General features: G+C 40.3%; 3 protein-coding genes and 1 long non-coding RNA gene across 5 annotated transcripts; 2 read left to right on the top strand and 2 right to left on the bottom strand.

Annotated features, from left to right (window-relative positions):
• Positions 1–125: 125 nt before the first annotated feature.
• LOC143725535 (E3 ubiquitin-protein ligase TRIM39-like) lies at positions 126–19,366 on the top strand. Of its 2 annotated transcripts, XM_077218014.1 has the most exons (8): positions 126–376; positions 5,222–5,848; positions 8,248–8,567; positions 14,985–15,059; positions 15,183–15,395; positions 17,313–17,454; positions 18,589–18,615; positions 18,764–19,366. In XM_077218014.1, exons 2-8 carry the CDS (start codon positions 5,761–5,763, stop codon positions 19,300–19,302), a joined length of 1,404 nt encoding a protein of 467 aa, XP_077074129.1. In that variant the 5' UTR covers positions 126–376; positions 5,222–5,760; the 3' UTR covers positions 19,303–19,366. The 2 variants fall into 2 exon arrangements, with proteins under 2 accessions (XP_077074129.1, XP_077074128.1); XM_077218013.1 differs by lacking the exon at positions 126–376 and having other exon boundaries at positions 3,175–5,848.
• Positions 19,367–22,294: 2,928 nt separating this feature from the next.
• Positions 22,295–23,102, bottom strand: LOC143725565 (uncharacterized). The gene is made up of 3 exons (XR_013198256.1): positions 23,036–23,102; positions 22,725–22,840; positions 22,295–22,572 (listed from the first exon to the last, which is right to left on the bottom strand). It is a non-coding gene; the product is annotated as an uncharacterized LOC143725565 (long non-coding RNA).
• A 515-nt stretch (positions 23,103–23,617) lies between these two features.
• LOC143725534 (zinc finger protein RFP-like) lies at positions 23,618–52,524 on the top strand. The gene is made up of 7 exons (XM_077218012.1): positions 23,618–29,899; positions 31,862–32,181; positions 42,210–42,284; positions 42,408–42,620; positions 50,439–50,580; positions 51,788–51,814; positions 51,963–52,524. Exons 1-7 carry the CDS (start codon positions 29,812–29,814, stop codon positions 52,499–52,501), a joined length of 1,404 nt encoding a protein of 467 aa, XP_077074127.1. The 5' UTR covers positions 23,618–29,811; the 3' UTR covers positions 52,502–52,524.
• Positions 52,525–55,353: 2,829 nt separating this feature from the next.
• On the bottom strand, positions 55,354–56,670 carry LOC143725690 (protein-glutamine gamma-glutamyltransferase K-like). Its single transcript, XM_077218315.1, has 3 exons — positions 56,488–56,670; positions 55,811–55,919; positions 55,354–55,655 (listed from the first exon to the last, which is right to left on the bottom strand). Exons 1-3 carry the CDS (start codon positions 56,668–56,670, stop codon positions 55,624–55,626), a joined length of 324 nt encoding a protein of 107 aa, XP_077074430.1. The 3' UTR covers positions 55,354–55,623.
• Positions 56,671–72,089: the final 15,419 nt, after the last annotated feature.

Here is a 72,089-nt window from a genome sequence, read left to right as displayed (position 1 = left end):
AAAAAAAGTTTTAGAAGGACAGAAGAATCACCCAATCACTGATTTTTCTACAGTGACTGACACTTCGATGAGCCAATAGCAGCAGCGCATTCAGGTCGCGCCCACGCCTTTGTCAGCGTCAGCGCGAGCAACAGACGAGAGAGAGAGAGCGAGTCAGACGAAGTGATCTCCTGAAACTCTCCGCAGTTATCGATTGATTTAGAGAGAAAAGTGACTAAATATAAATAAAGGATTGGATTTTTGAGTGGACGCGATACCTTGGAGAAGCTGTCGTCGGAGTGAGAGGAGGACGATGCAGAGGATTAGAAATAGAGGCTGATGCAGATCCACGGAGCATCAAAGGGTTTAAACATACATTATTTTCTTGACTTGGTGAGTCATATTTCAAATATCAATTTGATGTTATGCAAGAGAACTGTTGCCAACTCGGCAGCGAACTGATATGACTGTGATATGAGTGTGTTTGCATAGGCTGCGTGCCAGAGCCGGTCCGAGCCTTTTGGGGGCCCTAAGCAGAATTTGATTTGGGGGCCCCTCCCACTACGCGAAGTCACATGTGCTTGATGATTATTGACACAAATGTCACGCAATAATGATACATTATAAACAGTGCTTTAAGTGGCCCAAAAGAGGTGCCGGTACTCTATTATAAATTATTATTTTTTATTTTTTTGCTGACTCCCCTCCTCCCCTGAGGTATAAAAAATATATATTTTTAGGTTTTATATATATATATATATTTACAGTCAACAGACGGCCTTATAAAAAAATAATTTAATTGTGGATTTGCTTGAGCTAGAAAGAGCTACTGAACATAAATAAAATGTGCAAAAGGGTATTGAAAACATTTTGAACAAAATGTAGGCTACATAAAATAAATTATAAAAAATAATAACATAATAACCATAGAAGAGTAGAACATAAACATGAGTCTTGCTATGGTTCATTCATTTCTTTACCCGTTTCACACACCCTCTCCGGACCACGTTGAGTTGACACTAGGCATGTGCCGGTATCAAATTTTCATGCTGCGATTAATTGATTGAGCTTTTATCACGGTATACGGTATTATCACGATATTTTAATTGCACAAGAGAAACAGACGGATTGGGGGTATCTAAAAAAAAACTTGCATCACAATGTGTAATTGTGATTGTCAAAACATTAATTTTATTTTTTAGTGACAACATGTTATAATGTTTACATGGTTACTGAGGCTACTGTTTGTATTATTGCTTAACACAATTTTCATGATTTCAATTAAATTCTTGGATTTAATTTCAATCTTGATTCAATATTGACTCATTTGGATAAATATTAGGTAGGCTACAGTAGATAGCCTGCATTTAAATGTTTCTCAAGAAAAAATATATCTCACATAATGCTGTAAACATACAGAGAGAAATTAAATATAATGCATACAATATAAATATAATAATAATATAAATATAAAAATGTAATATGCCGTAATTTTCATTATAATAACAATTATATAATGACAAGTAAACATATATTAAAATAATATAGTGCACATATTTAGCAAAATACTCCTCTCTATAGCTATTTTCTTATAGTCAACTAACATTAAATGGCTTTCCTGAGGTAAATGTAACGTTCTGTGACATAATTGTTCTCCTGCAGTGTTATTGACCTCTTTCCGTGGTTGAAAAACACTGATTGATCGAAAGTACGTACCTTTCGGTGGGTTGTACTGTATCTTTAATAAAAAGTAACAGATGATCGGTTTACTTGATCTGAGGCGCGCGATCTGTCACGTCACATTTACAAGCACCAAAACAGTATTTATTGTCTGAATTTCGTTATAAAACCTGAGAGCTGATATTTTTTTCATATCAAAAGTAACCTGCTCTGTCTAGTCTGTCGGTGTCAGTGTCCTCTTTGCTCCGCGATTTTTCTCTGGGTGAGAAAATGGATGTGTGGCGCGAGACCGTGTGAAAGTGTCGAGTCTCAAGCTGAATGCGTGAGAGTTGGCAGCCATGCGGGGGATAAATAGTCGGCAGCGTTCCTCCTTCCGCCGTGCTTCTTCTCCATGTGAGGATTGTTTGCATTAGACTAGAGTGCACACTGCATGCACACAGTGCTTATACATGTGATGTGGGGATTGTTTACATCAAAGTGCACATGTGTTTTGCGCAGCATATACGCATTGTTTTTTAAGCGGTTGATGGAAAATAAGCTGATGCGCGTTCTAAAAATCTAAATTCGGATCTATTATTTTTCACGGTATTTCGAAGTCCCCGCGATAACAATATCGTGCATATTCATTACCGCGATTTATCGCATTACCGAATACCGGCACATGTCTAGTTGACACCATGATTGACACATGGACACTTATAATCGGATTGACGGCTCGATCGGACTAAAAAACCCTCATGCAAACACCATAATCGATCCGATTGAGCTCGATCCGAATGACATTTCGATCGGATTGAAAGGGGTGGTTTATCCCCTATGTAATCCGATCGAGAGAACATGTAAACACTTGATTGAAAACCGAAACTGAAAGGACTGCACATGTGCAATGACGTTAAATAAACATAATGAGTATACCGCGCGGAACAAGCTGTTTTTCCAAGCTGTTTTTCCTGTAAAGTGTCATATTAATAAGCTTCCCGTCATTCTAAAATTCTCATTTTACTCGCGCATATGTGAAGTGAAGCAGGACAACGTCCCACTAGTCCTTGTTGTGGATTCTCATGCACAGACGCCTGGTTTTGGCCGCGGGGAGGGGCATTTTTACTTCGTGATCAGCACGGCAAAACGGTTGATATGCTCTAAATTATGACCAGAGACGAATTAATATTACGTCTGCTGTTTAAAACAAATAAAGAACCAATAGAGGAGAATATTTATGCGCGAACAGCGGGAAACTCTGTATATTCGTGCAGTTTGTGCATGTCAAAAAATCAGATCCGATTTGAAACTTGTTACATATAAACTCGCACATCAACCCGATTACTTGATTTATCATTCATGTAAACACCTTGTTCGGATTCATCAATCGTATTGATTTCATTCCGATTGTATCCATGTAAACGTAGACAGCGGCAAAAGCGACGAATGCTCTTTTCACTTGTAAAACTCAAGGGTGTATGGGTAATGTAGTCTCTGCTCTCGGTGGGATGAATTAGGAAGCGTGCATTGTGAAGGGCGCTCTGAAAAGCGACAGCGCAGCCAAATGATTAAAACAGATGTGCAAATGAGCGTACCGGTACGCTAAAAGCACGTTCTGTGCGCACGGAGAGGTGGCGGTACGCTCAAGAGCTATATTTGGAAGTGGAGGTACTGAGTACCGACGCGTACCGGCCCACTTAAAGCACTGATTATAAATGAATACAGTGAGGTTATGTATTAATACAAAATAAATACTAAATAAAAATTAGATGCCTACTTAAATAAAAAAGTAGAAACTTTTACTTTACTCTTTTACTAACTATTTGAAACTTCTTAAAACAAACTGTCTCAAAACTTATATAAAATAAATTATTTGCAAAAAATAATGACAAAACTGAGAAATCAGAAACATAATAAGAACAAGGGTTCAACAATGACAATTATTGTTGAAAACTGTAAAAATATTATTATTATTTCTCAACTGTCTCAATACAGTGTATCTGTCCTCAAAATATTTTGTATTATTATTATTGTAACAGACTTTGTTGGATTGTACATGACAGAATCCAACAAAGTCTGTTACTATAATAACGGTAATGATGTACTGGCGCTCGTTGTATGTGTGTATGCAATCTATTTTTCCCCTCGGGACTTGCCGTAGATTGGGTCGTGCGCACTTGGTAGTGGAGTGTCGCGGGGTTTTGGAGTTAGTGATCTGATGTGTGGTATAATAAAGTGGAGAAGAGTTCAAACTGCTATGTTTATTATTTATTCAAACTGCTAACCTTACACCTAGAAGGTTAAGTTCCCCTGCGGCTATTCTCTCCAACTTAAACTGATACCGTGACTATGCGCAGTTGCGCACGAATTGTCTATGCACTCGCGAGGTGTCTAGATTATGCGCATGACTTAAACGCTAGCAGACACAGAAGCATTTGTTGGCAGGTATATTGATCATGAAATCAGAATTTTCTTGTCTTGAATTATTCATTCATTCATTCATTCATATTCATTCATTCATTTATGTCACTTATTTAAGTCATCAAAAAAAAAATTTTTAAACTCGATTGGGGGGCCCCCTGGTGGCCAGGTGCGTGCACAGCGCGCAATCAGAGCTAATTTGCACGTGGGCTCAAAATGCCGGATTAGGCTTAAGGGAAACCTTATCTCCACTAAGAGAGAATTTAGTGCACGAGGGATGAACCGAGAGTGCATGTAGCTCACTGACACATTTGGCTGATGCCAAGGCCAAGAGCAAAGCTGTCTTAAAGGACAGCAGCTTTAGGGAAATACTTCCCAGAGGCTCAATAGGATATTGAGACAGAGCCTCCAGCACCATGGAGAGGTCCCACTCAGGAACAGTTCTCCCGACAACTGGCAAAGAGCGAAGGACACCCTTCATAAATCTGCGGATTAGAGGATGCTGCCCGATTGTTGAACCCTCAAAACCCACATGACAGGCCGAAATCGCAGCCAGGTTGACCTTAATTGTGGAAAAAGACCTCCCTTTTTCCATGAGGTCTTGAAGGAAACACAAAATGTCAGGAACTTTGCACTGATATGATGTGAGACCACGCCCATCACACCATCCTTCGAACACTTGCCACTTACAGCCATATAAGGACCGCATAGAAACGCCCCTGGCATTCTGTATAGTAGCAATCACACGCGGCGAAAGCCCCACAATGTCGTAAATATGAGTAGGAAGCTCGCGATTTCCTTTATGCCGAAAAGTTATTAAAGACATCGTTAAAATAGTCCAAGTGACTACAGTGGCTGAATCTTAAGTTTATCAAGCGACGAGAATACTTTTTGTGCGCAAAAACAAACAAAAATAACGACTTTATTTCAACTATACATTTTCTTCTCTGTGGGCCTCTAGTCAGTTAGCGTAGTGTAATTGCGTAGAGCTACGTCACACGTAGGCTCACTATTGGCCGACGCTGGTCATGTGTGTGATGCGTGTGACGTACAACAACAGAAGCTCTACGCTTTTACACTAGTGAACTGACTCGAGGCCCACAGAGAAGGACATGAATAGTTGAAATAAAGTCGTTATTTTAGTTTTTTTGCGCACAAAAAGTATTCTCGTCGTTTGATAAACTTAAGATGGAGCCACTGTAGTCACTTGGACTATTTTAACGATGTCTGTAATAACTTTTCGGGGCCTGCAAGTTCAATCCCTAAAGAAGCCTATGGAGGAGTGATCCAGCTCTCAGATTTCATCAAAAATATCTTAATTCGTGTTCCGAAGATGAACAAAGGTCTTACGGGGTTGGAACAACATGAGGGTGAGTAAATACTGACAGAATTTTTATTTTTGGGTGAACTAACCCTTTAATAGGTGGAGCTGTAACATCATTACATGACTTACCATTTTTACAAGACCTAAGAAAATATCAGAAGATTTCACTGTGATAAGTTGATATTCTATAAGTTTCTTACACTGTTGACACACTCAGCAGGGATGAATTACGAACTGTTCCATATTTATGATTATGGGTGGAGCTATATGACATCACTGCAGGTTAGAAAGTAAAACTAAACCATGAACAGGAAGCTTCTTCAAACAGCAGCGTTTCAGAAAGGACTGCGACTGATAGAGGCAGCAGCAAAACTGTCATGTCACAAAAAAGGACACATTCCCCCACTGGTGAAGAAAAAGGAAAAAAGAAGAAACCAGAGGAGGAGATGAAACAGCAAGATAAAGGTATGTTGAAAATATGAATGTTAACTAAATTAGGTTATGTTGCAAGCTAACTAAAGTTGGCTGGTAAATTAACAGCCTATGTATAATACCTAGGTAATAGCCTAGGTACAACTCAACGTACATTCACATCATATGCAAGGACAGCTGCAAGTTTTTTGAAATTGTTTGTTAACATGGGTTGGCTATACCCAATGTTTAGATCTGTTGGGTATTTATGCAAATGAGCACATACATAATTAGATTATGCACAGTTTGTTAACATCGAATGTTAACAAACAATTTCAAAAATCTTGTAATAAATTTTTTGTTGGTCTTGAAGTAATCAACTCAGTAATTTTCATGGTGATATCTAAAGGTTAAAAATTGTACCCTATTCACGTGAGAAAAAGAATGAATAGGGTCTTATATATTTGTAATATTTGGGTCTTTTTCAAAACTTTCCCCTAATGGGATTCTTCAGGGCTTTTTCTCCCTTACTCAGGACATATTGAGGATACAAAATCAGTAGAGTTTGCTTCTGTTGCAATTTGTTCAACCTTTTTTCATAAAATGACTGGACTATGAGGGGCGGGGCGTTCAACCTTGACAGTCAATGGCGCTCTCGTTTTAAATCGGTATCGCTAATGGTTCAATATTTTAGTGAATGGTAGTGTTTAGTGAGTAAGCTATACTTATATTCTGATTTTAAATGGGCCTCAAAATAAAATGCGGCTCTTGGCCCCATAAAGGCTTGGGCTGCCCATGCCTTTTTATGTTGTCTTTTATATATCAAAATATATATTCATGATTGTATAAAATGGTGTTGTATAAAACGGTTACATTTGCTGTATTGTGGCTCCCAGACACACATTTAGTTTCTGTATTTAGATGATTATTCTGCAGCCCAATAGATCTAACTACAGCCATTTGAAGCACAGGGTCTTAGACTGGCATTTATAGGCGGAGCTTATAGGCTCTCTGAGGTTAGAGTTGGTGATGGAGATGAAGGGACTTCTCACTGAGGAGATGAAGGGACTTCCCACTGAGGTTAGAGTTAGTGATGGGGATGAAGGGACTTCCTGTCAGAAACTGCTGTCTCATATGCCTGCTTATGGCATTAATGGCTGCTTTGACAGAGGTTCATAGTTTAAGTAGTTATAATACTTTTTAACTATGCAACATCCATTTTTTGAAAACACAAACTAAATTACTCAGTGAACATAAGTTCTGGGGTGAATTACAGAAAGATCCTAAAATTAGAATCCTCTCATGCAGGGGCGTAGGAATGAGTTTAACATTGGGGAAACATATCGGAAACCTGACAGATCCGTTAATGGTTTGAACAGAAATATATAATAAATTAACTACACTGCAAAACATTCACCAACATACTTTATTCGGCTAAAAAGATATATTTGTAAAGATAAAGGAAAACACATTTTGAAAGGGAGTAATTAACTGATAAATATCAAATCAATTATTTAATTGCAGGCCTAATCATCCAGTTTTGTAGATTAAAAAATAACATGTATTTATCAAAATTTGAATTAAAATTTTCTTAATAAATTTTATTTTCTTAGTTGTATCGTATGCCTCGTCAGGACGCGTGTAACGCGTACCAAGCCGAACGCCTCATGCCGAACGTTTCAATATGAATATGTGTATCGTTACACCTACTATTTGAATCACAACATCAGCTTAACATCAACAAGACAGAAAATCCTGTTAAAAATAATTATCCTCCTGGGCAAAATTATTACCAACTCACACTTCCTTTCTTTCTTTTCTTCCCCATGAGAAAGAAATCACTTAAACTGAGCTGCTGCTGTCTTTTCATCTTAACCTCTGACATGTCGGCACTCGCCAGCTGCAAACTCCCGCTTCCCAAACAGTCTGAGCCGTTGAGGGGGAGCGCCGGTGACAAGACGCTGTGTTGGGCTTTCAAAATAAAAGCATGCAAGTTAAAGATTTAAAAAAATGAAATATTTTTCTCCTCTGCGCCGCGGTATAATTTTTGGGTGGGACAAATGCAACTGTCTCAAATATTGGAGGGGACACACCTCCAATCCCGGTTCCTACGCTCTTGCTGTCATGTCTTAATGTCAGAGCCAGCCAGGAGTGTGGTCTTAGGTAAAGAGGCTGAAGGAGAGAAATTCTGACTGAAATGGCTTTTTAGCGCGACTTAAATGCAGTCGGCCCCACCCATTTCGGTGGGCTGAAAAGCCATTTGTCTGTGCAAAGCACAGCCGTGCGTGAACCAATCAGGCTTCAGTATTCGGAGAAAACGAAGTTTCCCTATACACATTAGAAACTGACCCAATGCGAGTGAACCATATCGAAGGGGAACTATTAATATAAAAGTTGCTCTATTGACGGTCTATTCAGCAATGTAGATGTTATATTGTCATTTGTTTTGTCAGCCATGGCGTCCTCCAGTGATCCTCCAGTGTTCTGTGACATCTGTGATGAAAGAAAGCAGAAAGCTGTGAAGACCTGTCTGACGTGTCAAAGCTCTTACTGTGAGACTCATCTGGAGCCTCATAGCAGAGTACCACGTCTAATGAAACACACACTGATCAACGCTGTGGATAATCTGGAGAATTATATATGCCAAAAACACGAGAGACCTCTGGAGCTGTTCTGTAGAGATGATCAGACGTGTGTTTGTGTGTCCTGCACTGAAGGAGAACACAGGACTCACAACACTGTTCCTATAGAGGAGGAGAGTCGAGAGAAGAAGGTAAAAACGAAACACTTTAACCCTTATAAGCTTAATAACCTTATAAGGAAGACACATGGGCTCTTCCTAGTTATTTTTGAACTGCGTGTGTAACTTTTTTTTTTTTTAAGTGTAAAACTGAATTCCCTAAAGCACACTGTAAAAAAATATGATCAGTAAGTCATGGCAAGTTATGTTTTTACATAATGTTTACTCATCAAAATATTTTATACAATTTCAACTTTTAAGTTATACAAGATTCAACTCAGTTTTTAAAGTCAGTTTAATATAATATAAGTTAAAGTTACTTGTACAGCGATTTAAATATGCTAAAAAAAATTAAGTCAGCAATTGAAATTTATAGTAAAGTTTACAGTGTAGTAACAATAAAATTATGCACTTTTGGGGGATTTTGGGTAATTTAGTTCATAGATCTTATGTAAATTTCTTTATTTCAGTATCATTTGTATGAACAAATACTACATTTTTGGACCTTAACTACAGTATAAATCTAAAATTCTATAAATTTAAACATTTCTGCCATCTGGTGAAAAAAGAACTAGACTTTCATGTCAGGTCAAAATAATGTTATGACAATAATGGCCAGTAGATGGCTGGAGTGTTTCATTCAGCTATACATGCTGTGAAAGAATTCTAGATTTCATTCTTAATAGTTTGGATGTTTATTTGGATGTTAATACTTATTCAACTATTTTTTTGTCAAATAACTCTTATTTGTCAAACCGACAAATATCTTCAGTGAAAGTCTCAAGACCGATAAATGTTTGTTTAATCATTGCATTTGATCTGATCTGATATATATATATATATATATATATATATATATATATACACTCACCTATAGGATTATTAGGAACACCTGTTCAATTTCTCATTAATGCAATTATCTAATCAACCAATCACATGGCAGTTACTTCAATGCATTTAGGGGTGTGGTCCTGGTCAAGACAATCTCCTGAACTCCAAACTGAATGTCAGAATGGTAAAGAAAGGTGATTTAGGCAATTTTGAGCGGGGCATGGTTGTTGGTGCCGACGGGCCGGTCGGACAGTATTTCACAATCTGCTCAGTTACTGGGATTTTCACGCACAGCCATTTCTAGGGTTTACAAAGAAGGGTGTGAAAAGGGGAAAAACATCCAGTGTGCTGCAGTCCTGTGGGCGAAAATGCCTTGTTGATGCTAGAGGTCAGGGGAGAATGGGCTGACTGATTCCAGCTGATAGAAGACCAACTTTGACTGAAATAACCACTCGTTACAACCGAGGTATGCAGCAAAGCATTTGTGAAGCCACAACACGCACAACCTTGAGGCGGATGGGCTACAACAGCAGAAGGCCACACCGGGTACCACTCATCTCCACTACAAAGGCTACAATTTGCAAGAGCTCACCAAAATTGGACAGTTGAACACTGGAAAAATTTTGCCTGGTCTGATGAGTCTCGATTTCTGTTGAGACATTCAGATGGTAGAGTCAGAATTTGGCGTAAACAGAATGAGAACATGGATCCAGCATGCCTTGTTACCACTGTGCAGGCTGGTGGTGCTGGTGTAATGGTGTGGGGGATGTTTTCTTGGCACACTTTAGACCCCTTAGTGCCAATCGTTTAAATGCCATGGCCTACCTGAGCATTGTTTCTGACCATGTCCATCCCTTTATGGTCACCATGTACCCATCCTCTGATGGCTACTACCAGCAGGATAATGCACCATGTCACAAAGCTTGAATCATTTCAAAATTAGTTTCTTGAACATGACAATGAGTTCACTGTACTAAAATGGCCCCCACAGTCACCAGATCTCAACCCAATAGAGCATCTTTGGGATGTGGTGCAACGGGAGCTTCGTGCCCTGGATGTGCATCCCACAAATCTCCATCAACTGCAAGATGCAATCCTATCAATATGGGCCAACATTTCTAAAGAACGCTTTCAGCACCTTGTTGAATCAATGCAAAGTAGAATTAAGGCAGTTTCTAAAGGTGAAAGGGGGTCAAACACAGTATTAGTATGGTGTTCCTAATAATCCTTTAGGTGAGTTTATTTCCATACCTTCCCGCACCCTTCTCACGCAAACATCACACTTTGACATTGTGTTCTGTAAGACTATCCAGAGTTGTAGAACCACAGGGTGTGTTCAAAATCATTTGATTCATCCCATCGAGACATGGGAATTCATTCGGCGTGATAGTCACAGTGCACTATGGGTATTCTCTAGCCGTTGAGCGTACATTGGTTGAACACTCATTATTGCACCGCAAACAAACAGCAATCGCCTTTTACAGTTCATCCTGAACCAAAACAACGAGCTAGATCCACTGCTGGATCCATATAGTGATGTCGTTTTCTGTCACGAACTGCCTTAACAGCTTTATTGGGATAATCCAGAATGGTAATCCATATGACAGACATAGGCTCAAAACCATAGAGCAAACGATTCAAATGTACGATAAACTCCAAAAACAAAGAAAAACAAAGGCAAGCAAACAAGAACAGAAGTACGGGCGCTCAATACAGTGCAACACAAAACAAGACTACGCAATTGAAAACATAGGAAGACTTTAACAAGGGTATCACACACAGCTTTACGAAATCACACAATCATGGGAACAGACAATGGATATCATAAAATTAAGTTAATAATAGAAAAAATCCCAGGAGTCAGGAGAAGTGCCCTCTGATGGAGATTAAGAATACTTTAGCTAGCGGATGTGACATAGCCTCCCCCTGAAGACCACCAAGGCATAACTGGTGACCACAACGGCGGAGCAGAAGACCACCAGCGCAGATCAGACTGGTCAGATGATCCCTATAGAAGATCAACCAGAACGTTTGTTAAAACAAGCAGAAAGGTCAGTAATTACCAAAGCAAGCAGTTTTTGAATGCGACATCCCTGGTCGTGACAGGACAGACAGAAAGCTCAGGGACAACCACTGTGGTCGTATCTAGGCAGAGAGGGATTTTCACAGGCAACCACTGTGGTCATAGCTGGACAGACAGACAGTTCGCAGACAGACGATGAAGCAGAGACTTCATAATTGATCTCCTTGACCATAGCAGGACATACTGAGAGTTCAAGAACAGTAGTTGCAGCCTCAGATAAAATTAGGTCAGGTGCCGCTGCCTCTGGAGAAACTGAAGAAGCGTTCATGGCCCAGACACATAGAATGACCATCATTGCAGTAACTGGGAGCGCATTCAACGGTGGGAGAACCTCTGAGACCTCCAGACTCGAGACCACCGGATTTGGATGTACTAGACTCAAGGACGATGTCAGGACCACTAAGATGCCAACTGCTCACATCGGCATCAACAGTAGGTCCACTAAACTGGAAGCCAGTCTCAAACGCCTAAGGACAACATTTATAGCTTAAGGTGGAGCTTCAATGTCGGCTGGAGATTTGGGACCACTGGACTCAGAAGCGCCGTGAGTACTGGACCTGGGATCATCAGACTTGCTGAATCAGAATTGTGTTAAAACGGTAAGTGAAAAGTTTTTAGGAGAAGGTTCCTCCTCCAGATTAAAAGGAGAACTGCTCAGCTGCAATGACAAATCAGTATAATGTGCCAAAGTCCAGTCTGGGTCCTGTAGCAGCATAATTATATTGAGTGGATCAGACAACCTGCCCCCAAAAAAGATCATTTGGGGAATCTTGTCCATGTTGGTTAAGTGAGCCAATGCAATGTCCAGTACATGGTCCTTGATGCTGCACTCTCCTTGTCAGAGATGCTTAATTGTCACTGCTGGATCCAATTAGTAGTCTTCTGTCACAAACTGCTCCGAGACTTGGGTTGACGATCCAAATGCAGCTTTATTGGGACAATCCAGAATCGTAATCCATACAACAGACATGGGGTCAAAACCATAGAGCAAACAATCCAAATGAACGATAGAGTCCAAAAACACAGGCAAACAAGGGTATCCAAGACAAGGGAAAGCAGGTTACAGGAGCTCAAAATAGCATTGTAACACAAAACAAGACTATGCAAAGTGAGAATGAAAATACAGGGCTTAGGCTGCGTTTTCACTTGGCATTAACACGCGACCTGTATCCGGATGTTGTCCACATACACATTGAAAAGACATGTGTAAACGCGCTTCTGATCGGAATGTTATCGGATCAGCTTGTCCAGGTTCGGAGGTAGTCGAGGACGCATTGTGATCGGATCTCAGTGTAATGTAAATGCAATCCAGCCCTCGTGTCTGCATTCACAGGTGGACGTAATTTAAATCCCCGCGCAGTCTCCCCGCGTGACTGTCGGAAAATAATGGCCAGACGCAGTTTAGACTAGAAATGAAACTTATTTGAACCTTACAATAAACGTCAATCTTAGGGGGCTTTTACACTGGGCTCGTTTGCTGCGGTCCGAAGCCGAGCGCGATTGTTCCCGGCGCCCCCCGCAGCGTTGGTCTCGTTTTACACTCAACTTGATTCTATCGAACTCTGGTGCATTTGCGTGCATCTTACGTCATTGCAAACGTGCAAGGCGCATGATAGAAAACACGACGCGGGTCAATATATTGTGTTTTTTATTAATTTGGTGCTATAATTCATAGCTGAGTAAACAACGCAGGTTAACTGTGTGTGTGTGTTTCGCATAAGCCGTCTTTCCGCTGCTTGCAAATGGACTCTTTTGAGGAAACAGTGGATTTCCATTAATTTGTTGCCCTGATTGCACGCACTATGCGCGAATACACTGCAGACTCACTCTTGCTCGTACCCAGGGTAAATCTTCATCCCTTACGTGTGTTTTATTTAACTAAATACATCATAATCGACTAAAACGCATGTGCAGGATACTTTACTTCCTGAACAAGTGCGCACCCGAGTCCGTCTTTATTTCACACACACTCGAATCGCAGCACGGTTCGGGAGCAACCGAACTCAGACCACCTCCTCCAGGCAGTCTCGAGTTCGGTACCCCAGTGCGCACCTGGGTCCCATGACAGCGTTCACATTAGAGATTTTTCATGCGAACCGTGCCCCGTTCCGAACTAAACTGCCAGTGTGAAAGCCCCCTTATTTAGACTTACATGATAGACCTACTATGTGTGTCATTTTTCATTTTAATTTTGCAAGATTATCTGAACGAGGCGATCACCGGCTTGTACAATCACAGTCAGTCATGAGATCTTAAAGAGCTGCACGCTGCTTTGCCAGAGGAATAATCGGAATCTGATTTTTTTAAATGTTTTAAATGTTGAATGTTCTTATTGTTTCAGCATGTTTATCAATCTCCCATTTCTGTCAATATAGTCATTGCACGGTATAAGCTTAAACTCGGATGATCGATGTGACTTTAACATGATCAACCCAGTTATTTTTGTATGATCAACTCTGGAAGTATTCCTTCGTTCAAAAAAATTTCATTTTATCTAATTACTGCAGATTGAAAGTAAAATGAGTGAGTGAAAGCAATTGGGACATTGTTTAATTTGTATCATCTTTACTCTTAATCTGGTGTCGTGCCACAGACCTAATTTATGCAGGAAACAGAAATCCGATCGGTTATCCAGATACAGAGGCTACTTAATGTGAACAAATGTAAACGCACAATGTCCTGATTGGCTAATGATGCGATCTGTTTGATCGGATCACGAAGATCGCATGTTAATGCCAAGTGTAAACGCACCCTTAGATAGGCAGACTTTAACAAGGGTAATCACACACAGCTAAACAAAATTACACAATCATGAACAGTCAATGGATACTGGGAAGTGAAGTTCATAATGGAAAAATCCAGGAGTCAGGAGGAGTGCCCTCTGGTGGAGATTAAGGGCTCTCCAGCTGGTGGATGTGACAGTCGTAACCGTAATTAAGAGATGGCAACCCGTGACGTTCTACCCTGAGCAGATTTATGGGTTTCTATGTCAACAGTATCAATGCCAAAATGAATCTACAGCAGTCAGGTGGTACAAGTAAGAGCTCTAAAAGTTATTTATATTCATTATTATTGTAATGTGATGTGCTTTGAGACATAAGGTAATTTAACGCAGTCTCTCATCTGATGCATTGGTGACACAATGAAGGAATGGTGGGATCTGATGCTTTCAAAGCTAGCTTGCTAATGCTAGCCACTCTGAAATTGCCTGCCCTACCTTTAAACTGCCAATAGTTTTTTTAACTTTTAAGAAAAAAAATGTATCCTCAAAGACATGTACTAAACCAGGGATGGGCAACTCCGGTCCTTGAGGGCCAGTGTCCTGCAGAGTTTAGCTCCAACCCTAATTAAACACACCTGAACAAGCTAATCAATGTTTTCAGGATTACTAAAAAATAATTTTTGTCAGGGTTGGAGCTAAACTCTGCCAGGACAGTGGCCCTCAAGGGCTGGAGTTGCCCATCCCTGTACTAAACGCCACAGAATTTTGAATTAATTCTGTCTTTTAGAAGTTATCTGTGTTTCTCTGTATGTAGACTGCCGTTTGTCAGATGATCCAGGACAGAAAGAAGATGATTCAAGAGATCCAGCACTCAGTAGAGATGAGAAAGGTGAGTGGAGGTTAAAACGTAAAATTGATAATGCATTATATTATTTCAGTCAGCTTCATAAAGGTTCTCAATTAAATAGATACAACTGAATAGATTAACCTTCTAATCGTTCTCATTTATCAGAAAAACACAGAGAAAGATAAATCCTCCGGTGATAAGATTTTCAAAGTTCTGATTGGATACATTGAGAAATGTCGGTCTGATCGGATGGAGATGATAGAGGAACAGCAGAAAGCAGCAGATAAACAGACTGAAGATCTCATTAAAGAGCAGCAGCAGGAAATCACTGAGCTGGAGCAGCTCTCACACACTGACGATCACCTCCGTCTCATACAGGTCTGTCAACATCTCTCATCAGTCATCATGTACAATTTTACTGGACAAACTCTCTGTTCACAAACCTGATGAGCTGCTTGACCATTGTATTTGTATCAGTCTTTTAGAAACTATACAAAAGAAACTGAAACGGTAATCGTAGTATACGGAGTACAATTCTAGCCGTTTCACTTTCCACGTTACCGCTAGGGGGTGAATATGCTTGTGTTGTGTGGGAATTACCTGTTGCTGTAAAATGTTCTGTCCTGTTGGATAGTCAGGTCATGCTGGTGTAATACTGTAAAATAAGCAGTTATTTGTAAACCGACCCTCCTACATTCCTCTCTCTCGTGTGGTCTGTTGACTCTTTTCCAAGCAAAGAGGTTTCCGATTGTCGTGGATCCGCCTTCAAATTGGATTGATGCATACCCAACAACGACCACTACCTCTCAAATCACTATAGAAAAGCTCAGGCAAAGTTTTAGCGTATTCGGCGTGCCACGGATGTGGGTATCAGACAATGGACCTGCCCTGGACAGCACCCTGCCAACCCCCCTCAAATGGGTTCGCGAAAAGAGTCGTGCAGACCTTCAAAGCTGGTCTCAAGAAAATAAAGGCAGAAACTTTGGAGACAAGAGTGTGTAGATTCCTGTTCAATTATAGGATTATGCCACAAACTACAACTGGTTTGTCCCCTGCCGAAATAATGATGTCCAGACGTTTAAGATCAACTTTTTATTTGCTTCTACCAAACCTAGCAGCCAAAGTGCAAAAGAAATCACTCAAACAGAAAGAAGACCATGACAGCACTGCTGACTTTTTCAGTGGGTGATTCTGTGTATGTGAGAAATTATAGCTACGGGCCACAATGGATTCCTACTGTGGTTGAAAGTTTTACCAGTCTGCTGTCTTATGCTGCCTTGACAGTAACAGGACAGACCTGGAAAAGGCATGTTGATCAGGTTTGCAGGAGACGCACACACTGTTCCGGATTCTGCAAATTTTTTCTTCTTCAGAATACACCAGGTATTGGAGAGTGAATCGGACAGCCTGTGAGCAATGTACCTGTAGAGCCAGGGGAACAGAAAGGACTGTAACCAGTGTCACAAGAAGAGCCTGAGGCTAATACTTAACAATTTCAAAAGGCAATTGGAAAGCAGATGCTCTTCCACCAGTGTTGTTGACCACAAGGAGGTCACCCAGAGAAAAACGTGAACCAAGATATCTGAAAGATTTTGCTAGATAATTCAGCAAGATTATCTGGTTAAAAAAAAGAAAAGAAAAACTGGGGCGGCAGTGGCTCAGTGGTTCATGTAGGTTGTCTACAAACCGAAAGGTTGGTGGTTCGATCCCCGGTTCCACCTGACCAAGTGTTGAGGTGTCCATGAGCAAGACACCTAACCCCAGCTGCTCCCGACGAGCTGGATGGCGCCTTGCATGGCAGACACCGCCGTCGGTGTATGAATGAGTGAGTGAATGGGTGAATGTGAGGCAACATGTAAAGCGCTTTGGTGGCCATTGGGTCTGTGAAAGCGCTATATAAAAGCAGTCCATTTACCAAAAAAGAAGGCAAATTGACAGTTGACATGTTTGGGGATGTTTTAGCTTTAAGGGGGAGAGATGTAGTAGATTGAGTACAATTCTAGCCGTTCCAGTTGTTACCGCTAGGGGGTGAATATGCTTGTGTTGTGTGGGAATTACCTGTTGCAGTAAAATGTTCTGTCCTGTTGGATAGAAAGGTCATGCTGGTGTAATCCTGTAAAATAAGCACAGTTACTCCTGCATTCCTCTCTATTGTTTTTTTATACTAAGTTACCACAGTAATAAAGTCCGATTTGGAAAAATTAGTTAACTGTGTTAGAAAGGTACTGTGTAAAATATACTAACTTTAAATATAAATTAATAACATATTTAACAGTCTTGTCTTTCCTGCTGTAGATGAGCTCATCCTTGTACAGTCGTCCACACACCAAGAACTGGACTGAGATCAGGATTGACTCCGGTGTGAACTCACTGTATATAGCTCTTGCTCAACTGAATAAAACTCTAGATACAATACTGGAAAAACACAATCCAACTGGTATGTGAATATCAAATACAGTAGATTTTTGTCAGTAACAAAGAAATTAATTTTTCAAAGAATATTATGGGTTAAGTGGCGGCTGGTCAATAAAGGGCGCTAGGGCACCGCCCTCCCTGAGCTACACACACAAAACAATAATAATAAATGATGTACATTTATATGTGTATGATATGATATGATAGAAAATCATCTGTGCAAAATATAAGCTTTTCCTATTTCTCCACTCTGCCTGTCCGCATGTCTCAAGTTCAGCTCGGGGGCGCTAGACAAATCACCCACAGGAGGCGGGTTTATGTAGCAGTTTAGCCAGTTGTTGTGAACATTTAAAGATGACACAAAATTTAGCAAATACGCGTCCTCAAATCTTGTCCAAAATGGCAATTTTCTCTATCAACCCAAACGAGACACTGCTAAAGTCAAAACTAGTCTGTATGGTCTGAATAAAGCAAACAAGCACACCAGTAAAGCTTTGATGGATGACGATTGTAATCAATGTAAAGACGATTACAATGGCATATATACAGGCACGTGCAAGTCCGTTATTATTATTAATGTGAAACAAGCAGTGTTTTTGTAACGTAGGCCAGTAGGCGCTGTGTGTGTGTGTGTATATACCTCACTGCAGTCTTTAGCGTCCTTATTTAGTGTCCTAGTTCCCAAGACTCCGGTACGAATCCTGCTCGAGGGTTGATTAAATCCAATTTAAGCTCAGTTTGTAAAGGATCATACTGTTTTTAAAAATGTAATCATAACACAACTTACCCTGTCTATGTAAGGTTCTATTCATGTAAACTCATATTAAAGCAGTATTACTTTAACGACAAGAAAAGGATGTAACTCTGTGTACAAACTGTAAAATTACATAATGTCTAAAAAAAGTTTCCCACCTCATAAGGACAATTTAGACACTTTACAGCTCAAATTTCAAAGTAATTTGAATTCAAACACATTTTTACTGAATTATTAATAGAAGAGCTCTCATCAAAAGTACACATTCTGCATTTTATTTTACAAACTGGGGGACGAGCTGCATTTACATGCCACTTATGCTGCCAGTAGAGAGAAACTCACTGTTAACCTGAAATTACTGCTATAAATAATTCATCATTATATTGTCATCTGTGTCCACAGGGTTGAAGTTTGTACAGAAGTATGCAGGTACAGTGTGACTAACACCATTTTCTTCAATACACAATACAACAATACTGTTTATAATCTGTATTTTATACTGTAAATCTGAAAATATTTATGAAAATAAGTTTTATATTAGTAAATAAGTTGATTGATAATGTCTGATCTCTCTCAGTGGATGTGACTCTGGATCCTGATACAGCGAATCCATTTCTCATCCTGTCTGATGATGGAAAACAAGTCATTTGTGGAGACATTAAGCTGAACGTCCCAGAAAACCCAAAGAGATTTGATGTGGTTTGTTGTGTTCTGGCAAAGGAGGGATTCAGTTCAGGGAGATTTTACTATGAGGTGCAGGTGACGGGAAATACTGATTGGACTGTAGGAGTGATCAGAGAATCCATTAACAGGGAGGAGGACATCACACTCAGTCCTGAGAATGGAGTCTCGACTGTGATTTTGAGGAATGAAAATGAATATTTAGCTTGTGATAATCCACCTGTCTCTTTATATCTGAGAGTGAAACCTGAGAAGGTTGGTGTGTTTGTGGATTATGAGAAGGGTCTGGTCTCTTTTTATGACGTGGAGTCCAGATCTCATATCTACTCTTTCAGTGGTCAGACTTTCACTGAGAAACTCTATCCAGTGTTTAACCCATGCCCCAATGGTAAAGGTAAAAACTCAAACCCACTGATCATCACTCCTGTCAGTTAAAATTAAAAACAAATCTGAGAAGATTGCTGTTTTTATATTAAAAAAAGAAAAGAACTTGCACAAACCACAATCAATACGTTTTTACTCACAATATGTGATACACAAAATGTGTACAAGTGCTAAAAAAAGAACTATATTCAGGCCCTCAAAAATCAGTCACTGACAAAACATCAACTATAATGAAATATAATATTTGTGAGTTATGTTAAAAAAAATATATATATACACCGGTATGTATATATATATATATATATATATATATATATATATATACACACACACACCTAAAGGATTATTAGGAACACCTGTTCAATTTCTCATTAATGCAATTATCTAATCAACCAATCACATGGCAGTTGCTTCAATGCATTTAGGGGTGTGGTCCTGGTCAAGGCAATCTCCTGAATTCCAAACTGAATGTCAGAATGGGAAAGAAAGGTGATTTAAGCAATTTTGAGCGTGGCATGGTTGTTGGTGCCAGACGGGCCGGTCTGAGTATTTCACAATCTGCTCAGTTACTGGGATTTTCACACACAACCATTTCTAGGGTTTACAAAGAATGTTGTGAAAAGGGAAAAACATTCAGTATGTGGCAGTCCTGTGGGCAAAAATGCCTTGTTGATGCTAGAGGTCAGAGGAGAATGGGCCGACTGATTCAAGCTGATAGAAGAGCAACTTTGACTGAAATAACCACTCGTTACAACCGAGGTATGCAGCAAAGCATTTGTGAAGCCACAACACGCACAACCTTGAGGCGGATGGGCTACAACAGCAGAAGACCCCACCGGGTACCACTCATCTCCACTACAAATAGGAAAAAGAGGCTACAATTTGCAAGAGCTCACCAAAATTGGACAGTTGAAGACTGGAAAAATGTTGCCTGGTCTGATGAGTCTCGATTTCTGTTGAGACATTCAGATGGTAGAGTCAGAATTTGGCGTAAACAGAATGAGAACATGGATCCATCATGCCTTGTTACCACTGTGCAGGCTGGTGGTGGTGGTGTAATGGTGTGGGGGATGTTTTCTTGGCACACATTAGGCCCCTTAGTGCCAATTGGGCATCGTTTAAATGCCACGGCCTACCTGAGCATTGTTTCTGACCATGTCCATCCCTTTATGGCCACCATGTACCCATCCTCTGATGGCTACTTCCAGCAGGATAATGCACCATGTCACAAAGCTCGAATAATTTCAAATTGGTTTCTTGAACATGACAATGAGTTCACTTTACTAAAATGGCCCCCACAGTCACCAGATCTCAACCCAATAGAGCATCTTTGGGATGTGGTGGAACGGGAGCTTCGTGCCCTGGATGTGCATCCCACAAATCTCCATCAACTGCAAGATGCTATCCTATCTATATGGGCTATCTATTTGTAAAGAATGCTTTCAGCACCTTGTTGAATCAATGCCACGTAGAATTAAGGCAGTTCTGAATGCGAAAGGGGGTCAAACACAGTATTAGTATGGTGTTCCTAATAATCCTTTAGGTGAGTGTATATAAATATTTCATAAGTTACACTTGAATAGTCAATTTATTATGAGTCTATATTTTCTAATCAACACTATGATTTGTTTGCCTTTAACTTTTAATACTTTGCTTTTCAAATCTACTCTGACATTTTACATAATTTGATTTAATATTATATTGTGCAATTCTACATAATGCTGTAGGCCCGTTTTGATCGGCCCAAAGGCGGTTTCCGATAACGGGTGAAGGTCTCTGCGCGTTACTGCCTTTCCTCATGGCTAAGTAATTTGATTAAATGAAATACATTTTTTTTTTGTATTACCTCGTTATTTAATCTGACTCCATAAATGAAAAGGTTTTAATGATATCTGTGCATCATTAAATGTGAGCGAATTTTTGACTATTCTTTTTAACTCTACTAAAAATAATGTCAGAGTCAGAATAAAAATTAAATGTTTACAATTTATTATGTCAATAATTATCACGCCAATTTCATAATCAGTTCAAAGATGATAAACACAAACATCAACTGCTCTGGAATAAAGAGAGAAGATGCAAACCTTGGCATTATAAATACATGTACATGCATGTATAAATACATGCGATAAACAATATAAATGTTTTTCTTACACTTCACAGCACAGGCTAGTCTGGGTTACAGAATCGCGCTGAGCCTCTTGTTGAATTTCATTATATGGACAGAAACTTCTTTTCACATGGAAATATTTACTAACAATGGGAATTTGCATTCAGAGTTTACACCATTTGAGGGCCGGATGCCATTTGTCTGGAAGACACACCCTCCTCTGTGTGCAAGTTATCTCGAAACTCTTAAAACATTATTACCTTTGGTTTACATCTTTGAGAATGAGACATTTGTACCAGTCACACTGAGACTTTTCAAATGATACCAAACATGTATAAAACTGTATGATAATTGTTCACATTTAAAGGCGGGGTAGGTAAGTCTGAGAAACTAGCAGAAAACTGCTGGATTTTGAAAGTATCCAACAGGGCAACTCCCACCCCCTTCCTTCTCAGCTCATTCCAAAGCCACGCCCCAAAAACACATGAACGCGTGATGCCAACCGCTCAGCTGGAGGACGCGTTTACCAGTGCGGAACGGAGAGAAGCGCAGTGCAATTGAGTGACATCATGTCAGAATCACAGGTAATAAAATATCTTTTTGGCTGCTCTTTCTCTGCCATAATTGTGAGACTTCGTGGCTTGCGGTCGGTACGCGCCTCTCCTCTTCCGAAATAAGCGAGTCAACCGAGTGCGCGCATGTGGGCAGCTCCTGTTGTAGAATGGCTGGTAGCCATAGCAATGATGGAGAGTGACAGTCGCCCAGTCAATACGCTGATTTCACGCAGCCGTTATTTTGAAATCAAAAGCGAGAGTCGCGAATGCGATGGCGTATTGTTGTGTTTAATGTAGAAATTAGTTATTCTAAAAATCTACATACATTTCTTTCATACTTTAGACTATATACAGACAGGATTTAAAACATGGAGGATCTTTATTGTTGACTTACATCAGTTGTGAATGAAAATACTGAATTATTATTCTATGCAGATTATCCTTATATCCAGTACATACATATTTTTCAAGAGAAGCGCGATCATTAGAAGGCTTCACAATGACAGTGTTTTTCACTTTGCTTTGAGCACAATATCAGTGAATCCGTGCACCTGTGTGAGCTGACGGCAGTCCATCGATGCCAGGAGCTTCTGAGAGCCGGAGACGGTGGGAACAAACTTCTCCATCAGAGTAACCGTCACAAGCTTCTCCACATCACTAACAGACACAAAGACAATGTCAACTCTCTGGAAGCTTCACTCTTTAAATATCATATTTAATGAAGTACAATTTATGTTTTGGAACATGTCTACAGTGCATGAACACATCACAACTGAAATTAAACTGCTGTTAAACACTGAAAGTCTTACCCTTTCGGGATCTTTCTAACGCTCTGCATTCCCAATCCCTTTATATGGATATGGAACAAAACGTTCTTCAACACTTGTGACAGCGGGTTCTGGAACTTGATCTTGATATTTGAGATCTAAAATAGAGAGAATAAATTTAGTTTGTTCCTCACTTAAGGATCATATGACTTCAGAAAACTTCATATAGTGCACTACTATTATGACACTTTATAGATGCAATCAAAATGCAACAACATGTAAACATGTTTTGTGCTTGTTATAAGTGACGTGACAATTAAAGACTAGAGTCTCATTGGCGTACATTGGCGTACAGTGATAATGAGGTCTGGAGTGCGCAGTCTGAAGTTGAACTGTGTGGCCAGAATCTGTTTGGCCAGAATCTGTTTGGTCTGATTGACCTGTCCGGTGACCATGACCATCAGAGCGCCCTGATCCACCAGCCGATTCATGGCGGCAGTGGCTCAGTGGTTCGTCTACAAACCGAAAGGTTGGTGGTTCAATCCCCGGTTGCACCTGACCAAGTGTCGAGGTGTCCATGAGCAAGACACCTAACCCCAGCTGCTCCCGACGAGCTGGATGGTGCCTGACACCGCCGTCTGTGTATGAATGGGTGAATGTGAGGCAACATGTAAAGCGCTTTGGTGGCCATTTGGTCTGTGAAAGCACTATATAAATGCAGTCCATTTACAATGTACTCCTTATACAGCAGAGTCCAGGGAATAGTCTTGGCCGAAGGGAGACAAGGGAACATGGCATTAATGACAACAATAAAACAACTGTGTGTCATTTTGCACTGTAGTTTTGTTTCTCTGTGTTTGAGTGGGTGTGTTTGATTTGTACTCTTTATTTTTTAAGAGTGTAATCTCTTTCTTGCTGTCCTTTTTTTTTTACTGCATTGTGGCTGAATTACTGATTTTATTTCACGCATTGGCAAAAACTTGCTTTGTGTGACAGTCACACCAGATCACCTCTGTGCTGGCCAGCGATGCTCCTGTCTTACGGGCCGAGATTGCAGTCCTACTGGCGAAGGACAAGATCGCACTTGTCCCTCCAGCCGATATGATGTCAGGCTTCTACAGCCCTTGCTTCATTGTACCCAAGAAAGGCGGTGGATTATGGCCAATCTTGGACCGGCAAGTTTTGAATCGGGCCCTTCTCAAGCTCCCGTTTTACATGTTAATGCAGAAACGCATTTTCAAATGCATCCGTACCTGAGATTAGTTTGCAGCGATTGACCTGTGTACTTTCATGTCTTGATTTGACCTCAATGCAGACCGTTCTTTTGCTTTGCTTTCGAGGGTCGGGCATTTCAGTACAAAGTCCTCCCTTTCGGGCTGTCAAGTCACCTTTATTTATATAGCGCTTTTTACAATACAGATTGTTCCAAAGCAGCTTTACAGAGGTAACAGGAAAATAATGTTGTTATAGTATTGTTAAATACAAAATGAAATGTCCCCAACTAAGCAAGCCAAAAGCCAATGGCGGCAAAGGTGAAGAAAGGCGAAAAAGGCGACCGTGACGAGGAACCAAAACTCCATCAGTGACAGAATGGAGAAAAAAACCTTGGGATAATCCAGGCTCAGTCAGGAGGCCAGTCCTCCTTTGGCCAACGGGATCTGTCCTTCATCAGATCTGGATACGGCCTGGATCCGGCGGACTGCGGTAAACCCCAGGATAAACAGATATTAGCGTAGACGCCATCCTTCTTATGATGTACAAAGTACATCAGGATTTATGGGAAGTGTTTTCGGTTCCGGCTGATCTAAACTATGCAGCCTAACATTGAATTATAGAAGTCTATAATGTGTTATGTGTATGTTAAGCCAAAGATATGTGTTTTTAGTCTAGATTTGTACTGACAGACTGTGTTTGCTTCCCGGACCATGTTAGGAAGATTGGTCTTCAAGATTCGAGATTTACTGAGTTGTTGTTCGGGACAGGCTGGCGCCCAGCAACCCAGATCTGTGACCTGAAAGGTTGCGACGTGCCTAACTTCAGGGTCCGAGTGTCAGCTGCATAATCAGATGGAGATATGCTTCCGTCTATCTGTATATGTGTGGAAAATTAATGTTTATCTATTCCTTAGCCAATCAGAATCATTCAACCTGTAAGCAATGACGAAGCTTAGACCTTGGAAATGGTATAACTGCTGTGATCTTTGTAACTGTAAGTGGGGCGGCCTACAAACTCCTGTGAGAGTATTGAAGCTGACTTCTGCTGATGAAACTGCAAACTAGCTTCAGTAAAACTTTTCTTCAATTTTTTTATAATTCTGACTTTGGGTCTTCATTAATCATATCTGGTTCTGGGTCTTTAACTGCAAATCCCCTTATTGTTTAATGTGAGGTAACAATGACACATAAAATGTTTGGTGTAAGTCGCGCTCGATCAGCCCAAGGTCCGGCATCTGATCAGCACGAAAGGTCTCTGCGTGTTGCTGTCTTTTCCCGCGGCAAAGTATTTTTGGTTAAATGCAATACATTTTCTCATATGTATTTTCTCGTTATTTCATCTGACTCCATAAATGAAAAAGGTTTTAATGATATCTGTGGATCATTAAATGTGAGCGAATGTTTTACTATTCTTTTAAACTCTTGAATGAAAATAATGTCAATTAGAATAATCAAATATCACAATTTAATATGTCAGGTAAATGTATCATTACAATTTCATAATCAATGCAAAACATCAAATGCTCTAGAACAAAGAGGAAAAATGTTTACCCGACAAAGACATACATGAATGCTGAGTCTCGGCGACCCTCAGCATTCACGGGCTGATCTGAGATACAAAAAGACCCCGAGCTCTCGCTGCGTTTCATTATATACCCAGACCTCATTTTAAATCTAAACATCATTCAGTGGAAATGTACCTGCAAGTAACCATTTGCTAACAGTGAGACATTTGCATTCAGACAAATGGTCGGAAGGTTGTTAACTCAAAGACACACCTGTCTTCTGTGTGGAAGATATTTACAAACTCTTCAGAACTTATTACCTTTTAGTTTACTTCTTTGGGAATGAGACATTTGTACCAGTCGCACTGAGACATTTCAAATAATACCAAACATGTATAAAACGATAATAAAATGATAATCATTCACATTAAACCATTTAGTTTCTTGTGTGAGTTTGGGAGATCTCACCACGAGTGGGGGTCGAGGGAAAGAGATGTAAATTAGCACAAGAGTGAGTTCCAATGGTAATTTCCTTTGTTTTCTCAGAGAGTGGCCCTCTCTTAAAGTCCTTCCAGATTTTTCAGTCTTACATTGGTGTCAAAATGCCAAGGCATTGCAGAGTTACAGCCACAGAATCAGCTTTCAAACACTTAGTACACTAGGAGAAGAAAAGGTTCAGATAGCTGTCATAACTGCACCTCTCCTGTGAATACAGAGGCTTTCTGTAAGCGGTCCTGAGCTTAGGACTCAGGACACTTTAGGAGTCGTCTTGGTAAGGTCTTCGTCCTCAATCCTCAGCTAGGCAGTATGCTAGATTGTTAAGGCTCTCTGTAACCCAGGCTCCTAGTAAAGCGTTCAAGTCCTCCTTGGAAGTTTGTGTTTCTGCAACTACGGGCACTTTTGACTATCCCAATTTTAAAAAATCAACCTCTATGAATTTCAATTTTAACCATCACTGTCTGTAATACACATAAAAATTTACACAAAATAGAATGTAGTCGTTAAGATTTTAATCTGGAACATGTTTATTTTTTGTTTTTCGGATCATCTTCTTAAAAAGTGTCCTTACTGCAACGTTACAATAATGTTCATTTTATACAATTTTCTTTAGTAATAGAGCTGGACGCTGGCTAGCGCTTAGCGCAGGAGGCTGATCACGCGAGCGGCCTGCGGCTGAGCTGGAGCATCGCTCCTTAAATCCGTGATGGCAGCTGGATCCGGGCCTTTCTCGTCCCCTTCTCGGCGGCGCCGTCCACTTGGAAGAGTGTCTAGGAGAGATGGAGTCTCGCGGAGAATGGTGCATTCCACGATTTAGAAAGCTCCGTGTGGAGCTCTGGCAGAAAAGGCCAGGATAGAGCAGCTGTCACCTGCGGCAACTCCTTCCGCCTCCAGTGTCTGTGAACGGCGCTTCTTGCGCGGTCCAGCAGAGGGCGGAGTGACAGCTTCGGCGTTGATCACCTCGAGTCGAGCCCACAGGGTCGACATCGGGAGTTCTTCGCAGTGGACGCAGCCTCCCGACGAAGAGCAAGGGCTGCGTGGTCTGGGCCCAGGTAGAGAGCGCAGATCACGTGGCGGTCTCTGCCGCTGGGCGGGACTCGGCACAAGCCAAAGGAAGTGCAAGGCATTTTTATAAAAACGCCTCGCACTTTTTTAGGAAAATATGTGTGTCGCGGCGGCGAACACGCACAGCAGAGCAAAATAGCAAAAGGATATTGTCGCCGGATAGCGTAGCAGGCACGGATGGCTGAAGGCGGCGAAGTCGACCGGCTTCCTCAGACGCTTTCCTCTGCTTGCTGGTCGGTGGTTTCAACGACGGCGGCTTCTCTCAGGATCCAGCGATGCGTAGAGCTTCGCTGAAGAGATGAAAATCAGAGGAGCAGCCTCCAAGCCGTACTTTTATAGGCTAAGCCACACCCATTCTGGCAGGCTGTGACGCGTAGAGGAGGGGCCTCATTGGGCATGACGTCACGCCAGGCTCAGTGGTAGGCTGCTGCATTAGCCGCAGGGCACCCAATGAGCACGCTAGACAGCCTGCTCTAGGTCTGCTAGCTGCTGCACTGCGTTGACAATAAATACAAAATTAAGGATCATTTTTGGCTTCATATCTCGAGAAAAGATGACTTTACCCGTAGCGTAAGCAACTTACGCAATGCAAGAGAACCTCTCGTAAGAGAACTAAAATTTCACTGCTGGGACTTAAAAGTGCAGAATCACCCATTTATGAGGTGGGAAGTCATGTTTACGATGTCATGTGCGTTCAAGTCATTTTTGTCGGAGTAAGATGGCGGAGTACTTTCTCTTAATTACAGAAAAATACAGAAAGGTTCTTAAAATCTACTTCCAGAAAATAAAGAACAAGGAATGTGCATCAGGTGTGTTTTGCTTTTGTATGATTTTAATTAATTTGTTGAAGACACTGTAAACTGTGTCACATATTATATTGATATATTATAATGATATCATATTCTGTTCAGGCAATTAACTTACTTCGCTGTAAATAGAAAAGTCTAGCAATATCACTGCTAAAAATATCTTTAAGTATTGTGGTATTCCGCCATGTTTCTCACTGACATGGTCCCAACTCGTAAAGATCGGGGCCTAAAGAAAATCACAAAAGTTGGCGGCATTCATGTGCGTTCACATCGTAGAAACGATCTTTACGACATGACTTGAACGCATAATAAAGATCTGAGGAAGAGTTAAAAAAAAAAAAGCGTTTTAGAAGGACAGAAAAATCACCCAGTCACGGATTGTTCCGCAGTGACTGACACTTCGATGAGCCAATAGGGAATGTGAAGGTACGTCACGCAGTGTTGCAATATGGTACGTGGGCGCCATCTTTACATGCACGATCTCTATTTACCTTTGGTATAATAGTGGGTGTTTGGCAAAAACGAGGTAAAACTGAAGAAGAACGGAAGAAATGGAGATGTTTAAAGAAAAGAGAAGCGACCCTACTGGGAGAAACGAAATGCCACTGCCAAAAAACGTTATTTGGACAAACTGTCCGCGATAAACAACGTTGATACATATGATTTAGTTTTGGCGTTCGTTTTAGTAGCCTCTACTAAGTTGATTACCATTGTACTGTTCTAGCTATTTGACCTGAGAAGCAACTCCAATAGTTAATGTTAGCTTGCTATTTTCAACATATGTTAAGTTTTCATAGGTTGTGCAAGAAAATAATTGTTGTACATTACTTTATAATGCCACAAGATGGGGTAACGTTAACTTGTTAAATACAACTGTGCCTTATTGTCATCAGTTAATGTTGACACATGTAAAAATGAGGGTATTTGGTAGTTTATTTAAAAATAGTTTGATGTATCTTTGTCCATCCCAGTTTATGTGTACTTAAAGGGTCTTTGTGGATGCAATCAGTACAGAAACAGATAAGTCACTTAATGTATTTATTAAGCAGTTATATAAAAACTTGATTCACAAACATTTTAAAAAGGCATGTAAAAAGATGTACAGAATATCAAAACAAATTGTTAATGTTGTAGTGTGACAAATTTATGAAAATGTTTAATTTAGGTTCCAATACAATAGTATTTTAACTGAGAAAGTTCTGCACACTGTTTTCCATTTTGAGGCAGATGATGAGAATCAAAGAAGATTAAGTCAAGCAGTTCAGGTGTCTGACATTAGCTTTTGTCTGTATGCACTTCCTGGCCATTAAGCTCAAGATACAGCGGTGTCTTTGTCTCTATGATAATGTGAAGATATGGGTGATACAATCAGGCTAATTGGATTACCATCTATACATGACACTGTTATGCTGATTGGATTTGGACCGGTAACGGGCTGACTTCTGTACTACATTTACATGCTTTGTTCACCTCTGTGTAACTCCTCCCCCTTTAAAGATATAAACACTGTCTTTTAGCTATTGAGTCAGACTTGGTGACTACAGCATCGCAACAGCAAAGTCTTCAATAAAGAGTAACTTCTGCATTGAAAGATATCCCAACATCTCCTGGTTTTTCACTTCTAAGTCTCCTACACTTAAGACGAAAAAGGTTCACAACAGATGGTGCCATGACCCGGATAGAGCTACTCACCTGAAACTTCAAGCTCAACAAAGATCTGACTGCATTCCAGACTGAATCTTTTGAATCCAGATTGAAACTTCAAGCTCAACAAAGATCTGACTGCATTCCAGACTGAATCTTTTGAATCCAGATTGAAACTTCAAGCTCAACAAAGATCTCAACAAAGAATGAACTTTTCTGACTGAGTTTCCAGACGGAATCGGAATTACAACTGTTCCATATTTATGATTATGGGTGGAGCTATATGACATCACTGCAGGTTAGAAAGTAAAACTAAACCGATGAACAGGAAGCTTCTTCAAACAGCAGCATTTCAGAAAGGACTGCGACTGATCGAGGCAGCAGCAAAACTGTCATGTCACAAAAAAGGACACATTCCCCCACTGGTGAAGAAAAAAGAAAAAAGAAGAAACCAGAGGAAGAGATAAAACAGCAAGATAAAGGTATTTTGAAAAAATGAATGTTAACTAAATTAGGTTATGTTGCAAGCTGGTAATAGCCTAGGTACAACTCAACGTACATTCACATCATATGCAAGGACAGCTGTAGAGTTACACTCACGGGACACTGCACTTATTTGCAATCACAAAAGTTCATTATTAGCATATGTGTTTTAAAGCCTTGCCGGTTAAACATTTCATTTGCACGCTTTCTCTGAGCTTGTACACTCAAAGCAGTGATTAGTGTGGTTAACTTTTCAGTGCAATGCATGTACTTCTCCGTACTCTTTAACAGGATGCGGTCCCATCTTTTATGGTAATGGCTTTAGTGCCTGGTTACAAATCAGACAAAAAATACTTTGTTAGGCATTTGAACTACATTGTAACGACCATTAATGATTTTCAACTTGTATGTTTCATATAGTAGTATGTAATTGAATAAATTGTGAAATTAAACGTTTCTCATTCTTAGTGTTTTTTATTTAGCTTACATATACAATTCAATTACTATACAATAGCTGTCTGTCTTTTTATAAAGCTGTGTGTACTGTAAAAAACGCTATACAAATAAATATATTACTTGATGGCAGAAAACTGCTAGATTTCCTGCTTAAAATGTTTTTACAAACTGCTTATATCTTATCTTGTTCATAGCAGGGGGGTTTAGCATGTTACATAAAGCTAAAACTGCTCACGTTAGCTACAAGAAGTTATCACGAGAACAGCTTTAGTTCAGGCATATCATGGGGTCCTAAAATGTGACTCGTCAATTCACCACACCGGCAATGCGTTCCAGAAAAGTCCCCAATTTCCCCAATTAGGGGAAAGTTACAAAAAAGCCCCTAATATTCTTCGGGGATTCTTTTTTTTCTCTTACTCATGACATATTGAGGATACAAAATCAGTAGAGTTTGCTTCTGTTGCAATTTGTTCAACCTTTTTTCATAAAATGACTGGACTATGAGGGGCGGGGGCGTTCAACTTGACAGTCAATGGCGCTCTCGTTTTGAATCAGTATCGCTAATGGTTCAATATTTTAGTGAATGTTAGTGTTTAGTGAGTAAGCTATACTTATATTCTGGTTTTATATGGGCCTCCAAATTAAATGCGGCTCTCATATCGGAAACCTGACAGATCCGGTAATGGTATGAACATAAATATGTCATAAATTAACTACACTGCAAAACATTCACCAACATAATTTATTCTACTACGTGTACGAATACGTGTATCGTTACACCCCTACTATAGTTAGATGTTGAATCACAACATCAGCTTAACATCAACAAGTCTAACGTTAGACAGAAAATATAATTATCCTCCTGGACAAAATTATTACCAACTCACATTTCCTTTCTTTCTTTCTTTTCTTCCCCATGAGAAAGAAATCACTTAAACTGAGCTGCTGCTCTGTTAAACTCACTTAAACTGAACTCTGACATGTCGCCACTCGCCAGCTGCAGACTCCCGCTTCCCAAACAGTCTGTCAAACAGCCGTTGACAAGGCGCTTCAAAATAAAAGCATGCGAGTTAAATATTTCAAAATCAAATATTTTTCTCCTCTGCACCGCAGTATAATTTTTGGGTGGGACAAATGCGACTGTCTCCAATATTGGATTGGACACGTCCCCCCCCGGTTCCTACGCTCTTGCTGTCATGTCTTAATATCAGAGCCAGCCAGGAGTGTGGTCTTAGCGAAAGAGGCTGAAGGAGAGAAATTCTGACTGAAAGGGCTTTTTAGCGCGACTTAAATGCAGTCGGCCCGCCCATTTCGATGGGCTGAAAAGCCATTTGTCTGTGCAAAGCACAGCCGTGAACCAGTATTCAGTATTCGGAGAAAACGAAGTTTCCCTCTACGCATTAGAAACTGACGCAATGCGAGTGAACCGTATCGAAAGGGAACTATTAATATAAAAGTAGCTCTATTCAGCAATGTAGATGTTATATTGTCATTTGTTTTGTCAGCCATGGCGTCCTCCAGTGATCCTCCAGTGTTCTGTGACATCTGTGATGAAAGAAAGCAGAAAGCTGTGAAGACCTGCCTGACGTGTCAAAGCTCTTACTGTGACTCTCATCTGGAGCCTCATCACAGAGTCCCGCGTCTACAGAAACACACACTGATCAACGCTGTGGATAATCTGGAGGATTATATATGCCCAAAACACGAGAGACCTCTGGAGCTGTTCTGCAGAGATGATCAGACGTGTGTTTGTGTGTCCTGCACTGAAGGAGAACACAAGGGTCACAACACTGTTCCTATAGCGGAGGAGAGTCGAAAAAAGAAGGTACAAATTAAAAACTAAACAGTTTAACCCTTATAAGCTCAATAACCTTATGAGGAAGACACACAAGCTCTTCGTAGTTATTTTTGAACTGCGAGTGTAACTTCTTTTTTTTTTAAGTGTTATAAAACTGAATTCCCTAAAGCACACTGTAAAAAATATGATCAGTAGGTCACGGCAAGTTATGTTTTTACATAATGTTTACTCATCAAAATATTTTAAACAATTTCAACTTTTAAGTTATACAAGATTCAACTCGATTTTTTAAAGTCAGTTTAATATACTATAAGTTAAAGTTACTTGTACAGCGATTTGAATATGCTAAAAAAAATTAAGTCAGCAATTAAAATTTATAGTAAAGTTTATAGTGTAGCCTAGTAACAATAAAATTATGCACTTTTGGAGGATTTTAGGTAATTTAGTTAATAGATCTTATTTAAATTTCTTTATTTCAGTATCAAATACAAATACTACATTTTTGGACCTTAACTACAGTATAAATCTACACTTCTATAAATGTAAACATTTCTGCCATCTGGTGAAAAAAGAACAACAAGACTTTCATGTCAGGCCCAAATCATGTCATGACAATAATGGCCAGTAGATGGCTGAAGTGTTTCATTCAGCTATACATGCTGTGAAAGAATTATAGATTTCATTCTTAATAGTTTGGATGTTTATTTGGACTTTATCCAACTATTTTTTGTCAAAAAACTATTATTTGTCAAACCGACAAATATCTTCTGTGAAAGTCTCAAGACCGAAAAATGTTTGTCTAATCATTGCATTTGGTCTGATGATATATATTTCCATACCTGCCCGCACCCTGCTCACGCAAACATCACACTTTGACATTGTGTTCTGTAAGACCATCCAGAGTTGTAGAACCAAAGGGTTTGTTCAAAATCATTTGATTCATCCCATCGAGACATGGGAATTCATTCAGCGTGATAGTCACAGTGCACTATGGGTATTCTCTAGCCGTTGAGCGTACATCGGTTGAACACTCATTATTGCACTGCAAACAAACAGCAGTCGCCTTTTACAGTTCATCTTGAACCAAAACAACCAGCACGATCCACTGCTGGATCCATTTAGTGACGTAGTTTTCTGTCACGAACTGCTTTAACAGCTTTATTGGGACAATCCAGAATCGTAATCCATATGACAGACATGGGGTCAAAACCATAGAGCAAACGATCCAAATGTACGATAAACTCCAAAAACAAAGGCAAACAAAGAAGAACAGGGGTACGGGCGCTCAAAACAGTGCAACACAAAACAAGACTACGCAAAGAATGCGAATGAAAACATAGGAAGACTTTAACAAGGGAATCACAAACAGCTGTACGAACAATCACACAATCATGGGAACAGACAATGGATACCATAAAATTAAGTTAATAATAGAAAAAAGCCCAGGAGTCAGGACAAGTGCCCTCTGATGGAGATTAAGAATACTTTAGCTAGCGGATGTGACATAGCCTCCCCCTGAAGACCCCAAGGCATAGCTGGTGACAACAACAGCGGAGCAGAAGACCACCAGCGCAGATCAGACTGATCAGATGATCCCTATAGAAGATCAGCCAGAACGTTGGTTAAAACAGGCAGAAAGGCCAGTAATTACCAAAGCAAGCAGTTTTTGAATGTGACATCCCTGGTCGTGACAGGACAGACAGAAAGCTCAGGGACAACCATTGTCGTCGTATCTAGGCAGACAGGGCTTTCACAAGCAACTACTGTGGTTGTATCTAGTTAGACAGGGATTTCACAGGCAACCACTGTGGTCATAGCAGGATAGCCAGACAGTTCACAGACAGACGATGAAGCAGAGACTTCATCATTGATCTCCTTGACCAACGCAGGACATACTGAGAGTTCAAGAACAGTAGTCGCAGCCTCAGATAAAACTAGGTCAGGTGCCGCTGCCTCTGGAGAAACTGAAGAAGCGTTCATGGCCCAGACACATAGAATGACCATTGCTGTAACTAGGAGTGCAATCAACGGTGGGAGAACCTCTGAGACCTCCAGACTCGATACCACCGGATTCGGATGCACTAGACTCAAGGACAATGTCAGGACCACTAAGATGCCAACTGCTCGCATCAACATCAACGGTAGGTCTGCCAAACTGGAAGCCAGTCTCAAACGCCTAAGGACCACCTTTATAGCTTTTTTGGAGCGTCGATGTCGGCTTGAGACTCTGGATTTGGGACCACTGGACCCGGAAGCGCTGTGAGCACTGGACCTGGGATCATCAGACTTGCTCAATCAGAATTGCTGGAAACCGTTGTGCTAACATGGTGAATGGCTTGATGCACACTACCCCCCACAAAAAATAAAAGTTTTTAGAGGAAGGTTCCTCCTCTACCTCCTCCACATTAAAAGGAAAACCGCTCAGCTGCAATGACAAATCAATATAATGTGCCAAAGTCCAGTCTGGGTCATGTAGCAGCATAATTACATTGAGTGGCTCAGACAACCCGCCCCCAAAAAAGATCATATGGGGAATCTTGTCCATGTTGGTTAAGTGAGCCAACGCAATGTCCAGTACATGGTCCTTGATGCTGCACTCTCCTTGTTGGAGATGCTTAATTCTCACTGCTGGATCCATTTAGTAGTCTTCTGTCACGAACTGCTCCGAGACTTGGGTTGACGATCCAAATGCAGCTTTATTGGGACAATCCAGAATCGTAATCCATACAACAGACATGGGGTCAAAACCATAGAGCAAACAATCCAAATGTACGATAGAGTCCAAAAACACAGGCAAACAAGGATATCCAAGTAGGGGTGGGAATCTCTAGGCACCTCACGATTCGATTCGATTACGATTCAGAGGCCTGCGATTCGATTCAAAAGCGATTATCGATTATCTGAATCTTTTGTGTGTGTGTGTGTGTGTGTGTGTGTGAATATAAATACTTTGCTTTAAAAGTACAAAGTAATGACCCATAAAGAATTAACATACAATATATTTTATTAACATTGCAAAGAACCAACAGGAAAATAAATGTGTGCCTGAACTAGCAGCATACTTGTAGTAAATTAATAATATAACAACAACAGGTGTTCTGACGATTCATGCTACCCATCGAGATGTGCTACTTACTGGTGCATGTGCAGACTCATTTTTCTTCTGCTTAACCACGCCCATAAATCTATGCATCCTTGCTGTGGATACTTGTAGGAAACTTTGACAGGTCAAAGATGAATATTTGATGATAATTTTTACTTTTCACACCGTTTTAAAAATAAAAACAGTACATTATACTGTACTCTTAACTTCGAATTTTATTATAATTTTATTTCATATAATAATTTCATTTTTACTTGTTATATCAAATGTGATATAACATAACATGTAATATCTGCTTTCTGCCTTCGCGGACGTGAGAGGACGCTGGCGCTGTTTGTTCGCCGCTTCTCTGTCTGCTATTCCTTCTTGTGTTTATGTTTTGTTTATGTTCACTGTAACCCTTCCTCTGGACAGCCTCACAGCTGGTTCCCGAAGCCGCTTGGGCACCTCGACCGGACTGTCGCCTCGTCGGTTAGCCGCTTGCTGGCTGCCCGCCTTCATCAACGCGTGCCTGCTAATTCTAATTCTAGCTGCAATAGCGGCTAACCCGATTGCCTACCTCTTTCTCACAGGCAACCTCCACCAATTGCTTTCATCTCCTCCTGTCATGCCATGGATCATTTTGGCACTTACATCAGTCATCCATTTCTGTGTTCCTAGTCCATCACTAACTGCTATCACGGAGCTCTCAGTCCCTCCGCTCGGCATCATGTTCAAATATTCAACTCTGCAACTGGTCGAACTGATCAACTACTCAATTCCATCCTGCATCCCAGTCATCAAACAGCTCGGACTTCTACGCCGACCCCGTTACATCCACAGAAGTTTTCGCCGCAAGTTTGTTTACTTCCAACACGGACAATCCATTCCATCCATCTGGTCACCTGCACGCTCTGTCGCACCTCTGCCACGTCATCGGAACGCTTCCCCCGCTGGATCACATAGAGCTGAGCGCACCGACTGGCTGCACAGAAAACCCGAACTGGACTACAGTACTATTCATACTTCACATATACCTATTCTCCATTCACTTGTAAATCCACTCACTGTCCCTTATCAACTGCATTACCCCCTCACTCGCACTGCTAATCGGGACAACCTCAGATCTTTCCAGCCTGCCCCCATCTCACCACCCTCTCACCATGCCAACTTTGGCCTCCTCAACACCCGATCCCTTAACAATAAAGCCCCTGCCCTCCATGAATTAATCCTTGACAACACGCTGGATTTCCTTCTGCTCACCGAAACTTGGCAACAACCCAATGACTTCTTCTCCCTCAACCTTGCATCCCCCACTGGCTACAATTACATCTGCAAACCCCGCCCCTCCCGCCGTGGAGGTGGCCTCGCCGTTATTTATAATCAGAACTTCCGGATTACTGAACTCACCCTCCCTTCAGTATCATCATTTGAATATCTCGTCTTCAAAGCTCTTTCCTCCATGACAGTTATCCTCATTTACCGGCCACCTAAACCAAATCCCTCCTTCCTCTCTGATTTAACTGAACTCCTCACACTAGCTTCATCTCTCTCTCCACGTCTGCTACTACTCGGTGACCTAAACATCCACATAGACTCCTCCACCTGCAAGCTGTCATCAGAATTCACAATTTTATTGGACAACTTTACTCTCACCCAACATGTCACATTCCCCACCCATGAAAAAGGACACATCCTCGATCTGGTCTGCTCCACTAACCAACCAGTGCTCAACCTCCATCCATGCCTCTTTCCCCTCTCTGATCACAAACTGATACGGTTCACCATTCCGTCTCCAACCCCCCGCCCCCGCCTCCTCAGAGAAATCACCTTCCGCAACCTTAAATCAATTGATCCCCATCATCTCTCTGACCTGCTCTCCACCACTCTCCACGTGGATTCAACCCTCACCTCACCTGATGATCTCACAAACCACCTCAACTCCGTTTTGTGTACCTCCCTTAACACTCTGGCCCCCCTCAAAACAAAAACTGTCACTTTTAACAACTCGTCACCCTGGTACACACCTGCACTCCGGAAAATGAAACAAACTGGACGCCAACTTGAACGCCTGACAAAAAAATCATCTCTCACAGTCCACCATGAAGCCTATAAACTCCACCTCATTGCCTACAAAGATGCCCTCATTGCCGCCAAATCTGCCTACCTCTCCACCATCCTCACCAACCCATGTCTAAACCCCAGAACCCTCTTCTCCACATTGAACAACCTCATCAAGCCTCGGACCAACACCTTCCTTACCTCTACTCCGGATCTCTGCAACTCATTCCTTCACTTTTTCGCTGATAAAATCAATATCATTCATCAATCTCTATCCCCTGCATCCGACCTTCCAGTATCTACTCCAGCACCTATCACGGGCCCTTTTCCCCCCATCCCTCCTGACCTCTCTCCCCCTTCTCCACACTGCCTCCTCTCCCAGTTTAATTTGGTCACCACTCTTGAAATCTCTAAACTCATCAGCTCTTCCAAACCGACTACCTGCTCACTTGACTCCCTCCCTACTCCACTCCTGAAGTCCTGCCTCCCCGTCCTTTGCCCCTACCTCACTAACCTCTTCAATTCCTCATTGTCCCTTGGAACTGTTCCCTCTGCTTTCAAAACTGCCGCTGTCACCCCTATCCTCAAAAAACCTGGTCTGGATCCCTCTTCCCTCAACAACTACCGCCCAATTTCCACCCTCCCCTTTCTGTCTAAAACCCTGGAACGTATAGTCGCTTTACAATTACAAACCCATCTTCATGCCAATAACCAATTTGAACCTCTCCAATCTGGTTTTCGCCCCCTCCACAGCACAGAAACTGCTCTCCTCAAAGTCCTTAATGACCTCCTCACCTCCGCTGACACTGGTTCCCTCAACATCCTTATTCTTCTCGACCTGAGTGCAGCCTTCGATACCGTGAGCCATAACATCCTGCTCACCAGACTCAAAGACCTTGGTATCGAAGGTACTGCACTCAGCTGGCTCCGTTCCTACCTTTCCAACAGATCCCACTTCATCTCTCTTCATAATCACACCTCTGCAACAGCCACAGTCACCCAAGGCGTTCCCCAAGGATCCGTACTCGGCCCCCTCCTCTTCATCATTTACATCCTCCCCCTTGGTCAGATACTTCGTCACTTCAAACTGAATTTCCACTGTTATGCCGATGACACTCAGATCTACCTCAGCACCAAATCCCCCCACAATCCTCCCCTCTCCCATATCAACTCCTGTCTGTCAGCTATTAAAACCTGGATGCAACATAACTTCCTCAAACTCAATAGCAATAAAACAGAATTCCTCCTCATAGGCTCCAAATCCACTCTCAGCAAAACCAATAACATCACTCTCACCATTGACGACACCATTGTCTCCCCATCCCCACAGGCCCGCAACCTCGGCGTGGTTTTTGATTCAACCCTCTCCCTTGAACCTCACATCTGTCATGTCATTAAAACCTCCTTCTTTCACCTCCGCAACGTCGCCAAAATCAGATCCTCACTCACACCCTCTGCTGCTGAAAGACTCATTCACGCCTTCATCTCCTCACGACTGGACTATTGCAACTCACTACTCCTTGGTATTAGCTCAAACTACATAAAAAGACTCCAACTGGTCCAGAATGCAGCCGCCCGACTCATCACCCGCTCCAAATCCTGGCACCACATCACTCCAGTCCTAAAACAACTACACTGGCTCCCTATTTCCCACCGGATCACATACAAAATCCTGGTCCTTACCTACAAAGCCATCCACCACCTGGCCCCCTCATACCTCACTGACCTCCTTTCCCCCTATCAACCCTCACGGTCCCTCAGATCCACCTCAGCCGGTCTCCTCTGCATCCACAAGTCCAAGCTCCGCAGTTTTGGGGACAGAGCCTTTTCCAGGGCAGCTCCCAGGCTCTGGAACTCCCTCCCCCATGAGATCCGCACCTCTGAGTCCCTCACCATCTTCCAGTCCCGCCTCAAGACCCATCTCTTCACCTCTGCCTATCCGTAGCCCCACGCCCCTCCCATCCCTATATGTTTTTTTTCTTTTTTTTTTCTCTTGCTGATTCACCTGCCCTGTAAAGCGACTTTGAGTTCGAGAAAAGCGCTATACAAATTCAATTTATTATTATTATTATTATAATTGCTAGTTCATTTAAAATATCCAAATATGCTCCCCATACACTTACCCTGATTAAAATGAAATAACGATGTTATAATATTGTGAGATTTACACCATTATGGAAACAATAGAGAATGAATCAACATTATCTATGATCGATTTGCGTTTGGGTAGTATTTTTCGACAAGGCAGCAGAAATCGTCTGAACACCGGTACAGCCCAGAGCCATAGAGAGAAACGGCTCTGGTACAGCCGAGTGTTTTTCCTCCTCTGGGTGGAAACGTGTCATATGGCTTCTCATATTTGTCGTGTTGCCGAAATATTTTAGTTTTATTCTACAAAGCTTACAACTAGTGTGGCTCTTGTCCAGCTCCTTTCCCCCTTCAACTTCATAGAAGCCAAAATATTTCCACACGCCAGCTTTTAACGAGGAGGGTGTTTGGATTTCGCGCTCAGCCATCGCGTCTCTGTTATGTGCGCACGCCACAGACAGACGGTCCGGGCACTGCACTTCCGCGCTTCAGAGTTCCGTCTTTTGCGTTCCGTCAATATTACGTCATTATAAATAGGCTACATATCTAAAAAAAAAAATTTTTTTTTTTTTTTGAAAATCGATTTTTGACATTTGTGAATCGATTCAGAATCGTCCACGTCCGCATCGCGATCCATCTAAGAATCGATTTTTTCCCCCACCCCTATATCCAAGACGAGGGAAACCAGGTTACAGGTGCTCAAAATAGCAGTGTAACACAAAACAAGACTATAAAGTGAGAAGGAAAATACAGGGCTAAGAAAGGCAGAATTTAACAAGGGTAATCACACACAGCTAAACAAAAATACACAATCATGAACAGTCATTGGATACTGGGAAGTGAAGTTCATAATGGAAAAGCCCAGGAGTCAGGAGGAGTGCACTCTGGTGGAGATTAAGGGCACTCCAGCTGGTGGATGTGACAGTCGTAACCGTTATTAAGATATGGCAACACGTGACATTCTACCCTGAGCAGATTTGTCCGTTTCTATGTCAACAGTATCAATGCCGAAATGAATCTACAGCAGTCAGGTGGAAAAAGTAAGAGCTCTGATATTTATTTATTTTCATTATTATTGTAATGTGATGTGCTTTGAGACATAAGGCAATTCAACGCAGTCTCTTATCTGATGCATTGGAGACGCAATGAAGGAAGGGTGGGATCTCATACTCTCAAAGCTAGCTTGCTAATGCTAGCCACTCTGAAATTGCCTGCTCTACCTTTAAACTGTCAGAAGCGTTTCATAGATTTCATGTGACGTAACACAGTGGTGCGGCCACCATTTGTAGGACCGAATTGCAACATGCCGTCTATCTGCTGTGCTGTAAACTGTGATAACAGCAAATCACAAATAAATGTTGAGAAATGAACGTTGACGTGGAAATTTAAATAAAAGTAAAATTAGCAAATTACAGGTTAGCTAGCTAAATTAAAACATGTAGTTTACAATTGGAACACATATGACCTTATTCTAGATCGCTATCTATATTTACATTAGTAACCTTAGTTATACATTTGGCTGAATAATGTTGTTGTTACCTGTTTCAGTATAAACTACTGCTAACTGTTTCTGCCTTAATACATTGTTTAAATGAATAGATTATTAGCTAACTGCATGATTTGTATACATTTCTGAAATGCATAACTTGGACACTAAATTGTAGACACGTGCTTTTTCTGTAAAGCTGCTTTGAAATATTGTGAAAAGCGCTATACAAATAAATGAGAATTGAAAATAAAGGTCTCCAAACATAACTGATAATACAAGAGATGTGCTTTACCGACATTATTAGCAATTCAGTTCAGCAATGCTTTTATGTTCAGCAATTCAGTGATTACTCATGTAACGTCAATATCGCTTGATTAACAGAGTGTCACTTACCCTTCCAGTTATCAAGAACATTTTCTTCATGGGGGCGTTTAATACAATGCTAAATCGATGTCCAGCAATCGATTTAAATAGTACATTGGGTTTAATTTGTCATTTAATGAGATCTAATATATGCTGTTAGTACTGAGAATAAATGCATAGATCCGACTGTTTATATATATACTTTGATGGTCCAATGGCAGAACTTTTGCCAAGTGTATCAGAGGTTCTGGGTTCTAATCCGCACTCGTATAGTTTTTCCCCCTTATTAAAACCGATTATGTCTATCAGTGGTTGTATATCAATCAGGAACACATTTGTGTGCATTTTATTTTGTGATTTCACCGGAACGAATAGAGAGTCTCCAAAACGGATTAAAGCGCGTGTCCGTGTGAAGAATTGAGTCCCGAGAGAACACTTTATCTGCACCACTGATCGCAGAGTCAACGACCACTTTGATCACTTGATTTCAGCGTGCTAGATCACCTCTTATTTAATAAACGAATTAAATGAATGCTCTGCAAGTTAACTGGAGATGTTTTATTAATTTGTATTAGTAAGTTACATCCGTGCCGCGAGATGTTTCAAAAGTGGTGGGGACAATATCAACCCTAGCAAAAAGTGATGGGGACATGTCCCACCTGCCTTGAGAGCTTCGCCGGTGTATGGAGAGGGATTGTGGACGAGGTAGATGTAAATGTCAGCAAACGTAAAATTTGGTAACATCTTCCGATCACCAGGGAGAGGTTACGCAATTTAACGCAAAGGTCCTAAAGATGGTGGCCACAACAAAAAAGTCACGTGACTGAAACCCATGAATAGTTTTTTTTAACATTTAAGAAATGTTTTTTATCCTCATAGACATGTACTAAACGCCACAGAATTTTGAATTCATTTTGTCTTTTATATGATTTTATTCAAAGGATGAAGATATCTGTGTTTCTCTGTATGTAGACTGACGTTCGTCAGATGATCCAGGATAGAATGAAGAAGATTAAAGAGATCCAGCTCTCAGTAGAGCTGAGAAAGGTGAGTGGAGGTTAAAACATAAAATTGATAATGGATTATAATATTTCAATCAGCTTCATAAAGGTTCTCGATTAAATGGATAAAACTTAATAGATTAACCTTCTAATCATTCTCATTTATCAGAAAAACACAGAGAAAGATAAATCCTCCAGTGATCAGATTTTCAATGTTCTGATTGGCTACATTGAGAAATGTCAGTCTGATCGGATGGAGATGATAGAGAAACAGCAGAAAGCAGCAGATAAACATGCTGAAGATCTCATTAAAGAGCTGCAGCAGGAAATCACTGAGCTGGAGCAGCTCTCACACACTGACGATCATCTCCATCACATACAGGTCTGTCAACATCTCTCATCAGTCATCATGTACAATATTACTGGACAAACTCTCTGTTCACAAACCTAATGAGATGCTTGACCATTGTATTTGTATCCGTCTTTTAAAAATTGTACAAAAGAAACTGAAACGGTAATTGTAGTATACCGAGTACAATTATAGCCATTTCAGTTGTTACCGCTAGGGGGTGAATATGCTTGTGTTGTGTGGGAATTACCTGTTGCAGTAGAATGTTCTGTCCTGTTGGATAGTCGGGTCATGCTGGTGTAATCCTATAAAATAAGCAGTTGTTAGTAAACCGACCCTCCTACATTCCTTTCTCGTGTGTGGTCTGTTGACTCTTTTCCAAGGAAAGATGTTTCAAATTGTCGTGGACTCGCCTTCAAAGTGGATTGATGCATACCCAACAACTACCGCTGCCTCTCAAATCACTATAGAAAAGCTCAGGCAAAGATTTACATTCACATTTATTCATTTAGCAAGACGCTTTTATCCAAAGCAACTTACATATGAGAACAATAGAAGCAGTTAAACTAACAGTTGGACAACAATATGCAAGTGCTATGACCCCTCTCAGGTTAATCTACAAGTCTGAAGTAATGAGTTTAGGTAAAAGGGAGCAGAGCCAGTGGTTGTTCTGTAGGCAAACGTCAGTGACTTGAATTTAATGCGAGGAGCAACTGGCAACCAGTGCAATTTTGTGAGGAGAGGAGTGACGTGTGCTCTCCTTAGCTCATTAAAGACCACTCTGGCTGCAGCATTCTGGATCTGTTGCAGAGGTTTGACAGAGCAAGCTGGAAGACCTGCTAGGAGAGCATTACAATAGTCCAATCTCGATAGAACAAGCGCTTGGACAAGCAGTTACACTAACAGTTGGACAACAATATGCAAGTGCTATGACCCCTCTCAGGTTAATCTACACGCAGTACTTTAAAAAAAAAAAGTTTTATAAATAAAAAATAAAAAATAGAATAGAAGAGAAAGTGTTAGTATTACTGGATCAAGTGCTGCCGAAAAAGATGCGTCTTCAGCCGTTTCTTGAAAGTGGCTACGGGCTCAGCAGCTCTGGTTGAGTTAGGCAGATCATTCCACCAACAGGGAACAGTCATGGTAAAAGTCCGTGAGAGGGATTTTGTGCCTCTTTGAGATGGCACCACAAGACGATGTTAGCTTGCAGAGCGCAAGTTTCTGGATGGCACTAAAGTCTGAAGTAATGAGTTTAGGTAAAAGGGAGCAGAGCCAGTGGTTGTTCTGTAGGCAAACGTCAGTGACTTGAATTTAATGCGAGCAGCAACTGGCAACCAGTGCAATTTTGTGAGGAGAGGTGTGACCTGTGCTCTCCTCGGCTCATTAAAGACCACTCTGGCTGCAGCATTCTGGATCTGTTGCAGAGGTTTGACAGAGCAAGCTGGAAGACCTGCTAGGAGAGCATTACAATAGTCCAATCTCGATAGAACAAGCGCTTGGACAAGGAGTTGTGTAGCATGCTCTGTTAGGAAGGGCCTGATCCTCCTAATGTTGTGCTAGGCAAATCTACATGATCGGTCAGTTTTAGCAATGTCGTCTGTGAAGTTCAATTGATCATCAATTACAACCCCAAGGTTCCTGGCTGACCTTGATGGAGTTATGGATGACAAGCCTAGCTAAGTTGTGATGAAGTGTTGGGTTGGCCGGGACCACAAGTAGCTCTGTCTTCGCAAGGCTTAGTTGAAGGTGGTGGTCCTTCATCCAGCCAGAAATGTCTGTCAGGCAGGCTGAGATGCGAGCAGCTACCGTCGGATCGTCGGGCTGGAATGAGAGGTAGAGTTGTGTGTCATCAGCGTAGCAGTGATAGGAAAAGCCATGTTTCTGAATCACAGATCCTAGTGATGTCATGTAGATGGAGAAGAGGAGTGGTCCAAGCACTGAGCCCTGAGGCACCCCAGTAGCTAGATGTTGGGTCTTAGACACCACACCCCTCCATGACACCCTAAAGGACCTACCTGAGAGGTAAGACTCGAACCATTGGAGTGCGGTTCCCGAGATGCCCTTCATCTTTAGGATTGACAGGAGGATCTGGTGGTTAACTGTGTCAAAGGCAGCAGACAGATCCAGCAGGATGAGAACTGAGGATTTGGAAGCTGCTCTTGCCAGTCTCAGTGCTTCAATTACTGAGAGCAGGGCAGTCTCAGTTGAGTGTCCGCTTTTGAAACCAGACTGATTGTTGTCCAATAGGTTGTTCTGTGTAAGAAAGGAAAAGATCTGGTTGAAAACAACTCATTCAAGTGTTTTCGCGATGAATGGAAGAAGGGATACCGGTCTGTAATTTTCCAGATGTTCTGGATTTAGAGTGGGTTTCTTAAGCGGTGGGGTTACCCGAGCCCAAGTTGTGGGAAAGGTACCGATGTGAAGAGAGGTGTTTATGATGTGCGTGAGTGCGGGTACAACTGAGGAAGAAATGGCTTGAAGTAGATTAGTGGAAATAGGATCAAGTGAACAGGTGGTAGGGCGATTGGAAAGGAGGAGTTTGGAGACTTTTGCCTCTGAAAGTAGAGAGAAGGAGGGTAGAATGTGTGCGTTTGATGGTAAAATGTGTGTGTCAGTTTGTGGATTGGTAAATTGGCCGCTGATGGTGGTTGTTTTATTTATGAAGAATGTGGCAAAATCGTCAGCTGTTAGGGTTGATGAGGGAGGAGGAGGGTTGAGAAGAGAGGAGAAGGTTTTGAAAAGCATGCGAGAGTCAGAAGAATTGCTAATTTTGTTGTGGTAGTAAGTCATTTTAGCAGTAGAGATATTAGTAGAGAAGGAAGAGAGGAGGGATTGATAAAGACCAAGGTCAGTAGGATCTTTTGATTTGGTTTAAGTGTATTTGGCGTGCCACGGATGTTGGTATCAGACAATGGACCTGCCCTGGACAGCACCCTTCCAACCCCCCTCAAATGGGTTCGCGAAAAGAGTCGTGCAGACCTTCAAAGCTGGTCTCAAGAAAATAAAGGCAGAAACTTTGGAGACAAGAGTGTGTGGATTCCTGTTCAATTATAGGATTATGCCACAGACTACAACTGGTTTGTCCCCTGCCGAAATGATGATGTCTAGACGTTTAAGATCAACTTTTGATTTGCTTCTACCGGACCTGGCAGCCAAAGTGCAAAAGAAACCACTCAAACAGAAAGAAGACCATGACAGCACTGCTGACTTTTTCAGTGGGTGATCCTGTGTATGTGAGAAATTATAGCTACGGGCCACAATGGATTCCAATGTTTTTTTTGTTTTTTAATACACCAGGTATTGGAGAGTGAATCGGACAGCCTGTGAGCAATGTACCTGTAGAGCCATGGGAACAGAAAGGACTGTAACCAGTGTCACAAGAAGAGCCTGAGGCTGATACTGAACAATTTCAAAAGTCGTGGAAAGTGTAGCTGCCTGGTTCAAAAAGGATTGGACTCATACTGATGATTCCCTTTCTTTATTGTACTGTCCGTCGTCGCAGACAAAGCATCATTGGACACCATGTTCATTGGGAATCAACTGTAAAAGCTTGTATACAAAAAACAAAATACCGAAAATGAATAAACATCCAAACAACCCAAAGTAATAAAATAAGTAAACAATGAATAACCTACACATTATACAAAGTAACAACCAATAAATAATTTTATCACAAACAATATAAATCAAACCAAAAACACAAAGATAACAGGAAGTCTATATCATACCTTGTTCTCCATTCAAACCAGGAGCTAAATCCCTTTCAAACTCCTCATAAACCGTAAGCCTTTGATACCATGACCGTGTGTGTCTGGGTCTCGTTCATACAGGAATGTTTGGACCATATGCGCGTTATATCCGCTCACGTTAGTGAACTTCAAAATAAAAGACTCCCGTTAATCACCACAAATAAGAGTCAAAAATCAAATCAAATACCATACAAAACAAAATAAATCATTTAATATTTCATATTTGTCAAAGACAAAGTCCTTAACACTCCCACCAAATTATGAGTTCAAATCTCACACCAAGTATACAAGCACTAATAATTTCTCTTTATCCCCCTATTTTTTGTCTACACGTTTTTTTCCCCTTTTTTATTTATTATTTATTTATTTATTTATTTATTTTATAATTTGACTTTAAACCAATATTAAAAATGTAGAAAAATTAAAATGATACTCATCGACCTTACAATATCTCAATGAGAAATTTTCAAATGGGAGGAAACCCCCCTATCCATCCATTAATAAAATGAGTTTTTGCACTGGTCTTTCAATTATGGACGGTTTGTTGACACGCTTTCCCTTTGCACTAATCTTTGGGTCGCCTAGAGAAATTTTAGCTCTTCTTACAAGCCCGTCCTCACTAGAAATAGTTTCTATTTATTCTGCCAAGCCTCCATTCGTTCCTAGGCATTTTCTCTTCTTTGACGATGACAAGATCATCAACTTTAAGATTTCTCTTGGACACGACCAGAGTTCAAACAACCATAGCAAAGCCTTTTCTCTTTTATAAGTTTCCGTCGCTCCTCCAATGGTTTGTTGAGAAAGCTGAAACAGTGGTCAAGTTGATGGTTATCTTTCTGGCAAAGCATACACGGAATTTTGTTCACTGGTTTGACAACCTTCCGACACTCGATGTTCGTTTGAGTGGTGAAAACTCTAACTCGGTTTCTCGTGGTCTCTTTCAGCTTTGCCTTTTCAGTAACAGGTTCTGCAACATGAAGCTCACGAAATGATGTAACTGGGTTGCAAGCAATCTCTGCTTCAGCAGACACAAAAGCAGCAAATTCTTTAAAAGTGAGATACTCATGATCTTCGGAAAGAGATTTTGTGACTTGACGATTCCATCTGCCAATTGCCCAGTCGGGTAACTTCAGCACAAGTTTCTGATTTTCTTGGTAATCATTTAAAATTTGAAGGCCTTTGAAATGTGGCATGGCCCCTAGACATGCATTTAAAAAGTCAGAGAATGTTTGAAGACCAATGGCGTCCTTTTGGTGAATTCTAGACCAGTTTGTCAGCTTTTCTCTGAACGCTTTTTGTATCACGAATGGTTGGCCATAACGACTATTCAGTCTGCCCCATGCATCTTGATAGGCTTCGTCATCTGTTCTGAAGAAAATTCCTTCTAAAACCTTTCTAGCAGGACCACTCACATATTTCTTGAGATAAAACATCTTATCAGCAGGAGAAATAGTTTTCTTGTCAATGAGTGCCTTAAAGGATTGCTTAAATTCAATGAAATGAATGGGGTCACCAGTGAAGACAGGAGGCTCTGGCATCGGCAACTTGCTCATAGTCAGGCCATCTTGAAATGCTTGAACAAGAAAAGGTATATCAGTCGCTGATGCTTGAACTCTCTCCTTTTTGGTTTTCTGACACACCCTTTGAAACGTTTCCTGCCCTTTCACACTTGTCTGAGAGAAACCGGATTCTGATCCGTTTGCACTGCTGCAATCTTTGGACAAATTGGTCTTTTCTTTCTCAAACTCTTGATTGTAGACTTTTAGTTTAGCTTGAGCTGCTTTCAGATCCCTTTGCGCTTGAATTTGCTCTAATTCCTTTAACTCGACATCAAGAGCCCTTTTATGTTGTTCTTCTAACTGCTTTATCCTTTCTTTTTGTTTTGATTCTGCTAGTAGAACATTATATGCAGCTTGCTTCGCTACCACTTCTGCTGCAGCGTCCACCCGTTTGGCTTCTAAGCTTGATGCAGCAGAACGATGACTAGAGTAATTACTAGGTTTCCGACTAACTCGTGAACCGTTGAACCGAAGATTGAATGGGCATATTGATGGTCTAATAATGTACCAAGACGACTTCTCTCCCTTTCACCATCAAAATCTCCATCTACTCCTGTTATTCTTTCATAAATGATTTTAATGATGTCAGCTGTAACTGCTTCACAAGCATCCATTTTTCTCCTCATTTCAATAGCAGGCGTTACACGCTCTCTAAAGTCATTGTAAGCACTCAAAACTTTGTTTTTAGCCGCCTCCAAAGTATCAACCAAAATAGCTAGTTGAGTTCCTAGTGCATCTGATTTAAGGTGCTCACGTGCACTACAAGCTTCTATTTTCCATTGATTATATAAAGATACAATCTTTTTTTCCTTCTTTTGTAGCTCTTCTTGCTGATATGCTATCAATTTTTCAGTAGGGACATGCGTGCGATTTGATTGGCGTGTACTTTCACTTTGATTTTTTGCATGATGGCTATCAGTTTGCCCATCTGCCTCACTTGCACCTGCATTTGATGTGGACATCTTCTCTTACATTTGCAGTTCACCAAATTACAGACCATTCACATTTAACATTCAAGTTATTTTTGATAAAGTATGTTCAGCAAATTCACTTTAAACCACATAGCCCTTAAATATGAAACTGTTTGATATATTTTAGTCCATTAATAGGCGATCTACACGCAGCAATGTCCATCAACCTTTAAATCAGGCACGATCAATGAAAAGAAAGAGAGAGAAAGAAAAAAAAATGTCTCTTCAGAATTAATTTCATTTGTTTGGTAGTACTCACTGCGATCCACCAAACAATTTGGAACATTTCACTTTCCTTAATCAGTTCATTAAATCGCTCCAACTGCTGCCCGTAGATTTGTAGAGCCGTCGTCCGCTGGAACTTCATTGGAGACTTGATCCATTAAAAGAACAATCATGCAATCCACGACGAGCGCGCCGACATTAAAGTTTCTCTAGTCCATCAACCACGGCATCCCTTGAAGCATCACAGCGGATTGATGATGGAAGCTTTTACTGTAGCTGCCTGGTTCAAAAACGATTGGACTCATACTGATGATTCCCTTTCTTTATTGTACTGTCCGTCGTCGCAGACAAAGCATCATTGGACACCATGTTCATTGGGAATCAACTGTAAAAGCTTGTATACAAAAAACAAAATACCGAAAATGAATAAACATCCAAACAACCCAAAGTAATAAAATAAGTAAACAATGAATAACCTACACATTATACAAAGTAACAACCAATAAATAATTTTATCACAAACAATATAAATCAAACCAAAAACGCAAAGATAACAGGAAGTCTATATCATACCTTGTTCTCCATTCAAACCAGGAGCTAAATCCCTTTCAAACTCCTCATAAACCGTAAGCCTTTGATACCATGACCGTGTGTGTCTGGGTCTCGTTCATACAGGAATGTTTGGACCATATGCGCGTTATATCCGCTCACGTTAGTGAACTTCAAAATAAAAGACTCCCGTTATCAACACAAATAAGACTCAGAAATCAAATCAAATACCATACAAAACAAAATAAATCATTTAATATTTCATATTTGTCAAAGACAAAGTCCTTAACAGAAAGCAGATGCTCTTCTACCAGTGTTGTTGACCACAAGGAGGTCACCCAGAGAGAAACGTGAACCAAGATATCTGAAAGATTTTGTTAGATAATTCAGCAAGATTATCTGGTATAAAAAAAAGAAAGAAAAGAAAGATGGCAAATTGGCAGTTGACATTTTTGGGGATGTTTTAGCTTTAAGGGGGAGAGATGTAGTAGATTGAGTACAATTCTAGCCGCTCCAGTTGTTACCGCTAGGGGGTGAATATGCTTGTGTTGTGTGGGAATTACCTGTTGCAGTAAAATGTTCTGTCCTGTTGGATAGAAAGGTCATGCTGGTGTAATCCTGTAAAATAAGCACAGTTACTCCTGCATTCCTCTCTCTTGTTTTTTATACTAAGTTACCACAGTAATAAAGTCCGATTTGAAAAATGAGTTAACTGTGTTAAAAACGTACTGTGTAAAATATACTAACTTTAAATATAAATTAATAACATATTTAACAGTCTTGTCTTTCCTGCTGTAGATGAGCTCATCCTCGTACAGTCGTCCACACACCAAGAACTGGACTGAGATCAGGATTGACTCCGGTGTGAACTCACTGTATATAGCTCTTGCTCAACTGAAGAAAACTCTAGATACAATAATGGAAAAACACAATCCAACTGGTATGTGAATATCAAATACAGTAGATTTTTGTCAGTAACAAAGAAATTAATTTTTTCAAGGAATATTATGGGTTAAGTGGCGGCTGGTCAATAAAGGGCGCTAGGGCACCGCCCTCCCTGAGCCACACACACAAAACAATAATAATAAATTATGTAAATTGATATGTGTATGATATGATATGATAGAAAATCATCTGTGCAAAATATAGGCTTTTCCTATATGTCCACTCTGCCTGTCCGCATGTCTCAAGTTCAGCTCGGGGGCGCTAGACAAATCGACCACAGGAGGCGGGTTTATGTAGCAGTTTAGCCAGTTGTTTTGAACATTTAAAGATGACACAAAATTTAGCCAATCAGCGTCCTCAAATCTTGTCAAAAATGGCGATTTTCTCTATCAACCCAAACGAGACACTGATAAAGTCAGGACTAGTCTGTATGGTCTGAATAAAGCAAACAAGAATACCAGTAAAGCTTTGATGGATGACGATTGTAATCAAGGTAAAGACGATTACAATGGCATACATACAGGCACATGCAAGTCCGTTATTATTATTAATGTGAAACAAGCAGTGTTTTTGTAACGTAGGCCAGTAGGCGCTGTGTGTGTGTGTGTATATACCTCACTGCAGTCTTTAGCGTCCTTATTTAGTGTCCTAGTTCCCAAGACTCTGGTACGAATCCTGCTCGAGGGTTGATTAAATCCAATTTAAGCTCAGTTTGTAAAGGATCATACTGTTTTTAAAAATGTAATCATAACACAACTTACCCTGTCTATGTAAAGTTCTATTCATGTAAACTCATATTAAAGCAGTATTACTTTAACGACAAGAAAAGGATGTAACTCTGTGTACAAACTGTAAAAATAAATAATGTCTAAAAAAAAAGTTTCCCACCTCATAAGGACAATTTAGACACTTTACAGCTCAAATTTCAAAGTAATTTGAATTCAAACACATTTTTACTGGATTATTAATAGAAGAGCTTTCATAAAAAGTACAAGCTTCAAATTCTATTAAATCCTCAATGTTTGTTTCATAGACCTCCATTACAGTATGTTTACTGTAAACACATTCTGCATTTTATTTTACAAACTGGGGGACGAGCTGCATTTACATGCCACTTATGCTGCCAGTAGAGAGAAACTCACTGTTAACCTGAAATTACTGCTATAAATAATTCATCATTATATTGTCATCTGTGTCCACAGGGTTGAAGTTTGTACAGAAGTATGCAGGTACAGTGTGACTAACACCATTTTCTTCAATACACAATACAACAATACTGTTTAAATACAGATCATTATACTGTACATCTGAAAATATTTATGAAAATAAGTTTTATATTTGTAAATAAGTTGATTGATAATGTCTGATCTCTCTCAGTGGATGTGACTCTGGATCCTGATACAGCGAATCCATTTCTCATCCTGTCTGATGATGGAAAACAAGTCAGTTGTGGAGACGTTAAGCAGGATGTCCCAGAAAACCCAAAGAGATTTGATCTGGTTTCTTTTGTTCTGGCAAAGGAGGGATTCAGTTCAGGGAGATTTTACTATGAGGTGCAGGTGAAGGGAAAGACTGTTTGGATTTTAGGAGTGATCAGAGAATCCATTAACAGACAGGAGGACATCACACTCAGTCCTGAGAATGGAGTCTGGACTGTGATTCTGTGTAATGAAAATGAATATTTAGCTTGTGATAATCCACCTGTCTCTTTATCTCTGAGAGTGAAACCTGAGAAGGTTGGTGTGTTTGTGGATTATGAGAAGGGTCTGGTCTCTTTTTATGACGTGGAGTCCAGATCTCATATCTACTCTTTCAGTGGTCAGACTTTCACTGAGAAACTGTATCCAGTGTTTAACCCATGCCCCAATGGTAAAGGTAAAAACTCAAACCCACTGATTATTACTCCTGTCAGTTAAAATTAAAAACAAATCTGAGAAAATTACTGTTTTTATATTAAAAAAAGAAAAGAACTTGCACAAACCACAATAAATACGTTTTTACCTACAATATGTGTTAAAAAAGAACTATATTCAGGCCCTCAAAAATCAGTCATTGACAAAGCATCAACTATAATGAAATATTATATTTGTGAGTTATGTTAAAAAATATATATATATATATATATAAATATTTCATAAGTTACATTTGAATGGCCAATTATTATGAGTCTATATTTTATAATCAACACAATTATTTGTTTGCTTTTAACTTATAATTAAAAATAAGTATATATATAGCATAATATATAATTTAATATTATATTGTGCAATTCTACATAATACTGTAAGCCCATTTTGATCGGCCCAAAGGCGGTTTCCGATAACAGGTGAAGGTCTCTGCGCGTTACTGCCTTTCCTCATGGCTAAGTAATTTGATTAAAGGGACACTTCACCCATTTGCATTAAGCTTTGTATTGTTAGAAACCCAGTCATATATTATAATGATCTTGGATTTTTCCTTTATTTTTCCCTGAGACGGGAGAAATAAGGTTTTACGTGTTTTACTTCCTGCTTATTATGACGTAAAAATCGTCATTTTGCGTCATAATAATTATAAGCAGGAAGTCACATTTCATTGAAAAGTGTAGAGACTACAAACACTAGCTCATCATTTATTCAGGGGGAGGGGCCCACTCACGCTACAGACCTATTACAGATCAGTGGGTGGGACTTCACTTGCCGAAACTAATAGCAATATCCACCATCTTGTTTGGAAGCTAAGCTAACAAGCGCTGTGGAGCCAGATGGGACTTTACGACAATGATGGAAGGAAATAAACATGATATGCAAGAAAAGATGATTTTGAAAGTCTTCTGCTCAAATCCGGTGTTTGTGGCTATCTTTACGAGCCGCAATACAGCGAACTGTCGTTCCTGTCGCAAATCCAAATTGCATTACAATGTTCGGACTGAACATTCAACATAAATAGAAACGAGGAGTAATTCAATAATGATTTCGGCAACAAACTAGATTTTTTTTCTGTGAAATGAATTTCAAACTCTGACGGCACCCAGTTTTGTAGACGGTAGAGTGCTTTATCTGAATCTGATAGGCGGATACCTCCTCAGCGTTGCTCTGGATTAGTGGGAGTGGCTTGTGGAGCTGTGCAATGTGGTGCATTGTGGGAGATGTGGTTTTCAGTACAAATGCGCCCTAAAGTTACTTTCTGTCTTTACTCGGTCAAGAAGGCACCAAATTCGAAAATGTTATTATATTTTGACTACATATATGACCCACTTTCAATAAAGATGAATGTTCCCACGGGTGAAATTTTCCTTTAAATGAAATGTTATTTCATCTGACTCCATAAATGAAGAGGTTTTAATGATATCTGTGCATCATTAAATGTGAGCGAATTTTTGACTATTCTTTTTAACTCTACTAAAAATAATGTCAGAGTCAGAATAAAAATCAAATGTTTACAATTTATTATGTCAATAATTATCACGCCAATTTCATAATCAGTTCAAAGATGATAAACACAAACATCAACTGCTCTGGAATAAAGAGAGAAGATGCAAACCTTGACATTATAAATACATGATGCGAAGTGTTTTGCTTACACTTCACATCACAGGCTAGTCTGGGTTACAGAATCACACTGAGCCTCTTGTTGAATTTCATTATATAGACCGAAACTTCTTTTCACATGGAAATATTTGCTGACAATGGGAATTTGCATTCAGAGTTTACACCTTTTGAGGGCCGGATGCCATTTGTCTGGAAGACACACTCTCCTCTGTGTGCAAGTTATCTCGAAACTCTTAAAAACATTATTACCTTTTGGTTTACTTCTTTGAGAATGAGACATTTGTACCAGTCGCACTGAGACTTTTCAAATGATACCAAACATGTATAAAACTGTATGATAAATAATTGTTCATATTTAAACCAGATAATTTTTGGGTGAATTTCAGTTGATCTCAGCATGAGAGAGAACGGATGGGGGAAGAGGGAAAGACATGTAGATTAGGATGAGGTGAGACTTGTGTCTCGAATGGTGATGCTAAATTCACAAGAGTGAGTTCAGATGTTAATTTCCTCAGAGAGTAGACCTCTCTTCCAGTTCTTACAGTTTTTCCAGTCTTACAATACACTAAATTTCCAAACATGGTACATGTGATTTTGTAAGGAAATCTCTGAAGCCATTTTCTCTCTCATCTCTAGTTGTCAACACTGATTTGCTTATGAAATATTGTGATTTTTGGTTTATATTGAATAACTGCAGCATCTGAATAAAGACCAGCGTTCAATTATTATTACTGATATTGTGTATAAACTAAACAGCTTTCTAATTGTTATGCAAATACAATTAACTAATAGCAATATCCACCATCTTGTTTGGAAGCTAAGCTAACAAGCGCTGTGGAGCCAGATGGGACTTTACGACAATGATGGAAGGAAATAAACATGATATGCAAGAAAAGATGATTTTGAAAGTCTTCTGCTCAAATCCGATTCTGTATTCCGATTATATTCAAATCCGAATATAATTGTGTATATTATGCTATATATATACTTATTTTTAATTATAAGTTAAAAGCAAACAAATAATTGTGTTGATTATAAAATATAGACTCATAATAATTGGCCATTCAAATGTAACTTATGAAATATTTATATATATATATATATATTTTTTTAACATAACTCACAAATATAATATTTCATTATAGTTGATGCTTTGTCAATGACTGATTTTTGAGGGATTTTTGATTTTCTCAAATACACGTGAATATCAAGATGAATTTTACAACTTCATCGACAGACAGGATATAAAACATGGAGGATCTTTATTGTTGACTTACATCAGTTGTGAATGAAAATACTGAATTATTATTCTATTCAGATTATCCTTATATCCAGTACATACATATTTTTCAAGAGAAGCGCGATCATTAGACGGCTTTACAATGACAGTGTTTTTGACTTTGCTTTGAGCACAATATCAGCGAATCCGTGCACCTGAGTGAGCTGACGGCAGTCCATCGATGCCAGGAGCTTCTGAGAGCCGGAGACGGTGGGAACAAACTTCTCCATCAGTGTAACCGTCGCAAGCTTCTCCACATCACTGACAGACACAAAGACAATGTCAACTCTCTGGAAGCTTTTCCCTCTTTATATATCATATTTAATGAAGTACAATTTATGTTTTTAAGCATATCTACAGTGCATGAACACGTCACACCTGAAATTAAACTGCTGTTAAACACTGAAAGTCTTAACCATTCGGGATCTTTCTGACGCTCTGCATTCCCAATCCCTGTATATGGAACAAAACGTTCTTCAACACTTGTGACAGCGGGTTCTGGAACGTGATCTTGATATTTAAGATCTAAGATAGAGAGAATAAATTTAGTCTGTTCCTCACTTAAGGATCATATGACTTCAGAAAACTTCATATAGTGCACTACTGTAACAAAGTTCAAGGTTCAATATGTTGAGGATGGAAGAAGACAAGGGTCGGTGTGACTGGGTCTCGTACACTTTTATTAGTAACTCGGAACAGGAATCACAGTTGCGCATAAGCGCCTTCACCATAGATAAACTATAGCACGTTCCACAAACAAAATAATACAGCATCAAAACTCAGTCCATGTGTGCACGAGATCCCAGTCCCTCTCTCTCGCTCGATCTCTCTCTGACATCCGGCTTTTATCCGGTCTCCCCACGCCAATCACTGCAATCAGAAACAGGTGTTCGTCATTTTGCACTTGACCCACTTACTCACCGCTCGGCTCCGCCCTCGCTCTCCGCTACAGACTCCGCTAAACCACGCCCCCCTTGCCACAACTACTATTATGACACTTTATAGATGCAATCAAAATGCAACAATATGTAAACATGTTTTGAGCTTGTTATACGTGACGTGACAATTAAAGACTCGAGTCTCATTGGCGTACAGTGATAATGAGGTCTGGAGTGCGCAGTCTGAAGTTGAACTGTGTGGCCAGAATGTGTTTGGTCTGATTGACCCGTCCGGTGACCGTGAGCATCAGAGCGCCCTGATCCACCAGCAGATTCATGTACTCCTTATACAGCAGAGTCCAGGGAATAGTCTTGGCTGAAGGGAGACAAGAGAACATGGCATTAATGACAACAATAAAACAACTGTGTAATTTTGCACTGTAGTTTTGTTTCTCTGTGTTTGAGTGGGTGTGTTTGATTTGTACTCTCTATTTTTTAAGAGTGTAATCTCTTCCTTGCTGTCCTTTTTTTTTTTTTTTTACTGCATTGTGGCTGAATTACTGATTTTATTTCACGCATTGGCAAAAACTTGCTTTGTGTGACAGTCACACCAGTTCATATGTGTGTGTGGGGTTTGTGTCTATTTTGTCACTCATCATTCTTGTGCAGTTTTTGCTGCATCGTGGCTGATTTGTAGATTGTACACACAAAATATTCTCTGTATTTTCATATTTTTGCCTATTGTTTATCAATAGAAGAGCAGCCTTTATCTCAGGGTCACAAGAGGACTCAGATGGCAGTGTGTGACGCTGTGCCTTACCACTCACCCTCCTCTCCTATCGCCAACAGTTGGGTCTTAGTTACAAACTTGAACCAGACCTGAAGCCGAGGCTATTCATTATCATTAATCCAAATCCGACCTGAAACCGGTGAGTCATTCAGACCATCAGACTCTGCTATACGATTCAATTCACAAGTTCAGGGGCATCCAGTTCACCTCTGTGCTGGCCAGCGATGCTCCTGTCTTACGGGCTGAGATTATAGTCCTACTGGCGAAGGACAAGATCGCACTGGTCCCTCCAGCCGATATGAAGTCAGGCTTCTACAGCCCTTGCTTCATTGTACCCAAGAAAGGCGGTGGATTACAGCCAATCTTGGACCGACAAGTTTTGAATCGGGCCCTTCTCAAGCTCCCGTTTAACATGTTAATGCAGAAATGCATTTTCAAATGCATCCGTACCTGAGATTAGTTTGCAGTGATTGACCTGTGTACTTTCATATCTCGATTTGACCTCAATGCCGACCGTTCTTTTGCTTCGCGTTCGAGGGTCAGGCATTTCAGTAAAGTCCTCCCTTTCGGGCTGTCAAGTCAAGTCAAGTCAAGTCACCTTGCGTCCTCTCGTCCTCGGGAGTTCGTTCTCCTGAGTCGAACTTGGCAAGTCTGAACTACCAAGGACGCAAGTCCGAAGTTTGCGAAACGGCCAAGGTCTATAGCAGCAGCGCATTCATTTCAGGTCGCACCCGCGCCTCTGTCAGCGTGAGCAACTGACGAGAGAGAGCGAGTCAGACGAAGCGATCTCCAGAAACACTCCGCATTAAACGATTGATTTAGAGAGAAAAGTGACTAAATATAAAGAAAGGATTGGATTTTTGAGTGGACGCGATACCTTGGAGAAGCTGTCGTCGGTGTGAGAAGAGGACGAGGCAGAGAATTAGAAATAGAGGCTGATGCAGATCCACGGAGCATCAAAGCGCTGCTTATGCACTTCCTTGTTTAAACATACATTATTTTCTTGACTTGGTGAGTCATATTTCAAATATCAACTTGATGTAATGCAAGAAAGTGTTGCAAACTCGGCAGCGAACTGATATGAGTGTGGTATTAGTGTGTTTGCATAGGCTGCGTGCACAGCGCGCAATCAGAGCTAATTTGCACGTGGGCTTAAAGGGTCATTAACCCCCCTCTTTCAGCTCAAGTCTACCCACAACCTTTTTGAAAAATGCAACTTAAATGGGTGTGGCGAGGCAGGAGAGTAAGAGAGGGGTGAGCAACTGTCAGTGGCCCATGTCGACTCTCAATAAAAATCAGGGGTAAAACGTGAGGACATACAAGGTTTTTAAGTTTTTAAAGTCCAATGAAATACACTTACCACCTGTTTGAACTTTCAAAAGTAACTGAATACCCTGTTTCATATTTTAGATTAACACTTTGACATTTACAATCTTACCGGTGTGATTATAAGATTGTTCAGTGCATCAGTTGACAAGCTGCTAAATTCAAATGTGCTTTCGCGCATTGGTTGGCACTAGACATAGATAGACACGCTCAACACTGTCATATATCACGACTATTTAGTGTTTTCAACCACATAGTCTTTATTTTATGTTTCAGATATTTACATACACAAGTACTAGCATACAATGCATTTATAGTTTGTAAAATAAAACATCTATCGAAGCGGGAATATTAATCCTTTTAATTTATAAATTGACAAAGTGATTCATTCATTTCAGATACACATTGTGTGAGTAACTAAAGTTTATTCTATCCTTCCCCAACTTCAGCGGCTACTTGCATGTATTTCGGGAGAAGTGGATGATTTGACGTGTTGTATATCTGACAGATCCGATTCTCTGAACTGCGGCGCCCATCTCGCATTATAGATCAGCTAAGATAATTATAAAGGTCTTTAAACAACAAAACACGTTCACTCCTCCAGATTGGTGCTTGCTACAAACAGTGTCGATGATAGCCAACCAATCGCCCGCAGCCAGAGTCTAGGCTAGCCCTGGGAGCATCGCAGGAAACCCATGCAACACTCCCTTACTTTTACTCCACAGAAACATGCACTTCCCGACCCATGAACGTCTCTCTCATCTATTACGTGATCTCACAGTTTATTTCCTGTCATTGGAAATCACCACATGAATAATTAAGAGACAGTGTCTTCTCATAGGATAAAAAAAACCTTTTTTTTTGAGACATGCGTCATCTAAGTACTATAGTGCTCTGCCATGTCACAGCTTGTGACGATGTAGATTTTAAAGCTGGAAGACGAAAATAGCAAGAAAAAAAACAAAAAATGAACCAGTTTCCCCCTACAATTAAATCTTAACAGATGCTAACATTGTCTTCAATGAAGTTTAACATGCATACCCAGGCCCGGATTAAGAGGACTTTGGACCCTGCGGCTATAGCAACACCAAGGGCCTCCTTTCATCTGATTGCCACGCCACAGTCTTCTACCGCAATAAATATTTTTTTATTGTTATTAAAGCTGCAGTCCGAAGCTTTTCCTCTTTGTTGCCATCTCTGTTCGAAAACTGCCATTGCAGTTATTTGCGGAATTATCAACTTTACGTGGGTTGTACATCGACATGAAACAGGGCGGATGAATCCAATCTTTTGAGGTGAGTGTGCGGCTGTTAATCACCGCGCCGGTGTGGATATGGGCATTGACATGTTAATGTCAGCAGGCCAACATCCCGGATCAGTACTGTAGATGTCATTTTTCCCTGCATTCTAATCCGATATGATGTCTGGTGGTGGTGATGATGGCCCCAATATTTCATCGTGCACCAGTCTATTTCTCTCATTTTTATCTAAAGGGACAAAGTAAGCATTAATAAAACATTTGCTTTCTAAAGCCCTATTCAGATGTTAATTGTTTCTCATGTGGATATCTGTAAAAAAAAAATATTAATACATTTACACTGCATTTACAATTACATAAATGCTATGATTGTTATTTTATTTAATATTTAAATATAAAATTATTTCTAATTTTTAATTGAAGGGTACTTTAATTATGAAACTAAAACTAACAGTAGGTAGCGGCAAGTCACTGTCTTAATTAGCGAGTCATTCATTCAACCGATTTGTTCAAACGGCTGTTTGATTCAACGACTAAGCAAACGAGGAGTAATTTAATCATTAAATGAACCCATTCGTTCAAAACGCGGATTATTCAGTAATGAATCACCACTATCAGTTTCAGAGATTGTTTCTGCTGTGGTTTCATTTTGGAATTTTCATTGGCGAAGTGACGATAAACCAAAACGTAACTCTCAATGTTAACTTATTGGTCAACTCATTTATTGTTGCATAACACATATATCACATTAGCAACAATTGTGCTGATATTTGGGGAAAACTGCGCTTTTACTTGTGATATATTTATTTTATATTATGTAATATTACAATAAGAAAAAAACTCATCGGGGCAAAAATGTCCATGTAGACCTTGGATATTGGACCTTGATGTTCGTCAAAAAAACCGGGGCCGGGGATTTTTACACGGGTGAGTGGTGGGAGAAAAAACACTGACATTCTGGATTCAGACCGTTCATAAAATCACCGACTAGCCCCTATAAATATTGAAAATACCTTACGACTCCACGAGAAACAATTACCATCCAAATAGTGCTTAACTCATTAACTTACTTGAGCTGCTTGCTTACCTTCTTCGACGTTTAAAACACGCGGGTCGGTGACGACGCAGGAGGGTGAAGCTAACTGTGGGCTGCTGTCGCTCCACTCGGGGTCTTCCACGGGCACGGATGAAAGTGAACCAAAGTATTTAGTTAGTTTAGGAATTTTTGCATCCCTTTTCTGTCTTTCGAGTTTGTTTTTCCTTTTTTGTGCACCTATCACTTTTTTTCATAATTTTTGCACTCTAGCGACAGCGAGCGATTTATACCCATGTTCTATCTACATGAAAGCATAACGAAAAGAGGAGTTTCCCAACGTCAGGGCGCAAATTGTAGAGTTAATTTGATTGGGCGGTGAATTATATCAGTCGGGCACATTTTCCAATAACTTCTTCTTATTTTATTATACACAAATCAACCACCTATGATTTGACAATCTCATTTCCTCCAGCCAATCACGGGCCCCCTAATCCCGCGGGCCCTGGGGCTTCAGCCCCATCTAGCCCTTATGTTAATCCGGCCCTGTGCATACCTCTGTTAAAATCTCAGAAATTTTAGTTTAGAGTTTGCCCCTTTAAAGCTAGTCAAACGTGAAAACGAGTTAATAAAGAGTGACAAATGGTGTGTTCAAGTCATCTCACAACCCAGGCTCATTGGAAATACGTTACTCTGCCTACATTTTTGCAAAAGCTGAAATACGTACCTCCAGGTACGTTTCCCTGCACTTTTCGAGTGAAAAGTCCACTAGAGGCACCGGAAGTGATCTCTCGCGCGTGTACGTCACTCATACAATTGTTTTTTTTGTAATTGTTTTCTTTTACGACGGTTTAAACATCCCGGATAAGCGCAAATTAGTACCCTTTTAATTAGCCGTCTTACCTACAATCTCTGTTCTGTGTAAACAATGAGTGACGTACACGCGCGAGATATCACTTCCGGTGCTTTCCGGAAAAGACCGAAGCGCCCGCTCCCTCAGATCACTTGGACGTGGCTGTGTTTACAAGAGGTAAAAACTATATAAATACTGTTCGTTTTCTCACACAAACCGCTCGTTTCGTGTCTTAGGCCATCAATGTGTACTTACATTTACGAGTCATTAAATCATGTTTAATTTGGACTTCTCTGTGCATGCTCTTGAGGTGGTTGACCATAGGCCTGCATTATATGACTGACAGACAAGAACGGTTTGACCTAAAAATATCAAAATTGAAAATACTGTGGACACAAAGACACCTACATCTTGGATGCCCTTGAGGTAAGCTAAAACATATCAAAAAATAATTTCAAATTGAACTATCCCTTTAAGGCCCAGTTCCAGGAATGCACTAATGTTGTTGGTAGTACCAGTTTGCAACAATTATTAGTTAACCCTAAGTTGTTACACTCCGGAATAGGGATGGGACAATTACCGTTTTCACTATAAACCACGATAAAATGTATTGACTGTTAGTAATATTGTTTAAAATTGAATTATCATTAAAGGGATACTCCACTTTTTTTTGGAAATAGGCTCATTTTACAACTCCCCCAGAGTTAAACAGTGGACTCTAACCGTTTTTGAATCCATTCAGCCGATCTCCAGGTCTTTAAAAGAATGTTACATTGACTGGTCCCATTGACTTTCATAGTATATCTTTTTTCCTACTATGGAAGTCAATGGGACCAAAAACTGTCTGGTTACTGACATTCTTCTAAAGACCCAGAGATTGGCTGAATGGATTCGAAAGCGGTAAAAATCAACTGTTTAACTCTGGTGGAGTTGTAAAATTAGCCTATTCCCAAAAAAAGTGGAGTATCCCTTTAAAACAGTGTTTGATTATTGCAATTTTAATAACTCACTGTAAATCCTGTCCAGCCAGCAACACATGTGACACATGCGTGCAGTGCGCAATATTTTATTTATTTATTTATTCGAGAAGGAATGGCGGAAGGCATTGGCTTTTTGCTTTTAAAGGAATAGTTCAATTTAAAATGAAAATTCTGTCATCATATACTCACCCTCAAGTTGTTTTAAACCTGTATGAATTTCTTTCTTCTGCTTAACACAACATATTTTTTGAAGAATGTCAGTACCCAAACAGTTAACTGGAGCTGTTTGGTTACTGACATTCTTCAAAATATCTTGTTTTGTTTTTAGCAGAAGAAAGAACCATCAACTTGAGGGTGAGGGTCAACTTGAGAATTTTCATTTTGACTATCCCTTTAAAAGACAAACAAATTTTACATGCTTTTAAAGTGATTTTAACATGCTTTTTACGTGCTTTTAAAGTCCTTTTAAATTTTTTAAAAAAGTTAAAAGGACTTTTACGTGCTTTTCCCAAATCACTGAAGTGACCTCGACGTCCACGTTAGCAATAGACATTCCCGAAAATTCTTCTCCTGATTCACAAATACTTCGTAAACGTCAGATTTGATAGTGAAATGTGTGTGTTAATGAATTCCAACCAGTCGTAAATGGGACGCACGTGGACGCTCATAAATACTGCCCATTGACGACTATATGGGCATCATATTATTATGACACCAAGCGAAGGATTTCAACATGTCTTGTCAAAAGTGAATGAAAAAGAAAAGAAAAAAAATCAGATGCAGAAATTGAGGTTGTACATCTAAAGTATATTCACATAGCCTAGCCTATTCTCCATGGTTCGCTTCATAATAATTCGATGGCGTTTCTCTTCCAGCTGAGTCAGCGTCACCTTTTTTGCACGTTCGTTCTCCCGCCCTTCAATCAATGTAGCAGTTTCCGGAGAGCGTTTTTTTTTTTTTTTTTTTTTTTACTTTGTAAATTATTATAATATTTTTATTGTTTTTTACTCAGTAACGGATGTGATTTAAAATGTAGCGAAGTACAATACTTCAAACAAAACGTACTTAAGTAAAATTACAGATTTTAAAAAATACTTGAAAAAGTAGAATTACACAAAAAAACTACTCAACTACGTAACGCGAGTAAATGTAATTCGTTACTTTCCACCTCTGCCAAGAAGGCAGCACATAGATACACATTAACAGACAACAAGCAGACAGGGATGCATAGAAATATAAAAAATACAGAAAAAACTGTTTTAACATTCAATCTGAGAGAGTTATGGCTTCGGAAGGGGCGGATGTGCGCGTGTCATCCAGAACACAAGCCAAAATAAGAGTGTTCTTGCAAAAAAAGAACATATACTAGAACATACTATTTTGGTGATTGTTGGGAGCCAATATTGAAATTCAATTAATGGCACAGCCCTAGCTGAAACCCCTCTTCATCATTACACCAACAAGTACTGATGACTGATTTTTGTTTTAATTTTAAAATAAAGTATAATCAATCAAATTTATGCTATAGTCCAACTACGCCACGTAAACCTTGACTAATGCATGACTCTTTCAGTGACATTCTATTCATACATAGATTTAGAGCTTTGAGAACTGTTGGCATAGCAAAACATTTTATTGTGAGGAAGGACATTTCAGAATCGAATTCAGGATCAAACTATGTATTACAGATGGCTTATTTAAAAGCATGGCGCAAAAGGAAGGCAGAGATGGATCAGTTCCTGCATTCTGACAGTGATGATGACCATGAAAGTCAGAGATCAGTTCACGATAGATCAACCTGTGGCTTACATAACCAGGCTGACAGTGCAAGCAGTTTTGAATGCATTTATTCAGCAACTGAAAGTTCAACAGATGAATCAGACTTTGACACTGATGTAGAGAATGCGTCTTCTGATTCAGAAAAAGAAGTTCTAAATGATGATGCTGAATTGGATGTTCCCGATTTAGAAGAGAACTTAAGACAATGGTCTACAAAGAACAAAACCACACAAAGATCCTTAAATGAATTACTGACAATATTAAGAAAGCAAGGACACCTGCTACCAAAGGATGCAAGAACACTCCTTGCTACACCACGAGCCGTAGGATCTGAGCCAAAATGTGGTGGGCAATATATTTATTATGGGTTGGAAAAGGGGATTTGCCATTTACTAACTCAGACAATGACTTTCAGACATGATCATGATTCAATAAACCTCAGCATCAATATTGATGGTGTCCCACTCTTTAAAAGCAGCAAAGTCCAGTTCTGGCCAATACTTGCGAAGTTTCACAACTTTGAGCCATTTGTGGTAGCTCTCTTTTGTGGAGACAAGAAACCGTATCCTCTTGAAGAATATCTTGATGATTTTTTGATGGAGTGTAAACATCTCACAGACAATGGTATAATTCACGAAGAGAAGACCTACACAGTTAACATTCAAGCATTGATCTGTGACGCACCAGCAAGAGCTTATCTGAAGCGCATTAAGAATCATAATGCCTATCACAGTTGTGAGAGATGCATCACCAAAGGTGCTTATGTCACAAGAAGAGTGGTATTCAATGAACAGGGATGCCCCTTGCGAACACATGAAGCTTTCAGTGCAGTAGAGTACAATAACCATCAAACTGGAACCAGCCCCTTCATTGCTGCTGGAATTTCTTGTGTTAGCTCATTTGTCCTGGACTATATGCATATGGTCAACTTGGGAGTAGTTCGACGGAGGTTAATATTCTTGACTCGGGCCCAACACTTTGCCGCTTATCTGTAAGGCAAAAGGAACAAATATCGCAAAAGCTAAATGGACTAAGAGGAAAAATGCCTAGTGAATTTGCTCGGCAGCCCCGCGGTCTAGAAGAGCTGGACAGGTGGAAGGCCACAGAATTTCGGCAGTTTTTGTTGTATACTGGACCAGTTGTATTAAAGAATGTGTTATCTCCTGAAAGATACTACCATTTCCTGTCTTTGACAGTAGCCATGTCAATTATGTTGGACTCTGATGAGAGCACTCGCAATGCATACCTTCAATATGCCCATGAACTCATCTCACACTTTGTCATCCGCTGTGCTGACCTGTACGGAAAGTATTTTTCAGTATACAATGTACATGGACTGATTCACCTTCATGAGGATGTCCGCCACTTCAATTGCTCATTGAATGACATTTCTGGTTTCCCTTTTGAAAACCATCTCCAACAAATAAAGAAAAATGTACGGAGTGGGAAAAATCCCCTTGCACAGGTGACCAGGCGATTATCAGAGATTGAATATGCAAACGCTAGCAAGAGCAAAACACAGCCTGAAGCACGGCCCCGAATGTTTGTTTCTACAAAGGAAAAGGACAGTTGTTTTCTCTTGCGAGGTGAAAGATTTGCTTTTATCAGAGAAAGAAGAGGAGATGGGATTGTGTTATGCGATGTCCTGCACCAGCGTAACACATCAGCGTTGTTTGAAAAGCCATGCAGCTCAAAACTGCTAAATATAGTGTACACAAGAAATGGACGAGGCAGGATGAAAAGACGACAACTGCTTGAAACTGATCTGCTCCGCAAGGTGGCCTGCCTCCCTCATGAAAATGGTGGTTCTGTCCTCATACCTCTCCTCCATGGTATAGAACACAGAATTTGAAGGTTGGCAGTTTAATCTTAATTAACCTCTTTGTAGATGTACCATTGTATATTTTTTCATAACTGAGTTCAGAGCACTTAAAGGTGGATTCAACAATGTTAAAAAATGTTTGAAATTTGGCAGATGGTGCACAAAACACAGCCAATCATTAGTAAGGGGCATATATACTCACAATGATGTGGTGTGGTGGAGGGGAATAATTCATTTCTGGTGGCATTTTTGTTTGTAGCAGTTTTATAGATAAGTAGTGTGGAAAAGTGCTAACACTTTATGAATGTGATTTTACTTACCAGATCATGGTGTATGCCAGGGCTGTGTGGGTGGAGCATGGCAAGGAAGTGGAGGGAACTGCCCCAGACAACTGGATTGATGTCGACAACAAAACTATTAGATGGCCAAAAAAAGGGGAAAAGGCAGCTTTCCTCAATCAACACCGCCCTCAGGATGACTGGATGACATTCACCTTGGTGAAGCGTAAAATGACCTCTGGTAAGTTTTTGCAAATGATCTAATGAGATTCATTCCTCTGTCAAAATAAAAATTGTAAGGCAAAAATTGTCAGGTGAGCACCCTTATTAAGATGCTAGTAGTATGGTCATTTTTATTGTACGGTAATTGTAGTGTCTGTGTCTTTAACCTTACAGTTAACATTCATGAATGTGATGATTATGACATGACGAGCTGTGTTGAGGAGGAGGAAAAAAATGAGGAAGTACAAGGAAGGAAAAAGACCAAACGCAAGTTTGATGACTATGTTCTCGGTATGCTTCTATGATAATTGTTCAGAATCAAATTCTATACACTGAATTCATTTGAGGCACTCTAGTTTTAGGTCACTTAAAAAAAAGTAAATGTTAATTTGTACAATTACAGAATCTGACGATTTGGAGGAAGAAGAGAACGTGACTGGTAGTGATTTCCCAAGCTGTTAACATTGCACACCTATGTAGTTCTTATAGAATTGCAATGTTTTAATATTACAAATGCTTTTTTTATGACTGGTACTCCCATTTATTTAATAAACTGCATCTGTCTAGGTGCCATTATCAAGGCGCCCTCTTTTCCCATTCCACCAACAAAGGTGACAAAGTCCATCCAGATGGAGTCTGCTAGCAAAAAAGTCACTGGTAAGTATCCCTCACTTGAATCTACTAATTTCTTACATCTTTTTGCATATTTATAACATGAACGTAGTTACAAAATCATTGTTAATAATTTACATGTGCTAATTTTCAGACACTGGACATTCAAATTTAGCCAGGTCTCACACGGTCCAGGGACAGGTCCACAGGCAGTGAGTAATCACATCAAACCAGTCCCCTCAAACACCAAATCATTTTATCAACCACAAACAATTTAATTAACCACATTGTGTAAATCCAGTTGAATCTCAGAGCATATTTCTTTTGTATTTCCATACCTGCATTTAACTCTAAATTAATTCAAGGTTTATTTTTCTGACTATGGACATTCGACAAGTCCACAGTCCAGCCACAGTGATGGATCCCAGCCCAGCGACGGGTACCGACAGCGGTCCAGACACAGCCACGGGTCCAGACACAGCCACGGGTCCAGACACAGCCACGGGTCCGGGGAGAGCCACGGGTCCGGGGAGAGCCACGGTTCCAGGCAGAGCCACGGGTCCGGGCAGAGCCACGGTTCCGGGCAGAGCCACGGGTCCGGGCAGAGCCACGGTTCCGGGCAGAGCCACGGGTCCGGGCAGAGCCACGGTTCCGGGCAGAGCCACGGGTCCGGGCAGAGCCACGGGTCCGGGCAGAGCCACGGTTCCGGGCAGAGCCACGGGTCCGGGCAGAGCCACGGGTCCGGGCAGAGCCACGGTTCCGGGCAGAGCCACGGGTCCGGGCAGAGCCACGGGTCCGGGCAGAGCCACGGTTCCAGGCAGAGCCACGGGTCCCGGCAGAGCCACGGGTCCAGGCAGAGCCACGGTTCCAGGCAGAGCCACGGGTCCGGGCAGAGCCACGGGTCCGGGCAGAGCCACGGGTCCGGGGAGAGCCACGGGTCCAGGGAGAGCCACGGGTCCAGGCAGAGCCACCAGATGGGACACAAGCAGTCCAGGCACAGCGATTTGTCTAAAGAAGGTATTCCTCCGAATGCAATTCACTGTGGCAAGAGTGTAAATGTTCTAAAGTAGCAGCCATGTTATAGTGCATATTTTTAACAACTGGTTTTAAGATTCTTAGCTTCATGGTTGACCTTAATTTATTCTCTATCAAGTATCATCATGGCTAAAAGTATATAGGTCTTTTTGCACTTACTGCTGAGTACAGCAGAGGCACACAACTTGCTACAAGAGCAATATCCATATTACGAACAATAATGTAATAGACACATTTCATCTTTCAGATTATGACACGCCCATCCAAAGATCCTCTGGGAGGTCTTTCTCAGAGCAATCCTCTGCACATGAAGCCAGTACAGGGCCTTGTAGGGACCTACGATTTCCAATGTCCATGGCAAGTAAGTACTGAAGTGTTGGTATCAAAAACTATAAAAATGAATTGAACAGGACATGCAGCATTAACAGGTCTAACTTTGAACATCTGTTTAAGGATAACAGTAGCATAATTTTCTAATTGGCTTCTTGTCAGCAGTTTAAACCGACATGGAGACTTTTACATATGTGGTACTTTTTGTTTTCAGAATTTCAAAAAAAAGTTTTGACAAAGCTAGTTGACATCCACCTCGAGGTGAGAAGGCTGGGGAGAAGCGAGCCTCCCCTGTCGTCTGCCCACATCGAGCAGCTAGAAACGATGGACGAGTTTAAAAGAGAGGAGGAACGCCTCAAAGATAAAGATGCCTTTGAGTCCCTGGTATGCACAATCTAGAAGTGATATAATTTTATGCACCATTTAATTTATAAATATTATTCTGTGGTATATAAGTAAGCACTTGTTAAAGGCTATTGTTTTTCTAACATGTCAGGAATGTTACACCCTCTCTTTAAAGGTGCTTCAACTCAGCAGAATTGGAGGGAGAGATCTGAGAGATGGAATACATAAAATTTTAGACAGGTATTTTTAACAAGATCCCTACATATAGGAACATGTTACATGCAGAACACAAAACGCGTTACATTTATTGTCACAGTTTGCTGGTCGACGGAGGATCTGACGCATCTTAACCAACTTATACTAAACACTTTATTCACTAGACCACTGTCCGAAACAAGAAAGCTGTGGAAAAATAGAAAAAGCTCCAGAAAACTGCATTGACTGCCATTTTCATATTTCATTTAAAAAAAATTAAACAAATGTAAGTTGCCTCTGTCATCCGCCCATATAGTGCAGCTGGAGACAATGGAGGAGATTACATGCTTATTAATTATCTGAAATGCAATCATGAGTCCTCTAAGAAATTTGATGTGTAAGGTATAAAGAGGAGGGGATTTCACAAGTGCAGGGACAGGAAAGTATGTCATTGAAGCTATAAAATGGTCAACTCTGTTGTTTTCTGGAATCGATTAAACAGAACCACATCTCTTTAGTCTACTCTTGGCACTCTCACCCATGCTACAGTTCCTGTAGATTACCACACACGTGTCATTTCTAATTGGTGAATTTGTTTCCTCAGGCTCTTCACCAACCGGCTAATGTCGAGTTTTAACATGAAGGGGAAGGGGAAGAAGCAAAAACTGCCTCTAGAATCAACCAAAACGTTTGAAGCAATTAAAGGTACACAGCAGTTTCCCACGTCATTTAAGTTTAACACTAACTCGCTTGTTTTCACTACCTCAACATATTCTAGTGTCAGTGTTAGCAAAAATATTGCAGTCTTACACCTTCCTAACATACAGCGAAGCGAGTTTACAGAACCAGTCTTCAGTCAGGTGTATGCTGCCATATACCACAACAGTCACCATGGGTCTGTGCAGTATTGCCACTTAGTTGATATTTGACAGGAGGAATAAGGAACTTCTCACCTGGATGTTTTCACATAAAAAAGATTGTATGTGAAGTCATTGCAATGTAACACTGGTTTTCTATATATATATAAAAATGTATATATTTTTTTGTTTTTGTTCAACTCTTGCAGCTGCTGTCTTGAAATGGGACGCAAATGCGACTGAGGCTACAATCAAGCTCCATGCCGCAGACCACCTAAAGCATGCGCCGGGAAGGAAGGGAGGGCCTGGGCACACGGGTTTAAATATTATATAATTTAGGGGATATTATTATAATTTTTTTTTTATTAAATTAATTTTATTTATTCATCAGAATGTTCAGCGCTGAGAAGAATGGGAGGGGGAGGGCATACAGGGGTGGTGAAATTTTGTGTAGTTAAGGGTAAATTCTATCTTATATTCTATATTTTTGTTCACTTGCTTTTTGTTCATTGTTTCAAGTTTGTTTTAGTAATCAGCCTGTTCAGATTTTGTTTAAATCATTAAAGATGTAAAAAAAAACAACAACATTGGCATTTCAAACTATTTATTTATATTTTTGTCCTTTTTAATAGATCAGATGTCATTTATTTCCAATAAGGATACTAAAATGTATTTGCATATCAGGTGCGGGGATAGGTCATTTATTTACAATTTTAAAGCAGTAGTGCACACTGCTTTCACTATGACTCGAGTGAGTTTTATTGTATACCATGTGGTCATCCAACCAACCTTGTAACCTGATGAAGGTTTGATGACCAAAACATGGTCAAATAAAGCTAATAGGGTTAGAGGATAAGACAGGCCTCATTAACAATTAAAATAATACAGTTGATTTGTGACATCTGAAATCAAGAAATATGTCAACAAATTGTGTGAATGTCCTCTAGACATCTGTAGGTGACATTGAAATGACTTAAAAACTTTTATTTAGAACCCAGTAAAGATGTTGGACGTCAATAATGATAATTTAAAAAGTTCAATGTGTACGTCTATAGTAAACATTAAAAAGTAAACATTAAAAAGATGTTGCAAAAACTTTCATTCTGGCTCTTCAGTGGACGTCTTTTGAACGTTCACGTTTTGTCACTTGGACCTTAACAGTGAACGTCAAAAAGACGTCTAAAAAAGACGTTGCAAAAACTTTCATTCTGGCTCCTCAGTGGACGTCTTCTTAACATTCACTTTTTATGTCACTTGGACGTCCATAGTTAACGTTCAAAAGACGTCTAAAATAGACGATCAAGCTGACTCTTCATTGGACGTCTTTTGAACGTTCACTTTTTATGTCACTTGGACGTCAACATTGAACGTCAAAAAGACGTCTAAAAAAGACGTTGCAAAAACTTTCATTCTGGCTACTCAGTGGACGTCTTCTGAACGTTCAACAAAGACGTTGTAATTACGTCGTTTTGACGTGTCCGTGTTTGCTGGGCTGCCTCCTTGTCATTATGACATAACATAAGATAGAAGATGCCTAAAAGCTGTGGTGTGACAAGGTGTACAGCAAACAAGCTAAATAACTCAGAAATATTTTTTATATTGTTTTGTTTTTTGTTATTAGTCATAAATCTCGGTGTGGTCTTCAGATTATGACGCGTTGCGCTCTGCGTAAGCGGGTGTAAGAGCAGCGTATGCAGTCTTTTTCCGTTTGTTTAGATTCCCCACTGCAAAAATGCACAACAAATCTATGTCTCAAAAGTGGTTTAAACACTTGCGCGATCAAAAGCGGATATCTCGGGACACACACTCGCGCTGTTGATTAATAAACTGGATAATTTAAATTATGTTGCTTTTCTGAAACTTTGCGTTTTACAGTTTTCACAATCGATGTCAAATGTGTTTTGCAAAAAAACTTTAAACTTTTTGTTTTTTACAAAGTAGGCTATAAATGTAAGTTTTAATAAATACAATGTAATTACCTGAAATTACCATGCACATTTTTTTTTGCTGTCGAAACATTTGTAACACATGTTTTCCTGCGGTCGACCGCTGAACGCTTTGGGATTTTCTCGCTCTGTCTTTGGACATTAGAAGTCAAAAAC

Source organism: Siphateles boraxobius, unplaced genomic scaffold (genome assembly GCF_051911475.1).
Source record: "Siphateles boraxobius isolate OS27281-9 unplaced genomic scaffold, OSU_SipBor_1 77, whole genome shotgun sequence".
NCBI lineage: Eukaryota > Metazoa > Chordata > Actinopteri > Cypriniformes > Leuciscidae > Siphateles > Siphateles boraxobius.
This window is presented reverse-complemented; position numbering and strand designations above follow the sequence as displayed.

Bases quoted from the DNA above. Each gene is read 5' to 3' on its own strand.
- LOC143725535 (XM_077218014.1), top strand. From the start codon at position 5,761: ATGTCACAAAAAAGGACACATTCCCCCACTGGTGAAGAAAAAGGAAAA. The intron at 15,060-15,182 runs GTGAGTGGAGGT...CTCATTTATCAG, and splicing joins ACTCAGTAGAGATGAGAAAG to AAAAACACAGAGAAAGATAA. The intron at 15,396-17,312 runs GTCTGTCAACAT...TTCCTGCTGTAG, and splicing joins ATCACCTCCGTCTCATACAG to ATGAGCTCATCCTTGTACAG.
- LOC143725690 (XM_077218315.1), bottom strand. From the start codon at position 56,670: ATGTTCTCTTGTCTCCCTTCAGCCAAGACTATTCCCTGGACTCTGCTG. The intron at 55,920-56,487 runs GTACGCCAATGA...TCTCTATCTTAG, and splicing joins CTCCAGACCTCATTATCACT to ATCTTAAATATCAAGATCAC. The intron at 55,656-55,810 runs GTTAAGACTTTC...TGTGTCTGTCAG, and splicing joins CGTCAGAAAGATCCCGAATG to TGATGTGGAGAAGCTTGCGA.
- LOC143725534 (XM_077218012.1), top strand. From the start codon at position 29,812: ATGTCACAAAAAAGGACACATTCCCCCACTGGTGAAGAAAAAAGAAAA. The intron at 42,621-50,438 runs GTCTGTCAACAT...TTCCTGCTGTAG, and splicing joins ATCATCTCCATCACATACAG to ATGAGCTCATCCTCGTACAG. The intron at 50,581-51,787 runs GTATGTGAATAT...CTGTGTCCACAG, and splicing joins GGAAAAACACAATCCAACTG to GGTTGAAGTTTGTACAGAAG.